Source organism: Pelobates fuscus, chromosome 10 (assembly GCF_036172605.1).
Source record: "Pelobates fuscus isolate aPelFus1 chromosome 10, aPelFus1.pri, whole genome shotgun sequence".
In the NCBI taxonomy this organism is placed as follows: Eukaryota; Metazoa; Chordata; class Amphibia; order Anura; family Pelobatidae; genus Pelobates; species Pelobates fuscus.
The window spans coordinates 47,265,058-47,337,146 of NC_086326.1; positions in this window are offsets into that span (position 1 = coordinate 47,265,058).

Here is a 72,089-nt window from a genome sequence, read left to right on the forward strand (position 1 = left end):
GCAAAAATAAACTGAGTTTTCCTCAATTCCTGGTCCAGTAAAATAAACAAAAACCTTTTGTTGTATTTGCAATGTTTGACACAAGACGAGCACAGGAATGTCAAAAACTGACTTTCAGCTTATAGTTGAATACATTTCATTTGATTCTATGCCAGCCCTACATATTGCCACAGTTATCAGCAGCTGGAGCTTAGACCTCCGTTCTACAGCATAAATAGGTTGAAGAGCTTACATCTGAATACTAATTTGATAAAAAAAACTTTCATATTTTAAATTGTTATACTACTCAGTGGGATTTCTTCAGTAAACTCTGAAAATAGCTAATTAAAATCCAAATGGCAAACAGGGAAAACCAGTCAAATTGTGACTATAAATTTGTTGGAGAACTTGTTTATTTAATCAGTTATCCTGTCTTAAAGTTTGTCATTTGGTACTATAATTTACTACTATGTGGGGTCTAGTGAATAACCACTTGTGTGAGGGATTACTGAATAATCACATCATTTTATGGAATAGTTAAATTTATTTTGTAAAATGTAGTGTTTAAGAAGAAATCAGGCTTTGGCAAATTTTAAAAAAAGTGTTGGCATATTTGGCTGATTGAAATGAGCATCTTTAATAGCTACAGCTAGGAAACAAACCTATTTTCTATTCCAGTTATCATAAATATTGCCATTATCCTCATCATTGTCTTTAAATCTGATCTCATTTGTGATTGCTGTTTGGAGAAAATTGTATTTTGAAAATATTAAGCCTCTTACATTTATTTTACTGCTCTGATTTGCCTGGGATCAAAAGCGAGATATCTGATTTGACTAAATCACATTAAGTAGATTAGAAACAGCATAACAAGATTCCTAAACACTGTTTGCGGTAACATTCTAGAACAGATTATAGGAAATGTCAAAATGTGAAGCTGTGCAGGAAGTGAGAATTGATTGCAATAATATTTTGATACAAAAGAACAATTGATGTTTCTTCCCAAGTCACTCACACATTTTACAACGCTGATTATAAAATGGATTGGTTCTACAAACCCAGAATTAAATTTATAATTTGTCAGTACTGAATAATAACACATTTGAGGTGCAGAATGAACAAAGAATTGAGAGCCTTCTTGAGATAACATTTTTATATTTGTATTGACTGAGGAGAAAGACACACCCTGGCAATTTAGGTGATTTAAATGTACTAAACACATTACTAGAAAAATAACACTGATCAGTCACAACATTAAAACCACTAACAGGTGAACAACGATTTTATCTTTACAGTGGCACCTGTCTATGGGGTGGGATATATTAGGCAGCAAAGTGAAGTCAGTTCTTGAAGTTCATGTGTTGTAAGCAGGAAAAATGGGGAAGCGAAAAGTTCTGAGTGACTTTGAGAAGGACCAACAGTGATGGCTAGATGACCAAGTCAGAGCATCACCAATATAACAAGTCTTATGGGGTCTTCCCTGTATGCAGTGGTTAGTACCTACCAAAAGTGGTGCAAGGAAAGAGAACTGGTCAAATGATGTCAGGGTCATGAGCACCCAAGGCTCATTCATGCACGTTGGAAGAGAAGACTTGCCTGTCTGATCCATCACCTGAAGAGATACTGTGGCTCAAATTGCTGAAAATCTTAATGCTGGCCATGATAGAAATGTGTCAGAACATTGTAGTTTGCTGCATTTGGTGCTGCGCACTAGGAGCAGCGTTATCCTCTGGGCAATGTCCTGCTGGGAAATCGTTGGTCCTGTCAATCATGTGGATGTCACTTTAAAAAGAAGCACCTACCTAGATAATGCAGTACTTTTCCACGATAGCAGTAGCCTCTATCAGTAGGATAATGCACCCTGACACAGTACAAAAAAATGCTCAGGAATTGTTTGAGGAACATGACAAAAAGTTCAAGGTGTTACCTTGGCCTCCAAATTCCCCAGATCTCAATCTGATTGAGCATCTGTGAGTTGTGTTGGAACAATAAATTTGAAACATTGATGCCCTACCTCACAACTTGCAGGACTTAAAGGATCTGCTGCTAATGTCTTGGTGTCAAATACCACAAGACTTATTCAAAGGACTTGTCCATGCCCCAATGGATCAGCGCTGTTTTGGCAGCATGAGGGGGACCTACATGATATTAGGCAGGTGGTTTTAACATTGTGGCTGATCAGTGTATTTAGTTATAGATACAAGCTGCATTTGGTTGCATAAGATGAAAAAAGAAAAGAAAAACTATCTTTATGTTTGGTTGAAATTTTTGTTACCATCTTTAAAGTATTACTGTGTCTTTCTAATGAGATGCATACTACAATCAGGCTACATAAATGTCCATAGAACATTATAAACTGGATATATACAATCAGCAAATAGTAACCGTAATGAAACCATTGGACCATCTTAGCATGGGGATCCTGGTACTGGAGTTGATGCCACTGGCATATTGTGGTTGATCAGTGTATATTCTTGAATGACCATACAATCAAATTTAAAGGAACACTCTAGGCACCATAACCTCTTCATCTCATTAGAGTGGTTATAGTTCCTTGAGTTCCCTGGCATTATCTTTGAGAGCTAGTTTTTGGATACAACTGTTCTGTATATTCATTTACGTTATTACAGTACATTTAAATGAACATGTCTAACAGGTCAGCAAGCTCTCAGTCTATCAATGATCTCCCATTAAGAAATTTGCATTAAAAGGGTACACAGCCTATCACCAGTACCCAGTCAAGGACTCTTCATTGAAGCAGGGTTCGGAGGAGAAGACACAGGGTACTGGAGGATGGGTGCTGCCTAGAGCACCTTTTAGTTAAACAGTTTATACTGGGTTTAAAATGTTATGGTAGACATCACATAGTACCTCCAGGCACTATAACAACTTCATTGATGTACAGTTGTTATTGTGCCCAGAGTGTTCCTTTGAATACTTAAATGCTAACCTCATTCACTACAAGTAATTAGACAAATCACATATAATGGCATCTCATCTATAGAGCAGTAAATCATCTTAACATTAATCTGCGTGTTGTTTTAATTAATTGTTAATAGTGAGAGAATATGTACATAAACGTTCAATAAGACTATACAATGTGTGTGTGTAGTTGTTTGGTTTTATACAGTATCCGTGATAGTTGGTATTAATTTTGTAATGTTCAATAATTTATATGTTTTACAATGAGTCCCTGTTGTGGAGTATCATGCATGGAAAGGTTGTGTTTCAGGAGAATAACATGAGCTGGTGCTTCAACCATCTCTAGGGAAACCAAATTATAATTCTAACAAACCAAAATTGCATATTGCTGATTACAATAACTGCTGAGTGAAAATTATAATGTTTCTCAGCAAACAAGGCTGTTGTTTGCAAAAACTCCCTAAAGAATGAACATCTCTGGAGTAGTGCTAAATTATGTTATTTTTGTTAGACTATGCAATTTCATGTACATGCCTAAATGTGGGTGGTTCACCTTTGTACCTTCTCTAGTCCTCTATACAGTGTTTTTGAGTTTGTCATAAGTTTAATCTCTACTAATGCTTCTATCTGACATACTCTGCTTTTGCTTTACTACAGAAACCCTCAACTCCCCTTTACTCATGCTAGATGGACTCATGTCCTGATGACTTTAGAGTCTGTTAGTGCCCACTGTCGTGGTTGTGTAGCCAGAAGTGCCATCACAGCATGCTGTAGTGGATATGGTGTCTGGGGTGTTTCTTTATATCAGAATCGCCCAAAATGCAGATCTTCAGAAGTTTTATACTACAACTTCCATGATACTTTGCCATTACAAAAATTATAAGGCATCATGGAAGCAAAAGTACTTATTAAAGTATTTATCTACTGAGTACCTTCTGGTGTGGTTTCTGGACCAAGGTAAGATGGCTGAAATGCTAAATGTATACCAATAGGAATCAGTGAAAATAATTAGGAGGTGGCAAAGAGAGAATATGGTCCCTAATTGGTGGTAGACCAGATTGGTGCAACAGCTGCAGCAATGGATTGGCTGAGATTGTCGAACTTAATTATCTCAACCAAGGAGATGGAGCTTACCTGCAGAGACCAGCACTTCAAGTGAGAAATGGTTAAGTAAAATACCTTTTTTTTTCTCCCTGTAAGGGGGGCAGGGCGGTGGCAGTGATCGCCAAAACATACAACAGGGCACTATAGTGTTAAGAATATTCATTTGTATTCTTAGCACTTTAGTGTTCCCTTAACGCTAATTATACATTTACACATAACAAAATGCCCTTATTATTTTAGCGAGGAAGGTTATTGGTCTTAACGCCTGTAACGGATCACCTGGCACCCCGACTGGGTACCTCCGTTGAAGGATGCTCCTAGCGCTTACAGAGGGCTCCAAGCGCTCTGCAGACACCACAACCACCGCAGACCCCACTAACTGCCGCAGCTTGGTTGGGGTCTCGCTGTCTCCTACCCACCCTGGACCTACGACAAGGCTCCAGGTTCCAGTGGGTGAACCTCTCCTCCAAGAGAGTGAAGCAGGAACAAGCTCTTAAAAGAGCTTAGTAGTGATTAGCTAAGGGAGTATGCAGAACATAGCAATCCCTTGTAGTGATATAACAATTCCCCCAATAAGAGACAGGACTCTAGATTGAGGGTGAAGAAGAACTGTCTGTACTGGCACATACAGACTCTTTTATTCACATTCTACAAACATAGTACCGTCCACAGGGTTTTGAAGAACAACTAATCAACATATTACAACACAGCTAACACTCCCATTCATTACATCAGAAATCCTCCCCTCTGCCTGTGATACAATTATCTCAACACAATAGACTAACTTAATTATCACAGGCAGGAAAATACAGTATTATAAAACATATCACAGGGACCCCAAAGCATGCAATAACCCCATAAAACCGGGGGATCTGGGTGAACCACATATCCAAAATTCACCCAGATCCGTTCAGTAGTTTGGAAGATACGGTTTAATGCAGATTCCGCAGAACATATACAGGCTATATGAAAAATAATTACTGTATAATGTGTTCCCTGTTCTGTAGTTTAAAACTACTGAACAATGTCTTTGTGCACCAAATACCGGCGAGATGGCACCGTGTAGAAAAGTCAAAACAGTGTCTGTGAGTTAAAATGACCGCCATCCATTGTTCTCACCATGTGCTTCATCCATTGCTCTCACCATGTGCCTCTGGTACATGAAATGGTGGCCACCCAGTAACTCCACAGTATGTCCCCAGATGGTTCTTAAAGGGCCAGCAGCAGCATAATAAAATACAGTATGCCCAAATCAGTTCCTTAAAGGGGAATACATCCCAGGGCCATAGTTGCAGGGCAGGAGGCTGGCAAACAGGTTCCTCCAAAAACCAGTGGCGAGGTCACTTTCACCACAATGCCCCCGTTAAACACGACTCCGTTTTGATTCACACTTTGTCACCTTGTGCAACAATGTTATCTATTGGTTAATTAATACACTCTTAATAATTCAAAGTCTTTTTCACACATCTTTATAAACAAATGACCTCCTTTTGACCTACTTTTGACATAATCCTGGTTGTAGAGTGTAATGATTTTTGGACAGCGTCATGGATGAGTCAGGTGTTTGACCTCTTTTTTTCTTGCGGACTGATGGACTGTCAGCTTATTTCCTTAAAAACCTACTTCACCTGACTGACACTTGGAGACTATTCCGATAAATGTAGATAATGCACACAATACATGTGTTGACTATTTTCTTATTTCACAACATATTACACATTTACATTCACAATATAGTTATTTTGGATCATTCTCCAATTAAGCTGAGTGCACCCTCACCCTGATCCCCCAATGGTGTTTAAAAAGTAACTGTTTTCTCATTATTGTGAATTATTTATATATGTATGTTTATGCCAGTGTGTTTTTCAGTCCTTATTTATTTTTTTGCAATGCAGGCAAAACAAACTTTTATAATCAAAGGGAAAGGGTGATCCTCGTAGTGACAATAATTTAATATATTGCTCAAAATAAATATATGCATAACTACTGAGATAAGCAACACAACTGAACAAAACAAAATCATTTTCCATAATACATTCTCTTAAAACTCTACAAGACTAAGAAAATGCATGCATTTTCTACCAAAAGTATGAATAATAATTCTGATAAGAGGTGTTAGGTAATTAATATAGCAACACTGCATTTAAAGGGAGTTATAATGGGATGGGATAACCAGGAATTTCTTTTTGGTGTACGTTGAGTGACATTCCGTGAAACTTTATCTATAATAATTTGTGTTTATGCTAAGTGGTTAGCCTGGATTTCTGAATGGTGTTTGAATTTTAAACTACTTAAAATTAAAAATTTTTTATATTTATATTTTTTTGTAAGTTGTCCAACTTTCTGGTTCCCTTTCCATGCACGGTATAGCTTACCTCATGAGCTCCTGTTCTTTACCTTTATTGACACTTGTTTTCTCACCTCCTTAACTTATTCTTTCTTATAGCTTATTCAATTTGAATGTCTTTACACCAACTCTAAATAGCAGTCAGGACATACGTTTATACGTTTGGTGATTTCTTAAAAGAAGGGTGGGGTTTTAGGTGCTCACTATAATATATAACCTAGAATGGTTAAGGGCACCAGTAATCAATACAAGGATTCCCAAACCTTGTGAGTATTAGAGTATAGAAAAGGGTAGAAGGAGACCGCGCCCCAAACAGTATCAATTAAAAATTGCATACGTACACAAATCTTTTGGAATTGTACATACAATTGACCTCACAAACAAAGGAGACAAAGAAATACAATAGTGCAATATAGAATGTCCAGTGGGTGAGTGCTAGAGTAATCTTATATAGTGTACTCACATTTGCTAGAGCTAACTCAGAACTCTGCTGTAATGTGCATGGGCGGAACAATCCCCGTCTAGTGATATATGTATTTCTAGCTGTCTCTCGGATAAAGTGCAGTATGCAGGTCATATGAAAAAACACAAAATTATCCTACGATATAAGAAGTGAGAATAGGGGAAGCATTAATACACACCTATGGGCCCCGAGAAACACATAGTTACAGGAGGTAACCCCATATTGAAGTAGCACACAATAAGGCCACACAGAATATGGGTAGATGACTAGCTAACTAGCCTGTTGCTCAGCAATCTCATAAAACAGGCTATAACACTTAAACAAAGTAGCAATAATATTTCAAAATCAGCAGTGCAGGAGAAAGTGGCCAACTCTGAAGCCAGTGATAATGACCAGCTGCACAATGTGTAAAGAGCATAGCACTTAAACAATGTTAGCCAGGCATGTTTTGAAATATACAAATGGGAAGTTATATGTTCCAACGTTTTACCTTGACATTTTGACCAATTGGCTTTGTAACCAATAAGCACAGCATCTTGTACGACGACTTAAATATGAAAATATGAAAATAAATATTGTCAAAAAAAAAACAAAACAAAACACAAAAGGATATTCCAATAGTGAAGTAAGTACTTATAAGTGCTCAAAAGAGAATAAAGTAGTGTACTCACATTTGCTAGAGCAGAACTTGCTCTAGTGTATACAGCATAGGTGGTATAATCCCCACCTGGGAATATGATGGTGCCAGGAAGTAAATAAAAAATAGGTTTAAAAAAATGGATTTGTAAATATAACACTTTAGAGATTCCATCCAACAGGGAGAGGCACACCAACCATTTGACATAACACCGATAAAGAGTCTAAAAAGAGATTTAGAGGAAGAAGATCAGGTAGAAGAGCACAAGAAAGGAAGAATAGAAAGGTTTTAGTGAAAACAACTGACACTCCACCTATGGACATATTTAATCTGTCACAAAAGAATTTAAATAAATCTCAGATAGATGTCCTTAACCCCTTAAGGACACAACTTCTGGAATAAAAGGGAATCCAGACGGAATATTTATAAGGGGTTAAAAAAGGCCTGAAGTTTGCCCCTACTAAACCATACAATTCCCTCCTGACATATATGGTTATCAATAAATTCATAAGGAATGCCACCCTGAAACGTTTTTTTCTTTCTAAGACAAATAACACACAAAACAATACAGAGAAGACCCCAACACCAACATAGAAAAATATTACATCATAAATTGCACTATTATATTTCTTTGTGTCTTTTGTTTTTTAGTTCAATTGTATGTACAATTCCAAAAGATTTGTGTATGTATACAATTTTTAATTGATATTGTTTGGGGCGTAGTTTCCTTCTATCCTTTTTTATACCATAATTTTTCTTACACTATAATATGCATAAAAATGACTGTGGCTAGATGTTTGCATATGTCAGTATAGTTGTAATTTAAACCATGCTTCTGAGCTCTGATTGCTCGAATAACATTATAATATTAAGTATGTAACAAGGCCATTGTTTTGTTCATTCGGAACCAAAGGTATTATATTATAAGGCTACTTCTAAATAATGAGAATGCTTTCTTGGCTTATTCTCATATTCGACATTTTGGAATAACTGTGAAAACACCAGATTTCACAGTTGATCTGTCAATCGGTCAATCAATTATTTTAAGATATCAACATGTACAGAGTATCCCACCAAAGCCTCTTACAGAAAAGGGAGATATAGTATTAGCAGTATTCAATATAATAAGATGATCTAATTAGCTTGGCATGCATTCCTTAAAGTAATATTTCAAATTATCTCTGATGTGTAACATAGTTTAGTAGATAAATATGCTTTTTGGAATGGTTCCCGAGAACACCTGAGGATATTTCTAATTTGTTGGATTCACATGCAATACATACCATCTGGAAGATATAATTTGCTGCTCAATTAGTTTGTGGTCTCGTAAGAACGATATACTCCAAGTGTCTATTGCTTCTTTCAATTTCTTTAATTTAAATGAAAGTTCAGTTTCTACATGAAATTGTCAAAACACCATTCATTCTGTGTCATTAGCAAACGTCCTCTTTAGTTTCAAATCTTTACGTTAACAATATAATACTTCTACTAAAAGCATTTTTCTCAAGATTCTTACCTTTGATCATAGGTTGTCAATCATGTTTGCATTTATATAACACAGGCATGCTAGAGTTGCATTTAATGTCGGTACTGGTCATTCAGGTATCACAAAATATATTTCATGTACTGTGTTCCCTATGACAGGGCTGATATCTGAACTCTGAACTGTACCAAATCATAGCTGATATAGACAAATTTACCAGCTCAGCTATAGTGAATTTTTAAACCTGAATCACGTAATTTTCAAAAATTTGTGTACAATGTTAGTGAACAAGCCTGTATGTTTTTTTTTTTTGGTTTTTTTTTTTCGGTGAAGGTCTTTGCAATATAAAATGCAACATGTGGTTGTCAGACTCCTTTTTAACTATTTCCCTGATCGAGAACTCTGTTAAGAGTTTTTAAAGGGACTTTACATCTGAGTGCTCTGGTTAGAGTAACCGAGAGTCTCACTTTTTACTTGAATGTTAGTTTGCTTATGAGATAGTCTGATGAAATGCCACTAAGACACGAAATGCATTAGCATCACTTACCCATTGCTTTTTTTTTCCTGCTGTGTCCCAATGGAATGTTTAATCAAGAAATAAAGACACTTTTCATGTTTTATTTCTCCTCAACGTATAGTTTGAGTACAAAATTTTTTCCCGACTTGCATGTATATAAATGCCCTCGAGATAGACCAATAGTCCGTAAGTCTCCAGTAGGCAAATGCCCATGGCAGAGTTTATATGGTGATATATGTATTGTCATTGATGTCGTAGTTTGCTACAATGCAGTGTTAAATGTACAAAGAAAATAAGGTTATTAATTAATATGAGCTTGAGAGGTAAACATCTTCAAATGGGAACAGTGTCTCTAAGGGAAATTAAATGTTTATGGATTAAAACATAATTATTTAATTATTTTTAATTAAACTAGAGAGGATTAGAAAAATGCTTGTAAGCTTCTGGCAAAATATATGGAGTTCAATGATCATTATAATTACACTATCTACTAAAACAATTTAAAGGGGTTGTGATCATTAGAGTGACCTTCTTATATGCCAATTGGCCATTCAATTTACTTTTCAAAAGACTAACTTAATTAAATTGGAAAATACACTTTCAAGATTTTCTGATGAAACAGAGTGTAGCAAAATTGATTCAACTTAGGGGTAGACTTTTTGTTCTCAACACATCTGAATTGCTTGTAGGCAATAATGTTCCAATTGTTGGTAACTTTTAAGAGAGCTGCCTTAAACAGGACAGATTTTGTTTATAAATCCCAATGTTATCTGGGAAGCTAGATTAGATCTCTGTTGCAGCTGGGAGTCAACGCCTCTAAGAATAGTTTAGACTCAATTATTTCAGCAACAATGAACTGACCAAATTTTAATTGCTCAATTATACTGGGAGCTATGTAATGTTCTTCTTACAACAATATCACTTATTGAAAAGAGATGATAAACAAAAATTGTTTTGCATGTTTATGAAAGAATGGCTGCATTAGGAGGTAACTCAAGGGTTTTATGGATTTTTCCTATGTTCCAGTAAATTAGAATATTTTGAATATTCTGTAAGACGGTACTGTCCGAGTCAAACAAAATGTGTTATTATTTGAATGGCTATCCAAAACCTTTTTTTGTAATGAGTAAACCCTATACACCCTGCGGCATTGCAGCACTATGGAAAACTTGCCAAAGTTAGTTTTGCATAAAACATGTATCACATCCTCTATGTCTCTAATTGAAAACCAGGTACAAAATCTACCCGGTGTGGCTTAAAAATTGAGTTAGAGGCAGAGGCAGCTTGGATGAAAATTTGACATATAGAATTTAAGGTGAGTTGCCCTGAATCAAAGACAGCTTAGCTGCAGGATCAAGAGGATCATTGACCCATCATTAAATATCCCACATTTTGTTTAGAACACTTAGTAGCAATATAAGCATTTCAGATCGTTGACATTATTTCCTTAGCTCTCCCTTGAATTTCTCTCTACATAGTGCAAGACAAAAGAGAATTTGCATTTAGGAAATACTGTTAATAACTTCGTATATGTTTGCATTCCTTTCCTGTTCTGGAAGATAAAAAAAACAAAAAAAAAATAAGCAACATAAAAACCCTTTGTCTTATGCACAAATTCACAGAACTTGCATTTTGTGGAACCAAATTTTAAAATTTCTTTACAAGAAAGCTATAAATATTACTTAATTTCTTTTTGTATTTTTTTTTATGACGTAAGAAAGAGCAAATACCTTTACATATTATAAGTGAAATTTAGCCTTATGTTTATGTACAATGCCATTAACATGTTTATACCGATTTTTGTACTATATAGTAGACTCAGTTCCTCTTTAGTTAGATAAAATAAAAATAAAAGCTGCGCCAAACAAACCAATAGAAATAAAAAACAAAATAAATAGTCCAAATAAAAGTCCCAATAAAAATATAAATAAGTACTAGTTGAGTAAATCTTCTTTATATAGAATAATCTATATAGTGATGAATGTGGGATAATATCCTCATTGTCCTTCCTCAGGTTGGTCCAATGATATGAAAAGACAAAACAAATATCCAAAATAGTGTAATAAGTTCACTAAAATATAACGGATAATAAAAAGGAATAGTATAGCACTCACATTTGATAGCGCTCTAACTAGCTCTAGTGTGGAAAGGCGTACAGCGGTATAAATCCCCGCTTATGGGATGCAATGAAGTTTTCTTTTCTTCAGGGGTAAGTGCCACTCAAAGAAAACATAAAAAACACAACCAATAGTGTTCTCTGTGTAAAAGTAGGAATAAAATAAATAAATAAAATGGTACTCACAAGGATGGAGCAGGCTGACTGCTCCTTGATGATAGCGTAGGTGGAATAATCCCCACCAAAGATTGCTTGGAGTCCAATGGTAGAGAATGCCAGGTAACAATAAAGTGCATATAGAGATTATTGGCACAAGCAACAAAGTGACCAAAAAAATCTTTAATATTTAAAATACACAATATAAAAATCCATAAACACGTTTCGCCTATAATGGCTTTATCAATATAGAATAAAACATATAACCTAGCAGGGTGACTTTAAATAGGGGTACAGATGTTCAGAAATGGCGCCTAAAACAGAGGTTATCCAATCAAATTGCAAGAAATTCCAATATAATAAAACAGTTGTAAATATGATTAAAATACATTTGTAATATTAAGATTCAATAGTGGAAATCAGTGGCACCTTAATATCAATGATAGGTACCAGAAACGAGCGTTATTTAGCTTAAAAATTAAATTGTGTATGCAGTCACGTGATCGGCTGACCGCAATGATCTATGGGGATTGTAGTCGATGTAAGCGCATGCGCGCATGCGCACGGTCGTGCATGCGCGCGTGCGCAAAGCTAAGTGGGCGGCTTATATCGAAACTGAGAGGAATGATGCTCTCACTAACCACCAATGATAAAGAAGTGGGCGGATATTATGTAAATAGGGAATCGGCACGCACTGTCACTGCGGCCGATAGAAATAATTAGGATAGAGAAATGAATAAAAAAAGATAGAGAAGGGAGACACTAAAACTGGCAAAGGAGAGGGAATATAAAAATACAAAAGTACAAGATAAAATCTGTTAAAAATTAGCACATATGTTAGTACATGAATTGGTACAAAAATTAGTACATATGTCTAAACATAAATAATAAAATTGGGAAAGCTAATATAAATAACAACACAACATTTAAGAGACATAGATAATAATAATATAAAAAGAGGCAAACATAAAAGACACAGAGTATCAGATAAAATTGAACAAATCAAAATCAGAATTTAAACCTTGGGGTATCAGTGTCTTTAGCTCATATACCCACTTCATTTCTATTCTCCCCAAAATATTTTTTATATCTCCTCCTCTCCAAGGGACAGAACATTTCTTAATACCCATACATTTTAGCATACTGGGATCTTTATTGTGTTTAAGAAAATGTTTGGACACTGAATGATTCATATATCCATTTTTGATGTTCCTGCAGTGTTCATTTATTCTTGTTTTGAAGCACCTTGTGGTCATTCCAACATATTGGAGGCCACAAGGGCATTCAAGCAGGTAAATAACATTTTGTGTAGTACAGTTGATAAAGTCATCAATTTTATAAACGTTGTTTGTCACTTTAGAGGTAAATTCCGTTATTTTAGATGGTAATGATGAATCAGTGGTTTTACATACTATACATGTTTTACATTTACAGAAACCTTTAATTTTAAGGAATAAAGATAGAGCTGGTTTGGTTTTTGTTTCTCTAGTAAAATTTTTGGTCAGGATAGATTTAAAATTAGGAGCTCCTCTGAATATTATATTTGGATGTTCTGGTAAAATTTTATTAGGGGTTTCATCTTGTTTTAAAATATGCCAGTGTTTCTTTATGATCTTTTTTATATTGCCACTTTTATTGTTAAAATCAAAATAATAGGAAGGGGCATAGGTTCATCTGTATCTTTAATTTTGTATGTTAGAAGTTCTTCTCTATCTTTATGTTGAATATCATTAATTGTGTCTGCTAAAATTGATTCAGGATAATTCTTTTCAATAAACTTCTTTTTTTTTAAATCTGCTTGTTCGTTAATGTCAGGGCTCCGCGGGCAGCGGTGAGGGGAGGCTGCAATCCGCTCGCAGCACTCACCCTCGGTCCGTCGCTGCCCGCGGTCCCCCCTCCTCTTACCGTTCGGCGAGCAGCGTCCTCTCCTCTTGACACGCCGCTCGCGTCCTCTCCTTCTCCTCCCCCCAGCGGCAGCATGTCTAACGCTGCACTCTGGGAGCCGGCACCCATATCAGTACGCCGGGGTCACTCACGTGACCCGGCGTTAAAGCGACAGTACAAAAATCACAGTGGGGGGTATAGATACCCCCGACGTGTGTTTGTTAATTCTGATTGGAAGTTATCCAATCGGAATTAAGGCTAGGATATTTATACTTACATTTCCTGCCTCTCAGTGCCCTGTTGTGGTCTTTGCTTTATGTATTGATACTGAACGTGTGCTTTCTGGTTACGTACTCTCTGGCTTGTTATACTGACTTTGTGACTTTCTCCTACCCTTTGACCTCGGCTTGTTTCTCGTTATTCTGTTTTCTGGTTCCCCTTAATCGGCTTATCTCCTGACTATTCTGTGTGTGCTTAGCCCGGCCACTCTAAGGTCCGGTACTGCACACTTTCTGTGTGTGTGTCTGTGTGTGTGTTAGCGTGTTGGGTTCCCCGAATCGTGACAGTTAAAATCTTTAATTTCTGAACAGTTTCTGCGTAATCTTAAAATTTAACTTTTAGGAGCGCTATCCAGCCATGGTTGATAGTGACAGCTGGATTTCTCAATTGCAGTGTTTACACAAACATTTTTGAAAAATGTTTTAGTATGTATTTGTCCGTTCTTAATAAAAATATTGAGATCTAAAAAAATAATTTGTTCTTTGCTGTATTCGTGCGTTAAAATGATGCCTCTATAATTAATAATAAGATAATTGATAAAATAAGACAATCTTCTGTACCTTCCCAAATAAACAAGAGGTCATCAATATATCTAAAATAGGAGACTAGGTTTTCCCTCCATGCATGATCACCGAAAATGGCTTCTGACTCCCAATGTGCCATAAATAGATTAGCATAGCTGGGGGCAAACCTAGTCCCCATAGCTGTGCCCTTTTTTTTGGAGATAAAAAGAATTAAGAAACCTAAAGTAGTTATTCTTTAAAATAATATTAATACCTTCAAGGATAAAATCTATTTGTATATCTGCTATCTTTCTTTCTGCTGTTAAAATATCTTTAATTGCTTGGCAACCTATGTCATGAGGTATAATGGTATAAAGAGATTGGACATCACATGTAACAAGGATAAAATTAGATTTCCATTTCAAATTATTTAAAAACATTAATAATGACATTGAATCTTGTAAGTAGGATGGCATTCTTTTTACAGATGGTTGAAGGAGGGTATCAATATATTGTGAAAGGTTACAGAGGAGGGAACCAATAGCTGACACAATTGGTCTTCCCGGGGGTTGGGTTTTGTTTTTATGTATTTTTGGAAGAAAATATATGACAGGTATTTTAGGGAAAGTTGTATTTAAAAACTACCTACCTCTGATCAAGATGATCTAGAATTTATGGAAGAATGGAATAGCAAACTTGAACTCTGTACCCTTGGCCTCATGGAAACTTTAATTTAAAAAAAAGCAAAAAATTGTCTCTTTTAGATGCAGAAATCAATGATCTTAAAGAAAGACTTATGCCATTTATTGAGACCAAGGCGTACAAACAAAATTCTATACTAATACAAAGCAAAATAGAAAAAGTTGAAATAGATACAAAACATATAAAAATCAAAAAAATACATAAGAGACAAGACTGACTATTCTAATAAACAAGTTCGCAGTACCTCTTATAACCATAATCAGAAAGAAGGTCCACGCAGATCAAAGAACTATGATAGAATTGACACATACCATGAATCAAACAAATATGGTAACTCAGAGTCACATTTCTCCAGTTACCAACCCTCTCAGTATCATAATTTTAAATCTAGGAATGCTATCCAATCCCCACAAAAAATACATGCACATAGAGCTTCCACTAACCAATACTACGGCCCTCCACAAAAACCATCACACCAAAACACTAAGCAATACTGTCCACCGCACCAAAATCGGACCCCACTATACCACCTCTTAATAACCAATTTTTCCTAACAACAGGCACCTTTCACCAAAACCCCAAAGATCCAGATACATCAATGATCACAGAGAATATTCTAACTACTTTAAATCACCCACAATTCCTAGTCACCAAAACAGATATCAACTACTGTCAATAGACTCAGAATTTGAAAATGAGGATCATTTTTTAGAAATTCGAACACATTCCAATCCAACAGTTCAAACACCACACCCTTCACGATCACAGAAAATAATTTTAAGTTTAGAGGAAGAAGAGGTGGTAGACGCGAACAAAAGAGAAAGGCTAGAGAGATAGAGACCACACAGAAAAATAATTAAAAGTAAAAAAATACAGATACTCTTGTCTCATCTCCCCCTCCACTTCAAATTGATCATCACATTATCAATACACAATTGCGAGAAAAATAAAAATTTTACCCTGCACATTTTAAATCTGCTCCTTTAATTACATTTGAGAAATTGTTAACAAAAGATCTTGATAAAAAAAATAAAATAAAAATATGACCCTCACAATCTTACATACGCTGAAAGGAATGCCCTTAAAGAGCTCCAAGAAGACAGAGACATAGTAATAAAACCAGCAGATAAGGGAGGAGGATTAGTTATTTTATCTAGTACTATGTATATAGAAGAGGCACACAAACAATTAAATGATACAAATTTATATATAAAACTCCCCTCAGATCCAACAATTCAAATAAAAGTTTCCCTCCTCTGTAACCTTTCACAATATATTGATACCCTCCTTCAACCATCTGTAAAAAGAATGTCATCCTACTTACAAGATTCAATGTAATTATTAATGTTTTTAAATAATTTTAAATGGAAATCTAATTTTATCCTTGTTACATGTGATGTCCAATCTATTTTTACCATTATACCTCATTACATAGGTTGCCAAGCAATTAAAGAGATTTTAACAGCAGAAGGAAAGATAGCAGATATACAAATAGATTTTATCCTTGAAGGTATTAATATTATTTTAAAGAATAAATATGTTGGGGAGAATAGAAATGAAGTGGGTATATGAGCTAAATACACTGATACCCCAAGGTTTAAATTCTGATTTTGATTTGTTCAATTTTATCTGATACTCTGTGTCTTTTATGTTTGCCTCTTTTTATATTATTATTATCTATGTCTCTTAAATTTTGTGTTGTTATTTATATTAGCTTTCCCAATTTTATTATTTATGTTTAGACATATGTACTAATTTTTGTACCAATTCATGTACTAACATATGTGCTAATTTTTTACTGATTTTATCTTGTACTTTATTATTTTTATATTCCCTCTCCTTTGCCAGTTTTAGTTTCTCCCTTCTCTATCTTTTTTTATTCATTTCTCTATCCTAATTATTTCTATCGGCCGCAGTGACAGTGCGTGCCGATTCCCTATTTACATAATATCCGCCCACTTCTTTATCATTGGTGGTTAGTGAGAGCATCATTCCTTTCAGTTTCGATATAAGCCACCCACATAGCTTTGCGCACGCGCGCATGCACGACCGTGCGCATGCGCGCATGTGCTTACATCGACTACAATCCCCATAGATCATTGCGGTCAGCCGGTCATGTGACCGCATACAAAATTTAATTTTAAGCTAAATAACGCTCGTTTCTGGTACCTATCATTTATATTAAGGTGCCAGTGATTTCCACTATTGAATCTTAATATTACATATGTATTTTAATCATATTTACAACTGTTTTATTATATTCGAATTTCTTGCAATTTGATTGGCTAACCTCTGTTTTAGGCGCCATTTCTGAACATCTGTACCTCTATTTAAAGTCACCCTGCCAGGTTATATGTTTTATTCTATATTGATAAAGCCATTATAGGCGAAACGCGTTCATGAATTTTTATATTGTGTATTTTAAATATTAAAGATTTTTTTGGTCACTTTTTTGCTTGTGCCAATAATCTCTATATACACTTTATTGTTACCTGGCATTCTCTACCATTGGACTCCAAGCAATCCTTGGTGGGGATTATTCCACCTACGCTATAATCAAGGAGCAGTCAGCCAGCTCCATCCTTGTGAGTACCATTTTATTTATTTATTTTATTCCTACTTTTACACAGAGAACACTATTGGTTGTGTTTTTTATGTTCTCTTTGAGTGGCACTTACCCCTGAAGAAAAGAAAACTGCATTGTATCCCATAAGCGGGGATTTATACCGCTGTACGCCTTTCCACACTAGAGCTAGTTAGAGCTCTATCAAATGTGAGTGCTATACTATTCCTTTTTATTATCCGTTATATTTTAGTGAACTTATTACACTATTTTGGATATTTGTTTTATCTTTTCATATCATTGGACCAACCTGAAGAAGGACAACGAGGATATTATCCCACATTCATCACTATATAGATTATTCTATATAAAGAAGATTTACTCAGCTAAGACTTATTTATATTTCATTGGGACTTTTATTTGGACTATTTTATTTTGTTTTTTATTTCTATTGGTTTGTTTGGCACAGCTTTTATTTTTATTTTATCTCATTGTGTTTTAAGGGTTCTGAGGGACTCCCTTTTAAAGTTGCTGCCTTGTTCTGTTTTAAAGCGCTTACCCTCTCTTTTCTATTCCTCTTTAATTAGGCCTGTTTGTTTTTTTAAAGAAACGTTATTGAACCTTCTATGTATTATTTAAAATAGAGAGTTTTCCTATGTCGAGGGACTGCCCCATCTTGGCAGCATTAAGAATGTGGAATTGCAATTTCAATGTTAATCTAGTTCAACTTTGAAATTGATTGATCAAGATCGCTGAAGGTATGTTAACCAAGTGTCTCGAGCAATAAATGTTGAACAGTTTGGGCAAAATTGACTTTCATAATGTGGAAGTGTTAATTCTGCATCATTGCGTTAAAAATTAGGTGGTCCTTTGCCCCAGGAATACTTTCAGTTTATACCATTCTTGCACCGTTTGATATTAAACAGAGGGAGAGCTCCAGCAAACTCTAGGCAGCAAAACCATTATAGTGAACTGTAGTCTTATGTAGCTTAGACTGTCAATTTAATGACATAGCCTTTTCTCTTGTGGCTTCAAAAGTGGGGTTACCAAAGCAAAAATCCTTGGATAATTTGTATAGGGATCTCAATAAATCACTACATTATGGGATCCACAGTTTTGTAATGTGATTAGTGATTAAACTTGTCAATGTTTGTAAATCTACTTTCATTAAAATATAAAAAAGCAAAATGTTTTTTCATTATTTTCTTTAAATAATATTAATCCATCAGAAACAAAGTTTCCACTAATCATCTTTGTTACTGTCGTGCCTGTCAATAGCAGTTTGTAACACACCTGTGGACTAGTCCAGGCTTGAGATCCCAATCTATTTTTGTACCCCGTCCAAAAGGAAAAACTATCATAGAGCCTTTACATCCTGCATGAACAGACTGGCAGTGTCAAAGATCTTAAAGAGAGAGCAGTAGTAGAGGGGTCAGGATAACAAGTAAGGGTGGCTGCAGACAATGACAAGGACTGTGGAAAACATTGGAAACTTGAGAGAGTGACAGTGTAGCCTGTTTGAACTAGTCTGAAAGCCCATTTTTGGAACAATAGATCAACTCCCTGCTGGTAAAACAACAAGGTATGTGTTGTGGAGGAAAAAACACAATATATTTTAACTAAATTTCAGCCTTGTATTGTAGAATGTTCCAACAATTTTAAACCTGATGGGTAGTGTTAGTATCTGTGGTTAGGACCGCAGAGACCACTTTTATTCAAAGGGCCAATAGTTTCATGGCCTTTACGTTTCTCCACAAACTATACAGTTTCTGTTTTATTTGCTATGATGTGACATGACAGTGCAGTTCCATAGGACAGCCTTACAAAGGTTGGGAAGCTTCCATTATACAGTGCTGACGTCCTAAGTTTGTACCTCATTATGGTGTCTTCTAAAGTAAGACACTTTCCATATTTATGAAATTATTAATTTTGGAGTTGCAAGTAAAAGAAAAAAATAAAGACACAACACCAAGTATAGTTCTAGTTTTGATTTATTGAAAAAGAAGGTGGACTGTTTAAGATTTTGATGGGTCTTTTTCAAGCCTCTGTCATGGTGTTTTATTAACAGGGCAATAAACTAAGCATGGCATTTCTCAATTTCAGCTATTTTTCTACAAAATGCTCGTGAATACCCCTGATAGTTTATAACATTCTCATAATTTTTCTTTGTCCATTCAATGTTTAAAGTTAAACCCATCATAGTTCCATTAAAAGGTAAAATGGGCAACTTAAGCAGGGTATAGGTGTTACTTATTATTATTATTAATATGTTATATTTTATATAGCGCCATCAAAATCCACAGTGCTTTACAATGGGCGGACGGACAGACATGTAGTTGTAACCAGACAAGTTGGACACACAGGAACAGAGGGGCTGAGGGCCCTACTCAATGAGCTTACATGCAAGAGGGAGTGGTGTAAAGTGACACAAAAAGGTAAGGATATTATTAGACTAGTGACAGTTGCAAAAGAGGAATCAGTCAGGAGCTATTAACAGTTTAATTCATACGCTTATATGAAGAAGTGGGTTTTGAATGATTTTTTGAAGGACTGGAGACTGGGTGAGCATCTAATGGAGGAGGGAAGCGAGTTCAACAGGAACAGTGCAGCCCTCGAGAAGTCTTGAAGGGGAGCTTTAGAGGTGGGAGTACGGACAGAAGATAGACGTAAGTCTTCAGCAGATCATAAGGGCCTAGACGGGATACTTGTGTATTAGGGAGGATAGATAGGTGGGAGCAACATTATGTAGAGATTTGAAAGTAAGAACCAGAATTTTAAATTGAGCCCTATATCTTACAGGAAGCCAATGTAGGGACTGACAGAAGGGTTAGGCGTGGGAGGTGCGGGCGGACAGGAAGATGAGCCTCACCGCGGCATTCATTATGGACTGTAACGGCGCAAGTTGAGAGCACATAAGACCACTGAGAAGTGGATTACAGTAGTCAAGGCGAGAAAGGACAGTGGAATGGACCAGCACCTTAGTCGCATCTGGCGTTAAGTAGGGTCGGATGCGCACAATGTTTTTGAGATGGAAACAACAGGATTTGACGATAGAGTGAACATGAGGCTTGAAGGAGAGGTTGGAGTCAAAGAGAACACCTAGGCAGCGAGCCTGCGTGGTGGAGCTGATGGTAACACCGTTGACTTGGAGGGAGAACATGCACAGGAGTAACAACACTTGAGGGAGGAAAGACCAGAATTTCAGTTTTGGTCAAGTTTAGTTTAAGGAAGTGGGCGGCCATCCAATAAGAAATAGCAGAGAGGCATTCAGAGACACTAGTCAAGAGGGACAGGGATAGATCAGGAGAGGACAGGTAGATTTGTGTGTCATCTGCATGGAAATGATATTGGAAGCCAAAGGAGCTAATGAGGCAGTATAGATGGATAACAGTAGGGGACCAAGGACTGAACATTGGGAGACACAAACAGAGAGGAGTTGTGGAGAAGAAGCAGAGCCAGAGAAAGAAACAATGAAAGAGCGCTGGGAGAGGTAGGAGGAGCACCAGGAGAGAGCAATATCTTGTAGTCCGATATTGCGGAGGATTAGAAGAAGCTGTTGATGATCAACAGTGTCAAAAGCGACAGACAGGTCAAGGAGAATTAGGATAGAGTAGTGACCACGAGATTTTGCAGTGCCGTTGGTCAGTGCCATTAGCACAGAGTGCTTAGCGTGGAAACCAGTCTGTCAATCTTGCATACACAATTATTTCAATGATATTGGATGCAAAAGGCAGTATCGAGATAGGACAGTAGTTGAATCGGGAGTTACGGTCAAGGTTGGGCTTTTTTAGAATTGGGGTTACAGTTGCATGTTTGAAGGGCGATGGAAATATACCAGAGGAGAGAGAGAGATTGAGAATTTCAGTGAGAGGTGGAGAAAGAGAAAAAGACAGAGTATGGATGAGATGCGAGGGAATTGGATTTAGGGAGCAGGTGGTGGGGCGGGAGTACTGGAGCAGAGCAGAAACCTCTTCCAATGTAGCCTGTGCGAATGAACATAGAACAGCAGAGGTAGTGAAGTTAGGGGAAGTATTGTGAGGGGAATAAGAAAGATGAGAGATCTCTTACCTGATTGTAGAGATCTTGTCAGTGAGGTGAGTTACAAAGTCTGAGGCGGTCAAGTTAGTAGGTGGAGGAGGAACAATAGGGCGAAGAAATGGTTAAATGTGTGAAATAGTCGTTTGGGTTTGCGGGAGAGGGTGGTTATGAGGATATTGAAGTAATTTACTTTTGCAGAGGAAAGGGCCAAGCTGTATGAGCTCAGCATAAATTTATAGTGGAGAAAGTCAGATGCACAGTGAGACTTTCTTCAACAGCGTTCAGCAGTTCTGGAGCATTTTTGGAGGTATCGAGTCAGCTTGGTGTGCCAAGGTTGTTGTTGTGGGCGCTTGCGGCATCTAAATGTAGAAGGTGCCATGATGTCTAGTTGAGAGGGTGGAATTGTAGAAGGAGGTTGCAGAGCTAGGACAGGTGAGGTTTGAGATAGGTAAAAGAAGAGTTTATAGATTAGTGTAGAAATGCTCTAGGTCGAGACATTGGATTGATTTACTGATTTAGAACCTCCCACAGAAATAAAACCTGCCACAATTTCTTAACAAATACTAGCAAATATTGGGAAATGTTCAAACAATATCACAATATATGCATTCAGTAGTTACAAACAGATAATAATATGCTTACAGAGCAAAACATGTCAAACCAGCACCAATTTCACCACCTAATGTTGTATGTCAGAATGTGAGAAAAACACAGAATTATTTATCCAAGAAATAAACAACACTCATTCCTAACAAAAAGTCTGTCTGAATCGTTTACACAGAAGGGCTGTAAACTGAAAAAAATAACACATGCACTGAAAATTAAGATGACATCTGTTATGGAAAGCATAATTAAATCCCTGTACAAATACCACTAGATTTAGCAAACAATCCTCCTCTTAGCCAGAATATACTCAACAAAAACCTACACATTTTAAACAGGATGTACAAAAAATATACTGCCAATTTTAACTTTATTTAGAATACAATATAACAATGAAACATATAAAGGACAAACAAGAAGTGATAAGGCTAGCATCTAACCATACAATATACATATTTAAATCAACCATTTTGTCATAAAAATAATATGTAACAAATCTCAAATGCAGAATTTTGTGGTTGACCAAAATACAATGTAAGGGCATGCAGCTGTGGATCTACAACAATATATAAAGTATACATCTGAATATATCAAGAATTTGCGGTTGGTCAGACCCAAAGATTACGATAATCGTCATTTGAGTGGTAAGTCCCCTTAAGATGGCTAAATACATAATTGTTGCTGTGTTTAAAACTAAAAAAAGTTAGACTGTGAAACCCTACCCTCATTTTAGCAGATGTTCAATTAAATGCTTAACAATAAATCTTTACTGGGACAAAAACATTTAGAAAATGTCAGATATTAATGTGAGTTAACAATAAGAGGGCAGTGATTGGTTGTGGAGGCAGCACAGCTCACACTGATCTCTTATTGGCTGTGCTGTACAGTTTGCTTTCCCCCAACGGGAAACATATTGGATAAATACACTTAAAACCCTACAACCAAGGGGATTAAATTTAGACATTTATTTATGGTGTTTTTTAGATTAGAACTAGTTTAGGGTGATTAGACAATGACTCCCTAATTTTGGGGTTTACTTCAATCCCAATTATCATAAAGTTCGGAAAAATCTTTGTTTTGAATTCATATATCTACTTTCTTTACTGTCCTTCCTTTTAATTTGAAAATGTAAAGAGTCCCCCTATGCAACCTCATATAGAAAGGGCTGTATATTTATATGGATACTAAAAAGCAGGTAGCCCTTTAATGCTTTTTGAACAAAATTAAACTTTGCAGGCACAATAGGTATAATAAAAAGAGAATATGAAGAATTTAATAAATAATAATTACAATTAACAACAGAAGAACAATAATAAAATAGCTAAAAAAGTAAGAAACAACCTATTAACCTATAACTAAGGTTATAGGTAGAACAAGTTCATCCTTTATATAAATAACAATTTCAATGTCTACGTATATTATAATGGACATATGTAATGATGGAATTATTGCATTATATATAGTTCTATGTATGGTTGTTTATGGGAACTCTATGTGATATAATTCTGTATACATTGAAATGTAAAGTGTTATACAACTGATAGAAAGGAGAATGTGCAAATCTATATAGTTTATTTTAAACATATCTTTATTCCCCTCCACATGCTCCCATTACACACCACACAATGATTCTTGAATGGTCACACTCTGATGGACCGTTTGTAAAAGAAAAAGAACAAGATCCACGAAAAGAAATGGAGAAAAAAACGGGTGGAACGCATACGAAATACAAGTGGAACGCACGGCGGACGTCCGGAACGGAACGTGATGACGTCACTCACCCGGAACCAGGAAGTGATCGCTTTTTGATCGCGATCAGCTGAATTTCACCGGTGGAACCAAGAAAGACTAATTGTGGGGTGTATATAAGAGGGAGAGGGAATGTTTTTTATGCATGATTTATCTGCCACACTGCTACAAGGTCCCTGAGGAAGTCCCTGAAGTGGGAAGAAACGCGTTGGACACACTTGGGGCAGTTTTAACTTGATTTTATGCTGACTGATCCTTACCTATGTGTAAGTAATAAATGTTTTTGTACTTTGCACAAGCCTTTCTATTTTTCATTTTTGGATGCTTCTTTTTCTCTCTCTATACATATGAGATTGAATAAATTGGGAACCAAAGAAACACCAGAGAGCCACAAGGAATCTTGATACGCCCTGTTTTAACAGTTAAAGTGTGAGTGATCCATTTGGCACATAACACTATAATATATTCCAAACAGAGTTGCACTATGTTATTTTTTTATTTCCCTATAGTTGGATTTACCCATATTTTGGTTTCATGTTTATAAGGAAGATTTGAGGAGATCTTCGGGTTAAAATCCACAATTTAGAGGAAAGTCTTTACATTTACTTACAACACTTGGTGTTATATCACACTGGTGAAATTGTATTATCACTGAATCTCATAGTGAAAGATTTTTGTATTTTCATAGTTTGCTTTCCAATCAGAAATATATTTTGTGGATAGGAGAGCTTTGGTTAAGGGGGCAGGGCTAGAGTGAAGAGATCCACAATTTTTTTTTCTATTTTTAAGCACAACAAGAGATCTGAACATGGAAACAAAACACAGCTTGAGAATTATGCCAAAACCTAATCTCAAGCACTGAAGTTGTATTGGTGACCAGAATGTTCCTTTAACCCCTTAAGGACCAAACTTCTGGAATAAAAGGGAATCATGACATGTCACACATGTCATGTGTCCTTAAGGGGTTAAACAGTTACTTCAAGCACCATAAAAACGTCAGTGAATTGAAGAGGTCATAGTGCCTGGAGTCTTAAGGTGCCATGTTTTTCTATAAAACACTGTGCATATAGCATTTAACTGCTTTGCCAGAGGTGTAACTCCATCTTCGGCAGCGTCATAGGGGTGTCATTAGCTAGCCTGGAACAATAGTTATTGGAGGCTAATGCCAATTCTGTGCATATTTTCATGTACAGAGTTTCTTTAATTGACTGAGTGTGATGCTCTTGACCAATGAATGAGCTGCAGAATCGGCAACCTGTTCCTACAGCTCTGTAAAAGCCACTTGCATGTCATTGGCCACTGGAGGACCCTTGGTAAGATGGCAACCATTGCAGAACAGTCAGCCCCATTACCAGGCAACCAGATTATTCTTGGCATCATAGCCCAAACAATGGTCTGTAAGGTTTATGATGCTTGGGGTAACCCTTTAATTATACTTACACAATAACCTGTGATCAAAGTAAAACAGCACATCATACATTGCAATCAAGTCAAACACAGTTTGTCATTAGCTGACAATTACCGATAGTGTGAGATCTAAAATAATAAAAAAAAGTGTACTTATATAGATGAAGGGGAATGATTTATGTTGGAGATTAATATTAGTGTATCCAAACACATCTGTTCCAGTTTCACCCCTTTGCTCAGAAATATGCCATTCATATTTTTTCTAATGTAATAATGTAGTAATTATTCTAGCATTACTTCAAGGCTGTACGTTTCTAGCATTTCTTGCTTTAAAATGTTCACAGGTGAGTTTAAGCAATGACAATATAAGAATGTATCTTTTATTAATGCTTCCTTCATTTGTATTCTGACAGGAATCAGCATTTATCTCAAGCACTCGTCCATATTTCATAATTTCATTTATTTACATCCTTTTTGAGATGGGTGAGCTGATTTCAGCTTGAATAGCATGATTTTTGAGCATCCTTCGCTATAAAATATTTTGATGAATCCTTTCACCTTTCAACTTGCAAATCTTCTGACTATTTCTATGGACTATCTCATATTTCACTTCATATTTGACATTGTCTATTGTTGCAGTGTTTGACATGTTATGCTTTGCTTGTACGAGAGAATGAGAATGCTTATTATCATGTTAGAGACACTAGAAAATGCTGCCAGAATCAAATACACTTAGAGGGCAACTAGTTTGGCATGCATAATGAAGTACATATTGTGAAATTAACAAAAATGTATGAATAATATCAGAAAATTATAAATCTGATTTCTGACAATTAGAATACAATCTTGATTTGAGCTTCACCTTGCTGAATGTAATGGATATTACAGCCCATTGCATCTTAAAAGGGGGTTAACCCTAACCTTAAACCTCCTAGCTATAATAGCCCTAGCCTTAATCTTCTAAGTAACCCTAACTTTCTAATTAACCTGAATGTCTCCTTGCAGTTACTTACCTAAATCCCCCTTCTAATGGGACACTTTAAGCAGCAAATCAAGTTTAACTTTAAATATAGGCCATGCCCCTACAGTCTAACTGCCACATTTTTGGCCATTTGGGAGTTAAATCAATCACTTTATTTATGCAGCCCTAGTCACACCTCCTCCTACCTGGGACGTACACTATAGGAACCCTACACATTCACACATTTAAACTTCCTTTAACAGATCAGGAGATAAAAACGTCAAATGTAAACACACTGTGCTGTCATATCTGAATGAAAGTGATTTTTTTTATGTTGGTGTGTCAGTCACAGCCAGGAGAGGGTTGACTAGATTTGCATAAACAGAAACAAACGTAATTTAGCTCCTAAATGGAGAATAGAGAAATGAGACGGCAGGTGCATGATGTATACACCAAAACTGCTTCATTCAGCTAAGGTTGTTTTGGTGCTTAGAGCATCCCTTTAACTTTCACATTAACCATGCTCTAGTTGCATTGTTAAACATTGCTGTTAATGACACTGTAAAGCAACTGTTTTCTTACAATTTCAGAGTTGATGTGATAACATTTCTAAGGTGACTTTAAAACAGATAGATTTCTTCCCTGATCTCTCTTCCAGCATCTAATTCATGGCCATTCTTATTTTGTTCACCTTACTCTTCCATTTGTTTTGTGAATTTTTTTTGTTCCAATATGCAAAATTACAAATTACTTTATTTTTGTGCCCCTTACCCTTCTTTCCAATTCTCTCATGTCTTAAAGAAACACTATAGGAACCCAGACCACTTCATCTCAATGTTGTGCCCTCTATTTTAACCTTGCAGCTGAAAACATTGCTGAAGGAATGTGTCTCTGCAGGGTTAATCTGCCTCTAGTTAAGAGGCTGTCAATATAACAGCCATTAGAGGTGATTCCATAAATTAGCGGAGTAAAACTCTACTATTTCAAACAGACGGTCTCAGAGTGACCATGTAATTGGCGCAGCACTTCATTTTGCCGTGTATGCTCACTAGCCTCCCAATGCGTTTATGGCTCGTACACCTAAATGGTGACTAGGGTTATGGTGTTAGGAAAACATAATTGTATTCCTAATGCTATGATGTTCCTTTGAGTTGTCCACTTTTTTGTTCCAGTTTTACATTTGATAAGTAGTTTTGTAAGAGCACACCCCGATTTTTCTTTTGGTTATTGATTTTACATTTCAAAGGACATCGGTGCTTACAAATTAGTAACATGGTGCATGATGGTAAATAAGTCCAAGCACAAAACAAGACATACTGAAGTAAGATTTTATAGCACTGAGTTGATGGAGATACACACATTATCATGTTACCATCGAAGTATAATGCCAGCAGATCTTTATTTATCCATGTGTCAAGCTCCCTTGTAACCTGGCTTCTTTTTACCATCCTTGCTATCTACCCTGCATCTATTTATTTGTGTTTCTGTTGTGAAACAACCATCATCTGGCCTTTGGTTTACCTTATCTATATTGTTGCATGTTGTGGGCTATGTTTATGATCTGTCAAAGGTTCCGATTTGTAATTATTACCCATCTGATGGGACAGAAGTGCCACTGGGATCTAATAAGACCTCTGTATCTTAACCCCTTAAGGACACATGACATGTCTGACACGTCATGACTCCCTTTTATTCCAGAAGTTTAAGGGGTTAAGTGAACAATCTTAAAACCACTGTAACCATGGCAAGCAAATACACAGGTTATTTATTTGTGTTTTTTTGCATTTTTTTTAAACTATTTGATGTATGTGTGCTGACTATTTATTCCACCCTCCTTGTCTTTCTTTTGTTCTGTGTTTGCATTACTTTGTGTATGTATGTGCCAGATGTCTCTCTTTCTATCTCACACTGTTTGAGCCACCAGGCACACTCTGTGCATCTCACTGAGACTCTTTTCAAGAAAGTTAGTCTACTTTTCTCTTCTCATTAACATGGTTTCCATCACTTTCCCCACTACTGAAGTAAGGCTTACTGGCCCATAGTTGCCCAACTCCTCCCTATTACCTTTCTTGTGAATGGGCACAACATTCGCCAACTTCCAATCTTCTGGGACTACTCCTGTTATCAATGATTGATTCTAAGCTCTTTTAATAGCTTTGGGTGTATTCCATCAGGTCCCATTGACTTATTTGTCTTTACTTTTGACAGTTGAAATAGAATCTCTTCCTCTGTAAACTCACGTGTAATACATGACTCATTTATCCTTTTTCTTAACTGAGGTCCCTTTACTTCATTTTCATCTGTAAATACAGAACAAAAATATTCATTGAGGCAGTCAGCTAGACCTTTATCTTCTACATATCTTCCTTCTTTTGTTTTTAATCTAAGTAATCCTTGTTTTACTTTTCTTTTCTCATTTATGTATCTAAAAAAAGTTTTGTCCCCCTTTTTTTTTTACTGACTGTGCTATTTTATCTTCTGTGTGTGATTTGGAAGCTCTTATAACTTGCTTAGCCTCTTTCGGCTTAATCTTATAGATCATTCTGTCTTCCTCACTCTGGGTTTTTTATAATTACTAAATGCTAACTTTTTGTTTTTTACTATTTTGGCCACATCTGCGGAGTACCAAAGTGGTTTCTTGAATTTGTTGCTTTTACTGACAAGCCTAATGTAATTTCCTGTTGCCTTCAGTAGTGCAACTTTTAAATAATCCAATTTCTCTTGGACTCCATTTAAATTAATCCAGTCTGATAATGACTCCTTTACACACTCCTTTACACATATTCTAATTTTAGAAAAGTCTGTTTTTTTCTAAAGTCTAAAACTTTAGTTTTTGTGTGTTGTGACTCAGTCACTGTTCTTATATTAAACCACACTAACTGATGATCACTGGGTCCTAAACTTTCACCTACAGTAACTTCCTGCTCAGAACTTTCTTCAGGACCAAATAAAAATATAAATATTTCCCACCATTTGGTTCCTAGATCAAGTAAGAAGAAGTACCCAAAAGTGAGAATTAAATGAGGAAAAGAGGAGAAGAAAAATAAATAAATAAAAATTATACATATATATATACATATATATATATATATATATATATATATATACATACACATTTTTATATATGTATAATATATATATAATAATATGATAATATATAAAAATATATATATATAAATATTTTTAATCTATTTTTTTTTTTTTACTGCTCCTCGTTTTTCCCCTCTGTTGGTCACTTATCACTTAATCTGTGTTGCTGTTCCCTAACCACCAATCATGTCTTCTTTTTGGTGCCACGGGCAGACTTCTGAATCACCAAACAAACAAAACTGTTATCCGGTATCCATGTTGTTTGTTTCGTGATACTTCCATATGGAGCTTTAGAGTTATGGCATTAGGACGACCGGCCAATAATCCAAAATTCAGGTGAATTTGAAACTAAATGCACAAGTCTAATTGTGATCATGTCTATATGCAGTTACATACCTTGAATTAATTGATTTGTAGTGTAAAAATGTGTACATTTTTCCGTACCAAATGTTATATCATGATTAATTATATAATTAGTCGTTTTATTAATCTAATTTTTTTTTTTTTTTTTACCAAAGAAAATATACACTAAAATCTTATTTTCATATGCAGCTGGGTAAAACTAAATCTAATGTATTAAACATAAATAAAAAGTACCAGATTACTCTTTGTTGAGACTTCAGCACCTTAAAGAGAGCTTCATTGATAGCAGGAGATTACTTGTTCTATCTCATTTACAAGCAATCACCAAAAGATGTCAACTCAATTACAACAATCAGAACTATGAATAAAACTTTTGACACTCTTACATGTTGAATAACAATTTATATGCAGATTTATTGTAGAATTCAAAACAGAAACCCCCTAATTATTCAAATGTATTTCTATTTAATTTCATTTAAACTGGCAAGCACTTAACTCTAAATAATTTAAATATAGATAATGAGCGATACTGTGTTCGCTGCAGAAATATGAGCAACAAGTAGAGTAACGCCTATACGTTTACATTTAGAGTGAAAGCTTTCTAGATCCCTTATGTCTGTTCAATGATGATGTACCGACAAATGTGCATCATCTCCTTCTGTCCCAAGCACATGTATACATGGGCTCATTTTCATTTTGCACTCTCTTGCAGTGGAAAATTAAATTATACATATCAGACAATACACTTGTGCATAGCAAAAAATTAAATAAAAAAAAAAATGGTTAATCCAAGTAGAATAAAATGTTTTGATTTAGATTAACTGAATTTAAGACATGTGTTTTGGTACATCCAAATTGTGTACAAGCCATTGTTTGTATACAAATTATTCAGATGATCCAAAGCCCCTTAGTGTAAATTGCATGAAGGCTGACCAGTGCTTGCTAGCTAGCAGCACATTAAAATGTCACAAATAAATAGAAGAGATTGTAAGCTGTAAAATCCAACCAGGGGATCCAACCACTATATATGTTCCTCAGACCCCAGCTATGGATTGTGGATGGGTGCTACCACTAAAATAACTCGGTGGCATCATACTATCTGATCAGCCCCAATCCATGAGCAGCAAATGGAGATATGTAAAAATTAGGAAGAGGGTAGACATGCAATTGTCCACCCCTTCAGGTAAGTTGTATTAAAGCAAAAGGCTGTGGATAAAGTACTGTAAGCTTCTTTTAGGTAGATGTGTATGTGTAATAAAGTGGTTATAATTTACCCTTGAAGGGTCACTCTAAGCATCATAACAACTTTACCTCACTTAAGTAGTTGCTGCAAAGACTCTTACCCTGCAGACTTTCTTTTCAATTATATTAAATTATAGGCATATTTTTTATTTGTATAAAATTTAAGGGTAGGAGTAGTGCCTAAGCTGTCCTTATAGGTATATGCAACAACAAAGAAAGGCAAATGTATTATGCAAACTATAGTGGAGTAAAACAAATAAAAAGTATACACTCACACTTTTTAAGAACTTAAATTTAGCTCCAACTTAAGCGCTTGGGCGGATTGATCCCCGTCTAGGATATAGTGAAATATAGGTTCTGCACGCAATCCTCATAGTGTTGGGGGTTCCCTTAGATATGTGAAAGAAAATCACAGTATATAGTGCAGTATGCCAGACCAAATAGCAACAATAAATCAATGTAAAAATGTGAACTCACATATTTTGGAGCCTTAACAATGGCTCCACATATAGAGCGTGAAGTGGTATGATCCATACTCTAGGATATAGGTGATGGTGGTCTCTCTCCTTATATATAAAATATAAAATAAAAGCACAATAGTGTACACTGAAAAAGTGAAGTGAGATGATAAGATAAGTAAATAGTATTTTTTTTACTTTAATACTTTTTTATTGGACCCTACAGTTTGCTGCTGGATTCCTGAACACCACATACTTGGTGGGGATAAAATACCACCTGTGCCTATTGGATTGAACAAACCTTACGTTGCTCTACCTAATGTGAATATGTTTTTACTCACATTTCCAGATACAGCCAGAGGAGGCGTGGCTAGGGCTGCATAGACAGGAACAAAAGTTATTTAACTCCTAAATGGCAGTGATTTGAGCTGTGAGACTTCAGAGGCATGGTCTATACACCAAAACAGCTTCATTAAGCTAAAGTTGATTTGCTGACTGTAGTGTCCCTTTAAAAAAACTGTATGCATTTTTGGATATAGAGTTTCCATTTAATAAAAATTGGCAAAAATATAATGTGTTTAGCTTTCCAACATTACATATTTCAATCATCAATAATTACATTGGCTCGAGTTCTGTTTATAGACAGCGACTGCTACTTGTTACATGCTTTTTGAAAGCACTTTATGATACGGTACATTTTGAGCCAGATTTAATTTATTTCTACTGCCTTCTCTTTCTATCACAACGATTGGAGCCTCTTGAATTTTAGATAGCATTTGATATGTTAAATGTACTCCGCTGTGTGCCAACACATTCACTACATCAGTCATGGAGGGTTAGGCTCTCAAAATATGTAAAACATTGCAATTAATTCACAACTATAGAGCTTATTGCAAAATTAGGGTAAAAATAAGCGCTTAAAACAAACATCTCCAACTTTTTGGGTTGGAGACTATAAGCAATTAGCTTTTTTAGCTTAAACTTTGCCAACTCTATATTTTTTGTAAACTATTTCATGTAGTTCATTAAAATTGGTTCAATATGTATATTTATTTTATATCCACTTTAACAAGCCTCTAGAATGTTTCATATATACATTAAAATGCTCAAAGGATTCTACAAATGCATCTGAAATTTACATTTTTGTGTTTTACTTTGACCAGTTGAAAAATGAATCATTTAAATGCAGATTTTTTATTTTATTTTAATATAAAGTGACACTATCCATGGTTCTGAACAAAGATCATTGTTTCTTGTTGTTGCATTACAGAATTTGTATAAACATTTAAATCGGGTGAAATCATGCTGGATCAGTGATGGGTACTTTTGCCATTAGCGGTGTCTGAATTAAATTTTCTATGATGATGAGCATTGTGGGAAATGTAGGTCAGGAATATCTGGGGAGCCAAAATTATCCATAACTGGCCTAGAGATGGCAAGTAAACACAGAGAATAGTGAATACAATAACTCTTGTTACATCACCTTTTGTCTCTGGCAATTTGTGTATGTCAATTATTTGTTAGAATATGTTAGTACTAAATAAATGCTAATAATAATTAAGATAAATTGCCACGAAAACCTCCTTGGCTGTCAGATGGACATCTGGGGAACTGTATCAGAGAAGGTGCATTAAAATGGAAATAGATACATAAAGACACATAAAGCTCTTCAGTGTTCCTTTAACTCATTTTGGACTCAGATTAGAACTTGACAAAATATTTAACATGCACATTGATACTATCATATATAATCAAGTGGCGTAATAAGAGGGCACCCCAAATATAAAAACATCATGTGATATTACAGATCATGTGATACATAGTTGTCATGATGATCCAAATATGCAATAAATATATCTGTAAGAGACTTGCATTTATAGTGGATATTCCTTCAGATTAGACTATTTTTTACAGCAAAATTGCTTTTCAATTTGTATATGTATCCCCAAATGATTTCTGTTAACCAATGTGCTTGACATCAAACAAAAGTATCCTTAACATTTGTTTTGGTTATGGCATATATGAATTACGATAAACAGTGACTCCGGGCTGCACAACAGTTAACAGAGCTTTGCAAAAAGCTATAATGATATGCTAAAACATACCATTATTTTCCTTTTCAAACAGAGATTTACATGAAAGGTAGATGCATAATAAAAAAATGAGTCATGCAATAGAAAATATTCTAAACATTAATCTAAAGACCATAAAAGAAAAAAAAATTATATTGCCCATAAGTAAAATAACGAATTTTAAAAAATAGATTTTGTCTGGCCACAATCCAAGGAAAACTACCGGGACTCGGGCAAACCCTTCATGTATATCTGAATATTATATAAATATTATATCATCGCATATGTTATTAACAGGATCATTCTGCTGAGTTCTGCAAGTAGTTTGCAAACACAAGGAATTATGGTGTTATGTTGACCCGATTGTTTCTATTGAGATTTCATCCCTAGTATTTTGTAGATTTAACATGCAACTCTGCAAGTGAGCAAAACTGAATAAAAAACAATACTAATAATAATATTAATAGTGATACTGCTTTGTAAAGTGCTTCATATTTTTTACTTTAAGTTTCTTTTAATTCTTTGAAATTAATTGATTGGAACTAATTCCAGTCTCTGTACTTGGGGAAGAGCCATGAAGGTCACCAATTCATATAAGCTTGGAAAGATGGTAAGAATTGGATGAGTGATTCCTGTTTTTAGGGTGCATGACTTGGGAAAAAATTGTTAACTGAACAGATGAGCTTAATATTCTTGTAACCGACTTCAAAAATGAAAACAAACTCTAACTAAAGCTGACTTAAACAGTAATGGCAAACTTTGGCATCTCATATATTTGTGAAGATGTCTGGGTAGAATATGCAATTTACAAATCCATAAATGCTGAGGCAAGCCATTTCTGATTTAACTCTCACAACTCTTCCTTTCCCTTTCCTTTTCCTGGCTCTCAGAATAAATATTCTGAGTCTTGTATTACATTAATATTGTTTTGTTATTTGATCTGTCAAATGTGAGGCACAAGAAAAAAAGCTATCGATTTCAACATATTAATGGTTCAGTGAACGTTAGATACTTATTATGGGCAAAAGGTTTGTAAATAAGATCAAACCACTATTTTCTAATACTGACATATAAGAGCTACACATGTTTTTATTTTGGGCTTAATTTAAATGTTTATCACTAACTTGTCAAGGATTATTAAATCACTTCCTATCACATGATGACTGTGATAGACTACCCGGTCACCATGGGCTTGTACATGTCTCCCAACCACCACCTTCTCCTGAAAGAACTATGATCACACACCTGAACCCCCTTCCCACCATGCCTCCCAGCCTAACGCACCCACTCAGTGATTCAGAGAGCCCCAGGGATCTGTGGGGAACTCGCATAGGCACAGCCTGCCCAACTGGGAGCTACCTACAAATCCTCTGGATTTGAATATCATATGGTAGAGTCACCATGGTCCTGTCAAACTTCATCTAGGTTGCTCACCACCCTAAAACCAACAAGCAGGGAGCTATTGGGAGGAATTATCAATGAGGTGGTGAGGCATCTAAAAGACACCCAGGAATTGAGAGAGCTCCATTTACCAGTTTTGTATGCAGTCATCGAAAGGGATTGGGTCTTTCCACCCTGTGGTCTGGAATTCAATGCCAGACTGAAGGATACTTGGGGTCGCTCAAAATGTACCTTGCAGACTACTTGGGCTAGGCACCTCCAATCCGTGTGCTGTTTAGACTGAGTAACTTATGACGGGAGAGCCGGGGGTGACCCCAGCTTGTGGATGTGGGCAAGGGAATTTATGTTGCACCGGGGTTACAACATGTATTGTGCAATTCCTTTGTGTTGCTGGTGACCCCCTATTGGGGGCCTGTAAATAAAGGCAACAATCGTCCATAAAGTGTTATCCTTACATCAAGCCTCGGCTGATGACTAGTGGGGAGCTAAAATCACTCTGGCGGCTTTTACTGAGAGAGAGAGAGACAGAGAGAGAGAGAATCCCTGATGGCTATACTACATGGGTGAGGTCCATCACAATGACCTGACCATTAGTTGTCCTGTCTGTCTGGATCTATGTCAATCTGCTTCAATGCTCCTCATAAAGGATGCCTATGAATAAGTCCCTTGTCCCTTGCATGAAACGCATAAGATGAAATGTATGTTTACTGGGTAGTGCTTATACCTTTTTAGCAAATTATACCCAGTGCTATTAGCTAACATTGGGGTTTGTATATACAGGTATATGATTTCTGTACTTGATTTCTCAGTAAATGCTAACTTTTATATTAGTGAAAGAATTAACTTAGACCATCTGGATACCAGATCCGGAGGTCTATAGTAAGTACTGGAGTAGGAAAGATGGGATTACCAAATCAATTAATGATAGGACCGTAAAGAGTCTTTAGCAAAAATAACAAAATAGGTGGTCAAATACCCGAATTGGGTAAAATATCTCGCTACATTGGCTCACCTCAAACTATCTTGGTCAATAGCTACAGATATTAGACTTTAACCATGGAAGGTAAATTCTGATAGCTACAGACAGCAGATAAGCTTAGCTCCAAGTTGCTAAGTAAGGTATTGACTAGAAACACTGGTCTTAAGGCTGGGAGCAGACTTAGTTGCAAAGCTCTATAGGCCACAGCTAGCGTCTGTGGAATTATCTAAATAGAGCCAACAGGATTAAAAAGTAGTCTTGCAAATAATCAACAGTTCAAAACTGCAAACATACCCACACATATGAGGGCTAGATAACTGTAATGAGACCTACTTGTAATGTCTAAGGCTCTCAATATATCTTACCCATATTATATGAAAAGAACCGGGGGGGGGGGGGGGAGGGGTGGAATTGAAACAGCTTGCAGGACTGTAGTACTAAGTCTAAGAGAATATAGTTAACTGCTCCCAGGCAACATGTCCAGTGCGATGAGGTGAAAAATAAGGAAAGTGAAAATTAGAGTGATCTAATGTGTAGAACCATACTTAGATTGTTGGTTACCTACACATAGTGACAGTGCCCTAGTGAAAAAATAAGTGAAAGGAAAGAGAAACCCGACGCGCATTTCGGTGCTTTCAGTAATGCACCTTCGTCAGAGCCCCTCCCCCCCCCCCCCCGGTTCTTTTCATATAATATGGGTAAGATATACTGAGAGCCTTAGACATTACAAGTAGGTCTCATTACAGTCATCTAGCCCTCATATGTGTGGGTATGTTTGCAGTTTTGAACTGTTGATTATTTGCAAGACTACTTTTTAATCCTGTTGGCTCTATTTAGATAATTCCACAAACGCTAGCTGTGGCCTATAGAGCTTTGCAACTAAGTCTGCTCCCAGCCTTAAGACCAGTGTTTCTAGTCAATACTTTACTTAGCAACTTGGAGCTAAGCTTATCTGCTGTCTGTAGCTATCAGAATTGACCTTCCATGATTAAAGTCTAATATCTGTAGCTATCTTAAGAGAAATCTATAAAGTACTCCATTGACCAAGATAGTTTGAGGTGAGCCATTGTGGCGAGATTTTTTCCCCAATTCGGGTATTTGACCACCTATTTTGTTATTTTTGCTAAAGACTCTTTACGGTCCTATCATTAATTGATTTGGTAATCCCATCTTTCCTACTCCAGTACTTACTATAGACCTCCGGATCTGGTATCCAGATGGTCTAAGTTAATTCTTTCACTATTCTCTATTTAGGGGTTAAGCCCCAGGACACCTCTGGAGTGTCCAAACTAGGTGAATCTCTGCCAGTGTTGATGAGTTCCATCAGTTGGACCCACCAACAAGGGCAGGGATACATTTCTTTATTCAATAACTTTTATATTACTCCGGGAGTATCAGCAAACTTTTATCTATGCTGCTTGTCCTCTGCTGCTACGGTGTATTTAGCTTATCCAAAAAATCTGCATTGAGGATTACAAAATGCCCCAAAAAACTACTAGGCATGGTGAGCAAGCAGTTTTCTTTCTTGGATTTGCTACTGGGAATATGAGTAATCTTTAATATTTAGATATGCTAAAGGTAAGATTAAAATAAAGATACGTGAGATTTCTCACTTATTGAATCCCACAAACTTTTTTTTGACATATTACTCATATGCTTAACTGTTTTGGAAACATCTGTTTGACATTTTGAAATATTACTAAGTTCTGAGTTTAACAAACTAATTTTATGAATGTGTAAACCTAATGTTGACCCAATAAAAAAAACCACAAAAATAACTAATTTATTTCTTGCAGTTTTACATTTTTTTTTGCAAACTTGTTTTGCATGAGAAAACAGTATTTAACACCACAATTGATTGATAGGATTAATGTAGGATTAAAATAAAGGATTTAGGATTAAGTAAGGTCACGGCTTCCAACCTCTCCTGTTGTCCTCTGTTACATTCAGAACGATGTGTCATCTGATGCCATGCAGTACTGTATCTCCATCCTGTTACCTTACTGCACATTCAGTCTCATAGGACGGTAATTTTAAACTGGGATTTATTTGCAGCTTAATCCTGTTGCAAATAACTTTGCTTGTCATGGAAAAATAAACTGGAAATGTATTAGGGACAATTAATCCATCAACTAAAAACCAAAGTGTTTTCAGTTAGAAACACATCTTTAAAATGTTAACTTACTTGTATTTTTTACAACAGTTCTCTGTTAATTTTGTTGTTTTATATTTTCTCTTTCAGGCCTTACAGCAATGTAGCAGTATTGGTATAATAGTTTTAAATATTATGTACATTTTAGGAATATTGACATTTTTATTTCTCTTAGCTTTTTCCTTTGTATATCAATTGCTTTCAAAATCGGACATCTACCCAATTAAGAATTCAACTAAATATTTTTACTTTCGGAAATATATCCGTATGAATATATTAGTGTGCACTTTCATCCTGGCATCAGTTTTGGAGTGGCATATTCCATTCCACTGTTGTAACGCCTATATTTTTGTAGCTGCATGAATATTTAATTAGCAGTTTTACTGAGATGCACATAATTACGGTCAAAAATATGTGACCGTATGTGAGGTATGGTTGAAAGGTGTGCCTGTTGTATGTATGGTTAGATTAGGTAGCTACGGTTGAGTCTGACCAGCTAGGTGTATGGTAGATTATGCATGGCATACAGTAACAGAGGTCGTCATTAATAAGATAAAATTAAGCAAAATAAATCTAGGTAGTCAAGGTAAGATAATAGTACAGAGTAGGTAGCAACAATAGTCTCCTAGCAATAGGGGTATTAGTGTTTAGGCTTATCGTCAACATTTGTAAGTATTGAATGTGAAACATTAAACACAGTTCGAACAGCTATAATTAAACTTTGTATTGATTGTCCTGACCGCGTCTGGGTGTCACTTGGAGAGCAGCTTGTCTCTTGCAAGGGGAGGCTGCATATGCTCCTCCGCGCTTCACCTTCATGTTGTGGCCATTGCGTAGGTGGTCTCCTGGGGTCTCCGGGACACGAAGGTGGTGACGTTCGCCGGGTCCCAGTTGTGCGGTGTGTCTGGCGGATTATGCATGGCTTTGGAAATTGAGTCAGACGGGAGACCAAGGTTTCCGAGGATCGCAGTCGCTTCTTCCAACCGGTGTATCGGGTAGGAATTCCCCCGTGAGTAATCATCAGGGTTTGGTCTGCCCTCCACTGGTAGGTGATGGTGTGTGCACGGAGCAGCGATGTGAGAGGCTGCATGGATCGTCGCCACTTTAGTGTATCTCCGGATAGGTCCGCAAAGAAGGAGAGGGAAGAGTTTTTTCGAACATATAGTGTGAGTGTCCCCATAAGGCAGTCATCACCACTGCCTTGTCTTGTCTGGTCTGGAATCGTACAATTAGATCCCTGGGAGCCTCTTTAGGGGCTTTAATGGGCTTGGGTATTCTGAACTGGTGCTCTGTCGTGATCAGTTTGGCCTGTTTCTGGGGCATGATCGATCCCAGCAGGCGTCTCATGAAGTGTGGTAATTCCTGGTCTGGCACCATCTCCGCCACCCCTCTTATCTTTAAATTCTTGGACCGCCTTGCATCTTCCATGGATGTGACCTTCCTTTCCAGGGCGGCATGATGTCTCCGTAGGGACCTCATCTCCGAGTGAAGGTGAGTTACTTGCTGTTTAGTATCGTGGGAGTCCATTTCCAGAGCTCCCATGCGGCTTGTCAGGCCGTGGAAGTCAGCACGGAGTGCGGCAACGTCCGCATGTATTTCTCGTCGGAGGCCTGACAGCAGCTCTTGCATGTCGGCCTTGGTTACGGGAGATGAGTCCTTGAGGGTGGAGGGTGGTGCCGTGGTCACTTTTGGTCTGTGTGGGTCCGGCATGAGGAGGTCCTCCGACCCCAAGCTGTGATCGTCCGAGAAGTCGGAGCTTTCGTCAGGGTAAGACGCCATCTTGGCTTGCGAGGCACCATGTGCTTGCAACCATAAGTCCCCTATATTCATGCCTAGGTTCGGTTTATCTGCCCTCTGTTTTTTAGTTTTACGCCCCATATTGGTGTGGGTGACCGGGGGTCCCGCAGGGTCGGTTTTTGTTGTGTTTTGTTTTGTATTTTCAGCGTAATTCAGGCTGATTTTCCAGGAGCTCTGTTGAAATGTGACCGCTCAGGTTAGCTGCTAGGCTCCGCCTCCTATACATTATTGTTTTTAAAGGACAATTTGGGATTTTTTTGTAAACTATATATAAAGATGTAACTCCTCATTTAGCATGGAAAATGTAAAAAAAAAAAAAAACAGAGCTCTGTAATGTAACTAAAGGAAAGTATATACAAATGGATTCCTCCATTTATCTTCATTTGGGAATACACGACAAGCCCATGATTTTTTATATTTTTTTTGCGATTACAGGTCATATTTTGAAATGTTGGGTATCTATGTTTAATAGTGGTCACCAAACTCACAATATCTAAGCACAAGTGAATAATAAAAAAAAAGGAAACAACAAAAAACTAAACAAAACACCAAGGTGTTTACTATGGAATATTTTACACATATTGCAGTCTGCCAAAATCTCAGGTATCATTTTTAACTTATGCAGAAATTACATTGTTGCTGTGAATTCTGTAAACCTGATATATTCTACTGTAGTAATATGAGTTGAGCAGGCCACCATTTTAAACTGGTACACCTTATTTTTATTTATTTTTTAAATAAAGATTGGGATACTTTTGCCCTTAACCCCTTAAGGACACATGACGTGTGAGACACGTCATGATTCCCTTTTATTCCAGAAGTTTGGTCCTTAAGGGGTTAAACCCATCCTTCTCTCACAATTGAGAGAGACTGTTGGGAGACTGTTTGTATAGATCAACATTATTTCAGATTCTTTTCTTCCACTAACTAATGCTCTATGGCAGAAAAGAGCCAAGATGGAGGCACCCATTTTCAGGAAATGTGTGGACTACTACATTTTTTTTTGCAGACCTCAAATACAGACATTTGCTAAATATAGGCGATAAGTAAAACTGAAAATTAAAAATCTTGCAAAGTGACACCTCCCCTTTAATATAGCAATAGAAGTCTATCATATTTTGAGACGAATTGTCTCAAATGTTGAACTTATTGCAATTGTCTTTTTTAATTAGCTTACTCTGTAACAATATATATTTAAACATACACTGCGTGCAGAATTATTAGGCAAATGAGTATTTTGACCACATCATCCTCTTTATGCATGTTGTCTTACTCCAAGCTGTATAGGCTCGAAAGCCTACTACCAATTAAGCATATTAGGTGATGTGCATCTCTGTAATGAGAAGGGGTGTGGTCTAATGACATCAACACCCTATATCAGGTGTGCATAATTATTAGGCAACCTCCTTTCCTTTGGCAAAATGGGTCAAAAGAAGGACTTGACAGGCTCAGAAAAGTTAAAAATAGTGAGATATCTTACAGAGGGATGCAGCACTCTTAAAATTGCAAAGCTTCTGAAGCGTGATCATCGAACAATCAAGCGTTTCATTCAAAATAGTCAACAGGGTCGCAAGAAGCGTCTGGAGAAACCAAGGCGCAAAATAACTGCCCATGAACTGAGAAAAGTCAAGCGTGCAGCTGCCAAGATGCCACTTGCCACCAGTTTGGCCATATTTCAGAGCTGCAACATCACTGGAGTGCCCGAAAGCACAAGGTGTGCAATACGCAGAGACATGGCCAAGGTAAGAAAGGCTGAAAGACGACCACCACTGAACAAGACACACAAGCTGAAACATCAAGACTGGGCCAAGAAATATCTCAAGACTGATTTTTCTAAGGTTTTATGGACTGATGAAATGAGAGTGAGTCTTGATGGGCCAGATGGATGGGCCCGTGGCTGCATTGGTAAAGGGCAGAGAGCTCCAGTCCGACTCAGACGCCAGCAAGGTGGAGGTGGAGTACTGGTTTGGGCTGGTATCATCAAAGATGAGCTTGTGGGGCCTTTTCGGGTTGAGGACGGAGTCAAGCTCAACTCCCAGTTTCTGGAAGACACCTTCTTCAAGCAGTGGTACAGGAAGAAGTCTGCATCCTTCAAGAAAAACATGATTTTCATGCAGGACAATGCTCCATCACATGCGTCCAAGTACTCCACAGCGTGGCTGGCAAGAAAGGGTATAAAAGAAGTAAATCTAATGACATGGCCTCCTTGTTCACCTGATCTGAACCCCATTGAGAACCTGTGGTCTATCATCAAATGTGAGATTTACAAGGAGGGAAAACAGTACACCTCTCTGAACAGTGTCTGGGAGGCTGTGGTTGCTGCTGCACACAATGTTGATGGTGAACAGATCAAAACACTGACAGAATCCATGGATGGCAGGCTTTTGAGTGTTCTTGCAAAGAAAGGTGGCTATATTGGTCACTGATTTGTTTTTGTTATGTTTTTGAATGTCAGAAATGTATATTTGTGAATGTTGAGATGTTATATTGGTTTCACTGGTAAAAATAAATAATTGAAATGGGTATATATTTGTTTTTTGTTGAGTTGCCTAATAATTATGCACAGTAATAGTCACCTGCACACACAGATATCCCCCTAAAATAGCTATAACTAAAAACAAACTAAAACTACTTCCAAAAATATTCAGCTTTGATATTAATTCGTTTTTTGGGTTCATTGAGAACATGGTTGTTGTTCAATAATAAAATGAATCCTCAAAAATACAACTTGCCTAATAATTCTGCACTCCCTGTACAATCCTAAGATTCATAATTACAGAGACTCTAGATCAGGGGTTCTCAACCCAGTCCTCAAGGACCCCCTACCAGTCAAGGATTTAAGGATTACCCTGTTGTGTCTAAAGTGTATGTTCCCCCCACCCCCATAAAAACACATTAGACACAGCAGAGTAATCCCTAAATCCTAGACAGTTCGGGGGTCCTTGAGGACTGAGTTGAGAACCCCTTCTCTAGATACTTGTCTTTCAATAAATTAAGCAGCACATTTAAATTAAGCGCTACATTTTTTTTAATGGTTAGTGCTAGGAATAAGTGCTCATGCTGGTTTTGCTACAAATTCAAAAGCGATATAATCTGCTTATTTGTGATGTGCTTGGAATGATGAAAACTGAAGATTTGACCTGTGACATTCTCTCGTAACTTTGTTTTTCAGCAATAAAGAACTGAGCACATTAAAAAAATACCTGAATGGAATTAAAGCAAATATTTGCTTTTACTGGTTTTTCTAGCTACCGGTCTATTTGTCTGTTTAATAGTTTTGTTACTTACCCTCACATTATTATTAGAAGGCATATTTTAATTGCTTTCCTGTGTAAACATCTTAGTATTGCCAAGCAATAACATTTTATTTTTACACATTTTAAATAATAAATAGAATAGCCACGAGCTTTCCAATGTATTTTACTTAGTTTTAATTTCCCTTAAGATTATTTACTACTAATCTAGGTCTCATTTAATTGAGGAATGTAGCACAATATAATATGATTTTCTGATAAAACATGTTGCAGTTTAGTGTATTAAGTCAACTGGTACTCTAAGAATAAAGTGTTTTATAACTTCATTGCATCATTGCAGCGCAATGAACTGACCACACAAAAGGATTATCTGTTGAAACTATTACAGTTCGTTAGTGGTCAGAGTTTCACTCTAGATAATTGGAAAGCTCAGTTTAAGCTAGGAGTGGCCACTTTTAGGTTCTAAACACTGAGGCAGACTTAAGTTACAGGAGAAGGTGCATATGTAAGCCATGTATGTTTTGAATGTACGCACTAGGGATGATCTGGAAATTAAACTTGAAGAACAGTTTTTGGCAGATCGACTATTCTGCTAAATTCTGAACCACCACATACACCAAGGACAGAGAGCTCTGATTGATTCGCTTGAATGATTGGCTTTGTTGGCCTGATTAAGTCTCTTCTATTGGTTTTAATTACAGCCCCACCAGCTGGACACAGTTTCCCACATTATGTATTTAGAGACTAATCGTGGGGGGACGCACGTGATGCTATGCCCCCCCCCCCCTTATTAGCCACACTGTGGGGGCACAGGGGGTGGACAGTGATTTGTCAATCCCTCATTCTTTAAATGGAACCCCCACTGATGTCCATGGGGGTTGCGGGAGGTTTATTACAGCATGCAGCCATTGACTTTTCACATATAGCAGACTTCCCTCCACTTTCAGCATGGCGTGTGGGGATATGGGGATGGTATTAATTACCTTGTATCAATGTGGGTGTCATATTGACCAACGTCTTTTTTTTTTTTGTAAACCATTTCATGTGATGGCTAGTTAGAAGGCACTTGATAGCTGTCACATAATTATTCCTTGTGCTTTGGAGGTGTCCAGTTCAGCCAATTTTCAGTTTCACAAACAAAATTTGGCTAATCCAAGCTGGCACACGAACGAACATCGGTTCTGAACAAAATTTTTAAATTGGAAACTTGTGTTTGGAAGAACCAAAAATGTGTTGCTGTGCACAGGTCCACTAGAAACTCACTAAAGAAAGGCTTGGAAGATTGAATGGCAGACAGTATGATTTCAGGGGTAGGCTGCACAGGTTTGTAGTCATTTAAGCAGCAACAGGTAAAAGTAAAAATACCAATGTTCTAATAAATTAAAGTCTTCACAACAACTGTACAATATAACACAAGGTAAGTAAAAATAGACTTTGTAATGAAGCAGGTACAAATGGCAACACTAACTGCTTGTTAACGAGTACTGTAAGCAGAACACTGAGTTGGTAGTTCAGTAGAACTTTATCACTTAAGATCAACATGGAATATGGTAATTACAAGTGCAAAAAGATATAAAATGCATAAAATAGTTTTCTCCTTAAGAAAAATGGAAATGGAAAATGGAAATATGTTGGTTCTCAATAATCATATAAACAAATTTAAACTTCACAATGTCATTCACTATTGCGTTTCATACATGGAACTTTTAATTTTGTTCAACAACTCTGAGGATATGGTGATATTAAAGGGACAGCATGTTTATTCCACTTGTGCATTGCTTCAAAATGGATCATGTTTCATCTACATTTTGGGTAATCACGAGTCGTCTGAATTTAAATTTGTAATATGCCCACATTACGAATCAAATGACATGAGCAATTAATGACCCATCTTGTTTGTTTCGAGATTCGGAGTTCCATCTGTGGCGCCGAAAAAACTCCAAAATATTATTGATGGTCAGAGAGCAGCCACTAAATATTGATTTTATTATTATTTATTACACCAAGTTATGATGTAGCTCAGTCCAAGAGATGTAGATCATAACATGATCAAAGCCCATATAACTATTTCGGACTAATGTTTAAACTATTTAAAAAAAAATGCTATTGTGTTTTTATTTAACTCGAATTTCAGTGTTGTAGAAGAAAGTTGGTTAGAGGATGCAATCAATTGCCATTTTGCCCTTTTATTCTTATGGGAGGTACATTTGTTCATACTACAGCACAATGCTCAACTCTAAATTATTTACTTTGCTTATTGAAACTTGTAACGTAGGGAGATTATACCTAAAATAAGGATGTATTAATGCCTTTAGAACATGCACTCCAACTTCACAGACAGAGTTTTCATGGGCATGATGTTTTACTCTTTCAAGACCAATGACGTATCAATATCATCACTGCAAACTATATGCCTAAGCCTCTCTCTCTCTCTCTCTCTCTCTCTCTCTCTCTCTTTATATATATATATACTGAACAAAATTCGAAACGCAACACTTTTGATTTTGCCCCCATTTTTCATGAGCTGAACTCAAAGATCTAAGACTTTTGCTAAGTACACAAAAGGCCTATTTCTCTCAAATATTGTTCACAAATCTGTCTTAATCTGTGTTAGTGAGCACTTCTCCTTTGCCGAGATAAATCAACTACCTCACAGGTGTGGCATATCAAGATGCTGATTAGCCAGCATGATTATTGCACAGGTGTGCCTTAGGCTGGCCACAATAAAAGGCCACTCTAAAATGTGCAGTTTTACTGTATTGGGGGGTGTGAGAGGGGTCTAAAAACCAGCCAGTATCTGGTGTGACCACCATTTGCCTCACGCAGTGCAACAAATCTCCTTCACATAGAGTTTATCAGGTTGTTGATTGTTGCCTGTGCAATGTTGGTCCACTCCTCTTCAATGGCTGTGCGAAGTTGCTGGATATTGGCAGGAACTGGAACACGCTGTCGTATACGCCGATCCTGAGCATCCCAAACATGCTCAATGGGTGACATGTCCGGTGATTATTCTGGCCACACAAGAAATGGGATGTTTTCAGCTTCCAAGAATTGTGTACAGATCCTTACAACATGGGGCCGTGCATTATCATGCTGCAACATGAGGTGATGGTCGTGGATGAATGACACAACAATGGACCTCAGGATCTCATCACGGTATCTCTGTGCTTTCAAAATGCCATCAATAAAATGCACATGTGTCCATTGTCCATAACATGCGCCTTTCCATACCATAACCCCACCGCCACCATGGGCCACTCGATCCACAATGTTGACATCAGCAAACCGCTAACCCACACAACACCATACACGCTGTCTGCCATCTGCCCTGTACAGTGAAAACCGGGATTCATCCGTGAAGAGAACACCTCTCCAAAGTGCCAGACACCATCAAATGTGAGCATTTGCCCACTCCGGTTGGTTATGATGACAAACTGCCGTCAGGTCGAGACCCCAACGAGGACGACTAGCATGCAGATGAGCTTCCCTGAGACGGTTTTTGACAGTTTGTGCAGAAATTCTTTGTTTATGCAAACCAATTGTTGTAGCAGCTGTCCAGGTGGACGATCTTGAAGATGACAATGCTGGATGTGGAGGTCCTGGGCTCATGTGGTTACACGTGGTCTGCGGTTGTGAGGCTGGTTGGATGTACTGCCAAATTTTCTGAAAAGTCTTTGGAGATGGCTTATGGTAGAGAAATGAACATTCAAATCACGGGCAACAGATCTGGTGGACATTCCTGCAGTCAGCATGCCAATTGTACGCTCCCTCAGAACTTGAGACATCTGTGGCATTGTGCTGTGTGATAAAACTGCACATTTTAGAGTGGCCTTTTATAGTGGCCACCTTAAGGCATACCTGTGCAATAATCACGCTGTCTCTATCAGCATCTTGATATGCCACACCTGTGAGGTACATGGATTATTTTGGAAAAGAGGAAGTGCTCACTAACACAGATTTAGACAGGTTTGTGAACAATATTTTAAAGAAATAGGCCTTTGATGTACTTAGAGAAAGTCTTAGATCTTTGAGTGCAGCTCATAAAAAAATGAGCTGCACTCAAAGATCTAAGACTTTGTTAAGTATTATAAGTTTTATTTTTTCAGTTGAAGTCCCAGGAGTGCGTTTTTTGGTTGTATATGAATATGTATATGTGTATATATATATATATATATATATATATATATATATATACAACCAAAAAACGCACTCCTGGGACTGCAATGGAAAAAATAAAACTTATCATTTATTTCATACGATTCTAAAAAATGTCGATGTTTCAGGACAACATACATTATCATATACATAGTGAATAAATATATATCAATGCATTAACTGTAAAGTGTACACACCGATCCTCTCACAGCAGTGTTCACAGCTGGCCAGGTTGCATGCTGTCTGCCCCAAAGCAAGGGAGCATGTAACTTGTGTTCCAAACTGTTGCCTAGGCAACAGGTGAAGCACACAGTGCTTCACAGAGCCATCAGGCCAGCAGATTGAACTGGCGGGACAATCATCCTCAGCCACACATGAACCCTGTGGTTCGGTGAAGACTGTGTTGAAAAGGACCAGAGGGGAAAAGACATAAGTGTTAAAAGCAGATTTAGAATGCACAAACACCAAACTGCAAAACTAGTTACAAACGTTAAAAACCTAAATTGTGTGAGGGTCAAAATAAGGCCGTATAAGAATTAAAGGGGAAATAAGTCGATTGGGGTGTGCCGGAACCGACGTCGTGGTAGGCCTGTAATAAAAGAGGGCCCACCCATGAGGTGTAATGAAAGTATAGATAGAGGGAGTGGAGGGTGGGGACATGCGAGTCGCTGAAAAACGTACGGGACGGAGGAAGGCGAGTAGGGGGGTTTAAATAGGCTAACATGCCCCTCCCACAACTGCAGGCCAAAGCCTTTACATTTGTGTGAGGGACAAAATAAGGCCATATAAGAATTAAAGGGGAAATACATCGGTTGGGGTGTGCTGGAACCGATGTCATGGTAGGCCTGTAATAAAAGAGGGCAAAAATTGGATACCTGTCAGAAACAAAAACAATCAACAAAACCTACTTGCCTAAAATTATGGTAAATGCAAAGCAAGTAAATAGATGCCCGGCGCTTTAACCGGCACTCTTAATTGTGCAAGGGGAAGTAAGGTATGGTAAAACATGTTGGCCCTCTAGGGTAGATTAAGTGTGGGGTTAGAGAAAGTAAACAATAGACTGCATGAATAGGTGAGACTTCCTGAGATAATGCTACGTGAAGGACAAGGTGGCTGTGGGAAAGTATGTGATACCCAAAAGGAAAACAAAAAACTGAGGAAGCAGGTGTAGCAGCTCAAAACCTAGATTACATAGTTGAAGTGACTAGTTCCCCCCAAGTACAGCCCTACTGACATTTGTGTTTAAAAACGGTTGATCCAAAAGAAGGCGAAAAAAATATTTTGGAGCGCTGACAATTTGCAACAAGCTGGGGAAAAATTCCTTCTTGACCCCTATAATGGCAGTCAGAATTTCCTTGGATCAAGCAGCTATTGCCCTACATTGAAAGTTGATGCCCGGTTCGTAGTGACAGGCATTTAATAGGTCTGATAGTGGTTGAGATACTTGGATGTTAATGTGAAAACTGTAAATGTGAAATTTACGGAACCTAAAACGCCTTGAGTATAGTATGAGGACATGAAACTGCGTATGAATGATAAACCTGTACAACATGTGGAGTTGTAAACCGGATAGGTAGAGTTAATGCAAGTTAGAGGTGGCAAAAGAAGCAAAACCAAAAATGCAGACAACATAGCAACAAGAACAGTATCGGTATACGCGAAAAAAGGAGCCTCAAAATGGGGAAGAAGGCCCTAACACGCGTACCGCGAACGTGGAAAAAGAGCCAGTCGTGAAAAAGATGAAGACCACGAGCTAACAAGGCTGGCAGCCCGTGGTCGGGCCCTAAAACGCAGGGAACGGCGGTAGCTACGGGAGAGTAGGAGTAACCGAAATGCCACAGCGCGATGAGTACCAGACCTAGCCAGAGAGCTCAGGCGGAGAAAACCAAGCCAGTCGCCGAGCAGCAGAGACCTAATAGAAAAACTAGGTGAATGTATGTGGGTGAATGTATGTGTGCGTGCTGGCATACTAGCTAATGCCAAAAGGCGAAACAATTAAAACTAGGTTTGGTGACAGGTGAGGCCCTGCTAGATGCCAAGTGGCGTGAGAGGCTCTATCTATGCGTTGGCGCGAGGGGGTAATGAGGCCATTTAACGTTGTGGCGGGGTGTTGGCCTCTCGGTGACAGTTAACCATAAGATAGAATGGGAGTGACAGGTGAGGCCCTCTCTATGCTACAATGCGAGGCGACTAACTATGAGTTGGCCCGAGGGGCGAAGTACCTCCGAGTATGAGGATGGGTGTTGGCCTCGCAGGACCACTAACCTAAGGCAAAGAAGCCAGGGGGAATTACCACTAGTGGACACCTAGGACCCTGACAGCCAGCCACAGCTAACTTAGAGGGGAGGGAAGGTAGCGTGAGAGAGGACGAATATGGTGAATGTGTATCAAAAAACGTGAGGGTGAAATGAAGTAACGCAGGGCCGACAGCAACCGAATGCAGAGGAAGCACATCCGAGGCCAGGCGGACGGGTTGAAAGGAGCAAGCCCGGCAATAGGTAGTAGAATACATGTTGGTGTGAACCCACGGGGATCACGAGACCCAGTGCGAGAGTGTGTGTGTGAGCTTGCGTGTGAGTGCTGGCATACTAGCTAAAGCCAACAGGCGAAACAATTAAAACTAGGTTTGGTGACAGGTGAGGCCCTGCTAGATGCCAAGCGGCGTGAGAGGCACTATCTATGCATTGGCGCGAGGGGATAATGTGGCCACTGAACGTTGTGGCAGGGTTTTGGCCTCTCGGTGACAGGTTAACCATAAGATAGAATGGGAGTGACAGGTGAGGCCCTCTCTATGCCACAATGCGAGGCGACTAACTATGATTTGGCCCGAGGGGCGTAATACCTCCGAGTATGAGGATGGGTGTTGGCCTCGCGGGACCACTAACCTAAGGCAAAGAAGCCAGGGGGGAATTACAACTAGAGGACACCTAGAACCCTGACAGCCAGCAACAGCTAACTAAGAGGGGAGGGTAACGAGTGAGAGAGGGGACGTACTGTGTAATGAAAATGAGGGGGGGGTATGAGAAAATCGTAAGGCCGACCGTAACTGGAGGGCAGAGTGAGCCTGTCGGGGTCCAGGTGATCAGGCTGTAAGGAGTACACATGGAGAATTTTATTTTTTTTATATATTAATAGGAAATAGAATGCGCATACGTGTGTATATAGCCCGCGGGGGTCATAAACGCCAGATTGTGTGTCCGGTAACAAAACATAGCGTTCTGTCTGGAAAAATAACGTAGCGCGAGTATGGCGGGCAGACGGGGCGCAGCCAAGCAGGGAAGCATAATTTGTAATCCCACCAGACTGGGTTGACAGCAAAATCGGAGCGAAGATAGTTAAGGACTGAGATGTGCGTTTTTTGTTTTTTTGCGCCATAACAGAACAACTACGAGTCCCATAACCCTCAGACATTTATAAAAGTGAATCTCATAGAAACGCGCCCGTTTTGCACACAGTGTTATTGACATTTCGTGGTGTTAAAATTCAACTCCCTGATTTTATGTTTGGGAGAATTTATTTTTAAGAAATTATAGAAAGGAAATAAAAGAAGAAAATGATCATCATTACCAGTTTTAACATGCAAGCCAATGTTATGATAAGCTATACTGGTTAACACTTGGACACTGTAAAAAAGAAAAACTCAGAAAATAAAAACGAGAGAGAAAGAATAACATATCTGAAGTGAGAAATTGTTATAACAGTTAGAAAACAACTTGGTTTCAGTACTGAGTCAGGTAGCGAAGCTTAGCTCTGTAATGCTTCCCAAAACAAGTCCTCCGGGATTAGGAGCCACTACTTAACATTAATTGAACACCAAGAAACTAAATAAGGCCATGTCAGAAGCCACCTGGGCAGCTGATGGCGAGTACATACCGGCAGTGAGCACTATGAGATAAATGCTGCAACACGGAGCATCTGCCTGCACGTGGCTTGTCTAGGGATGAGTATCTGAAAAACTGTGGGACGTTCGCGGGGAAAACAGGCGAATCGCCTGACAGTCACGAACCCCAAACGCGAAGCCAAGCGAACAACATGAACATGAGAAAGGAAAAACTCCCGAACAGAGAGCCTAAACGCGTTCGGGAGTTTGTGACAAAAAAATGACATGAGGAAGCGAAACCACGAAAATGGAGAAACGACCCAGACCGTTACGACGCCGTGGGACTGTGACCGTGGCGCGATGGTAGGGTAAGAGTTATCTGGACAACAGCCGACCGGAACAGACCCCAGAAAGGACCATGGACATACGAAACAGCGAAGGAACGGTAGGTCAGATAAGGAGAAGCACGAGGAACCTGGCAAGGAAAAGAGGCAACCGGGAATAGCGACATGCGAGTCGCTGAAAAACGTACAGAACGGAGGAAGGTGAGTAGGGGGTTTAAATAGGGTAACATGCCCCTTCCACAACTGCAGGCCAAAGCATTTACATTTATGAATCAAGATCACAATGGTTAAGGAAACAGGCACATTGAAGACCTATATAGACAATAAAGAACTATCACAGCTCAGCATTGATAAAATGCTATGTTACAGTGGCACCTGTCAAGGGATGGAATATATTGGGCAGTAAGTGAACAGTTAGTTATTCCATTTCATGTATTGGAAGCAGGATAAATAGGCAAGCGAAAAGATATGAGTGACTTTGACAAGGGCAATAGTTACGGCTAGATGACTGGGTCAGAGCATCTCTACAATGACAATTCTTGTGGGGTGTTCCTGGTATGCAGTGGTTAGTGACTACTAAAAGTGGTGCAAGTAAGGATGACTTGTGAACCGGCATCAAGTCATATGGGGCTGCATAGCCGCAGACCAGTCAGAGTGCCCATGATGACCCCTGCCCACTTCTGAAAGTATCTTCAGTGGGGACATGAGTATCAGAACTGGACCATGGAGCAACAAAGTTTGCCTGGTTTTATGAATCATGATTTATTTTAGATATAGTGTTTGGCCAGGTGCTTTGTTTACCTGGGGAAGAGATGGCTGCAGGATGCACTTTGGGAAGCAGGCAGTGTTATGCTCTGGGAAATCTTCTGCTGGGAAACCTTGGGCAGGGCCGCCACCAGAAATTTTGGGGTCCCTAACTCAGCTCAGGGTCTGGGCCCCCTGGGGCCCGCCTCCAAATACCGCCCACTGGGTCCACACAGAGACACAAACGCACACACTGATACAAAAGGACACAGATACATACTAACAGACACACATACTGAAACAGACATACACGCATACAGGCATACATACTGACACACACATACTGAGACATACACACAGGCATACATAGTGACAGACAGACACACATACATACAGACACCGACATACATACATACATACACACACACACACATTCATACATACAGACACTGACATCCATTCATAATGGCATACTGACAGACATACATGCATACAGACATCCATACACACATACACACAGACCTACGTTCATAATAATATGCAGACATACATTCATACTGACATACAGACATACATATATACATATATAATGACATACAGACTTACATATACACATACATAGACATACATACAGACAGACATACAGACATACATGTATGCATATAGACATACACAAACATACATAGACAGACATACATACGTAGACATACATGCATGCAGTCAGACAGACGACATACACACAGACATACACACAGACATGCATCCAGACATACATACATACAGACAGACATACATACATAGACATACACACAGACATACATACAGACATACACACATAGACATACGGACAGACATACATGCATGCAGACAGACATACATACACAGACAGACATACATACACATACATGCATCCAGACACACAGACATACATGCATACAGACATACATATACATACAGACAGACATGCATGCATCCAGACAGACATACATACATAGACATACATGCATACAGACATACACGCATACAGACAGACAGACAGACATACATACACAGACATGCATACAGACACACAGACATGCATACAGACACACAGACATGCATACAGACATACACATACGTGCATACAGACACACAGACATGCATACAGACACACAGACATGCATACAGACAGACAGACATACACAAACATGCATACAGACACACAGACAGACAGACATACACATACATGCATACAGACACACAGACATACATAAAGACAGAGACACACATACATGCATACAGACACAGACATACATACAGACAGACACACACACATACATACATGCATACATACAGACAGACACAGACAGACAGACAGACATACACATACATGCATACAGACAGACACAGACATACAGACATACACACAGACAGACACAGACATACATACATACATACATGCACACACACAGCTCATTTTCCAGCCACCCTCCTGTCTCTTACCTTTTCTTTGCAGGAGGGTGGCTGGGGATGATGGGAGTCGGCGCTGCTCCCTCTTCATTGCCGGGCTCTCCCTCTTTACGGCTGGGCGGGCGGGCGCGCTCCTCCCGCGCGGAGTGAGCTGGGAGGAAGTGAGCACTTCCTCCCAGCAGCACTTGCGGCTGCTTTTTTTTTTTTTTTTTTTTAAAGGGGCCCGGTCGCGCTATACAACGGCCACAGCGCTGTGACAACTGTTATGGTTGTCATGCCCTGATGGCGACCCTGACCTTGGGTCCTGATGTTCATGAGCTACTTTGACATGTACCCCAACCTAGAGACTTTTGGATACTTTGTACACTCCTTCATAGTAATTTTGCTACCTGATGTCAGTGGCCTCTTTCAGCAGGATCATGCACCATGACACACAGCAAAACTGGTTCAGGAATGGTTTGAGGAACATGAAAAATAATTCAAGGCAGTGTACCGATCCATTTAGGCCCCACTTTAAAACTTGCAGGACTTAAAGGATCTGCTGCTAATGCCTTGGTGCCAGATATCACAGGATACCTTCAGACGTCTTGTTGGAGTCCATGTCTTGACACATCAGAGCTGTTTGGAAGCACACGGGAAACCTACACAATGTAGGGCAGGTGGTTTTAATGTTGTGGCTGATGAGTCACTCTCTATCTCTCGATCTCTGTGCTTTAGTTACTTTCTCAAATAATGACAAGGAATTACAAGGAATTATACATTGATATTTGCTCTCATTATAATTGGAGTACATTGTATATAGGCAGGATTCAGAGAAACTGCAATGTTTACACTGCAGGATTAATCCAGCCTCTAGTTGCTCTCTCCCTGTAAAAATCGCATTGAACTCACGCAGCGTTCAGATCTCCATAGGAAAGCATTCAGTGATACTTTCCTATGGGCAGTTTGAATGCGAGCGCGGCTCTGGCCGCGCATGCGCATTCAGCTCCACTCAGGAGCTGACGTTGGCAGGGGGAGGAGAGGTCATCAGTGCCCTGGCACTGGATTAAGGTAAGTGGCTAATGGGGATTTAACCCCTTCAGCATTGAGGGAGGGGGGCCATGAGAGGGGGGGGGGACCTAATAACCCTATAGTGCCAGGAAAATGTGTTTGTTTTCCTGGCACTATAGTTCTCCTTTAAAGATTTCACTGGGTCAAGCACAGATCAACTGCATCAAAGAAAGACCCTGCTTCATATTTTATAAATTCCCATTGAGGTTCTTTCTTCCGTCTTCAGTTTTCTTTATTTCCAGATATTGCCATCATGCACTTTCCTAGTAAAATTCTTTTTTTTTTTTTAAATTATCTGGAAGAGAATTGTGTAGCAAACATAGTCACTTTTATGTTATGTGCACCTGTTTTTTCTATCAATTAATAATAACAATTGTTTATGAAATATTTACATTTATTAATCAGATTGGAATTCCATTTAATTGTCAACATAGTCAAGAGATTTTAATACTAGTTGACAATACTTGGCATACCTATGCCTCCCAGCGTCTTGGATGCAAATTAAGGAGCAAAAGGAGGCAGGCCAGTGATGTGATTTGGTCATCGAAAGGGGCCATCCAATCCAGAATGGGGGGCAGCTTAACCCATAAAATTGACAGGTAAGGCTGGAGTGAATGCTCAACAGACTGTCTACCAATCAAGTAGGTCAGTCCACCAAGGATGGACCATGCAAGAAGTACAGTTTTAGTGCTCTCTGTAGAATCCTAATACTGTGAGAATTTACCATATGTTGGGAACAGTTCCTAGGTGTCTCCAAATGTGATAGACCAGGGAACAAAGTTGGGATGGCAGTAAAGGACCTGAAAATTAGGACTGCCCCACCAAAATTTGGAAAAGATAGAGCTTGTCAGTTCCCACAGCCATTGCTAGGAGTCTCAAGGAATCCTCAATGGACATCAAAGTCATACTCCTGCACATTTGTATGAGTACAGCACTGAAATGGGTACCTGGCAGATAAAACATAAACGGCGTAGGAACAATGTTGATGGTGGCCAGAGATGATAGCATCAGGTAAGTATAACTTAGCTCAACTGCAACCCCTAGCCACTGCACCCCAAGCGGCATATGTTGCAAAGAGCCATTGAAAATAACAGAGTAACTTTAAGTTGTTTAATAATATTTTATATTCTAGTGTTTGTTGTGTAAATTAAACCTAATTTGCACACTCTTTTGTGTTAAATAGCAGTTATATATTATTGCCATTGTTTTCCTCTTTATTCTATCAATGTTAGATTCCCTCTTGAATTACTTTATTTTATTTTTAGCAGCCAGCAAGGATTACAGCCACATAAGTGTATACACAATCACTAACTTTTAGAAGCCATAGGTTCTTGACTCTTGACTCTTCAGATTTCCAAGGTTTTTCTTCAGTGTTATAAAACTATTCCAAAACATTGGAGTATTAAATAAGTTTTCACAGCTAGTTACTCAGGACAAAGAAGATTCAATATTAAAAGATTACTTCATTGAGAATAAGTTTCTTATCTGACCTGCTCAAGACCATGACAGATTGTAAAGGCCTTAAACCAGAGACTACAGTGTTAACAAGTGTTCTGACAATCATTGCTGAATGCCTCTTGGAACTATGTAAATCAGTTTCTTATATACTACAATCAAGCCCCTGCAAATCACCTGAGAAAAAGACCAAGACAGTCTCACCTTCCAGGAAAAGCAGGAAAAGCAAACCTTTAACAACAGAAGAAATACAAAAGAGACGGATTTATGCTTTTATTGTGGTGAAAGGGCACAGAATCACATACTGGCGAAGAAGACCTCCAAAGCTCCCAATTGACACTGTCCCAAAAGTACAGACCTCTCAACCTGGCACTCCTATATACAATGACCATAAGGACTGCATATCTAGTCCTCACAGGAAACCAATACCCACCCATCACTCTTCCGAAGATTCCCTATCATCTTACATTTTAGATGAAGAATCTAAAAAAAAAGGAATGTATTGCCTATAATTTCTCTTATAGGTTCCCCTGTTTCCTGTAAACAAGCTTGGGGCATATTGCTTAAACTTCTATTTCTATAACTACTCTTTCATTCTTACCATTTATAGGTTCTCCTTCTTCTTTCAGCCTATAATCTCGTTTATAGGCTCCCCTTCTTCCTCCTAGCCTATAATTTCTCTTATAGGTTTTCCTCTAACTTTGATACCTGCAATCTCGTTTATAGATTCTGCTTTCTTCCTTTGTCCTTATTGTTTCTTTTCCCTTTTTATCCTGTTACTCATATTGTTACCTTGTCTAAACATGCCAAAGATAAAAAAAAAGGAACATTAAGTTAACCCCGGCATAAGTCTCTTATCCGACCTGCACAAGATCATGACACTCACATTCCATATGAGTTCTTGTGGAGCAGGGGCTCAGAAAACATTCTAAATAGCCATATTATGGGTAATTGCAATTTCTTATTAACAAAAAATGTCATCAGCATTAAACAGTTGTTTCTATGTAAAATCTTAGATTTGTTTTGTTATAATTCAATGTTTCAAGCATGCCACCTGCCAACAGACATAACAGTTTTTACATGTCCATGTTTACCAATATACCTCCTAAAAGTCATTGTTCTGTTTCAATATATTTCATAATTCTTCCCATCAATTTGGATCACCTGATACATTAAGTGAAACCAGCAGAAGGGAAAGAGCATCAAGAGGATCTAATAGTCTGAAGAAAAGAAACTTAACATTGGCTCACCGTCCTCTCTTGTACACACATTTTCAGTCTCTATCCATACCTTGATGCCGGATTCCAAGTGTCGGGTTGTAATCTATCTAATAATCCACGGTGATGTACCTATGAGTGGTTAACAAAGGTGCTGTATTTTATTTTACTTACTATTTTACTTAAATATTTACTCAATACTGTATGTAGTAAGGAGGGGTAAGATAAATTAATGGATGATCACCAAGTAAATGGTGACAAAAAAAAAAAAATTATTTAGACATTTTGGGATTTGGCTCTATCCACTATCTATGACAGTAATACCTACATCTCCATCATTATGACACTGCTTTTATTGATAAACTAAAAAAAAAAAGCGTGCTCTCATATTGATTTCATTATTGCTACCAGTATACATTAATAGTGTTTTATGTTTGTATCATTCCTAAAAAAAGAATTTTATCACATGACAGGAGGCTTCGTATTTTGCATAATCTTTCTTTACTAACTCCATAGCAGCAAAGAAAACAGTGACATAACTGAGAACCAATCACAATACAGTATAGAGTATAAGAGGTGTAACGTATGACATCATTTCCTCTTTCTTTGCTGCTCCATCACAAGATAAGTACAGATTTGGTTTATCCTCTCTGTCCTTTCATTATTACTGTATTTCATTTTCATTTTGTAAACTACTGTTACTATTATTATATTGCTGATTATTTCCTATATTCCTTTTGGGGACTTTCCCCTCTGTTCTGGGGTTCTTCCCCTGGCTCTGGGAACTTCTATTATATCCCTTTCCTTTTTTTTTTAGAGGTCTTACCGGCTTTTTCGCCATCTTCACCTCTTATTCCCCGTGTCAGTTTGTCTTGCGGTATTTCCCGCTCTTTATTTGCATTCGCTTGTTTTCGTTTTTCGAACGGCACGTTGACCGTTCATTAGTTTCAATTAGTTTCTTTTGCCGAACGCCTAGCGTTCGGCAAATTTCCTGCGAACGCCTTGTATTAGGCGCTCGCGTTCGTTTCAGGAACCGAACGCCGCACCATCTATTTACCCGCGTTCAGTTGCAATTCGTTTCTTTTGCCGAACGCCTAGCATTCTGCAAATTTCCCGTGAGCGCTTGTATTAGGCGCTCACGTTCGTTTCAGGAGCCGAACGCCCGCACCATCTATTGATGCGCTTTCGACTAATTCGTGCGCACGAACGCACGGAGTTCGTGTAAATCCCTTTTTGCCGCCTGACACCTGGGGAGGTACTAAAACTGCCCTTAGTCCGGCGGCCATTTTAAAACGGCTGATACTGCTCTGTTGCAGACTCCTGTTCATTCTGCTCTGGAATATAATCCTGAAGCCAGGTTTTTCTTCCTCCGCTCATTGTGGGACCAGTATAAGTTGGTATACCCTTATTCTGGCAGGGGTGAGCCCCCATTTATATGCTGCAGAACGGACCTGTTTATGCAGGATTCCGAATTCCTGGGTGAGCCCCAGTGACAGCCCTCATCACCTCATTTGACCTACCAGTCCCTAATCCTTTCAGGTTAACCATACCTAAATTTATACCACCCCTGGTCCCCAGGCCTCTCCAAGTTTATTGTGCCACAAGTGCCCTCACGCATAATTACCGGGTGAACCCCGAGTGTAAGTGATCATGGAATAATCACAAAATCCCTCAGACCTCCAGGCCATGATTGCAGCAGCAGTAGCTGCGTCCATGGAAAAGGCCTTTGCTAAGTCGTTCCAAATGGAACAAGAGGCAGCTAAGCCCACTCCAAGATGGGCACACTATGGGGCAGATTCTGAGGACTCCGATTCCTCCAGGGAGCGCTCCCGCCCCCCTAAGCGCCATTGGAAAGGCGAAGCCATGGGACCTCGTAAGTCCAAAGGAAAAGCCCCTGCTAAACGCAGTAGAGACATAAGCAGGTCATCTCAAAAACCCGCTCCAGCCTCCTCGGAAGAAGAGGATGCGGGACCGTCACACACACTGGCGGTGGTGGACGAATGGCAGGCGGCTGCCTTCGACCAGGAGGAATCCGACTGGGACTCCACTGCCAATTCTGACCCTTACCTAGTAAGGGAACAGACCCTTGGTGAGCCCCAGGATTCTGTGGCCACATCTTTAGATGCTCCACAAGAGGGTTCAGAGATATTCCTGGACAACTCTGGCCACCGAATGTTCGACCCAAGAAACATTCGCCATCCCCGTTCGGAAGAATGGACACCACCTGAACACTTGACCAGATTCATGCACTTCTGGCTCCGGAAGTCTCTCGATAAGGAAGTGAGAAAACGCATGAGATCGGAATCTCCTCGCCCACGCCTACCAGACAAGGTAGCACACACTCCTGAGTTTGATCCGCTTATGACCACGTTTATGTCCCGCGGGGGTCGGGACCCAAGCAAGGGAGCCCAAGATAAACTATTGGATGCTATCGGTCCATTGGCAAGTGTAACGGATCCACTGGCACCCCGACTGGGTACCTCCGTAGAAAGATGCTCCTAGCGCTTCCAGAGGACTCCAAGCACTCCACCAGACACCATAAGCACTGCAGGCTGCAGCTATCTCCCTTCAGAACGAAGCAGGAACAAGCTCTTACAAGAGCTCAGTGATTATAGCAAGGGAATATGCCTAGCATAGCAATCCCTTGTAGCAGATTCCCCCAATAAGAGACAGGACTCAATTTGAGGGTAAAAATAGAACTCTCTGGCTGCTAGCTTGCAGCCTTTTTTATTAGGTGCTCCCATGAAGGGGAGGGACACACACAGTAACGTACATTAACCAATCACACAATAGTTACATCCCACACATAGCCCTCCCCTCTACCTGTAAACTAATTATCTGTACACACAGGAAAATACAATTATCATAGGTAGGGAAAATACAGTTTTTACACAACATTCATAACTCCCAAAATATACATCACATTCGCATAAAAATACATATTCACAATCAATCCATTCGGGGGAACAACATACTCAAAATGTGCATTTGACCTTCTGGAAGCATGGTTTTTCCAGCTCAAACTAGTTCCACAGAATCCTCTATCCTGGAGACAATGGAGAAGCTGATTTAATTATATCCAGGGACAAACACAGCCTCCATTAAGCACATGTTACCAGCAACCACCAAAATACATAAAATACATAACTCCTGTTATACTAAACAGAACCCCCACATTCAACCCATCCCCAGATGGCTTGGATCAGAGCGCATTCAACCCATCCCCAGATGGCTTGGATCTGAGCGCTCAACATATCCAGTTCAAATGCCACAAACACAGTTCAAATGCCACAAACACAGTTCAAACGCCATGGGGTTTAAGTTTCGTATGGGCTGATGAGAGGGCCCATAATCCTGGGGCAGCCCAATAACCCACAGTATGCCCAAGTACCGTGCATAAAGGGCCAAATCGCCCAGGGACCGTAGTCACAGGGTAAGAGGCGGGCAAGCAGCCCCCTCCAAAACACAGTGGCGAAGTGGCTTTCGCTACAGCAAGAATTATGGATATGGCAGATGATGCCTATGAAAGGGCTGATGATTTCACCCCAGATATGGTACGTGAGTGGGCACGAGATACCCGAGAGTGGGCACAGAGGTGCTTTTGCTTCCTCGGGAACACCAATGTGGCCCTCTCTTCGGAGAGGCGCCGAGCAGCACTATTCAGAATTGATGACAAGCTTGTCAAACTGGGGGACAAGGAATCGGGCCCTTTGGCACAGGGCAAACTGTTTGGAGAGGCCCTCCTTACTGAGCTCAATAAGAGGGTAAATATCTTTACATCCCTCAATAAGGCACAAACGTCCATGCAGAAAGTATTCAGTGGATCCAACACTTGAGGTGTTTTTGGGAGGGCTGGTCGGCAGAGGGGCCGTGCCACCAGCCGTTTTTGGCCATCCGGGCCCCGCACAACCAGGACACAGCCATTCTACACGGACTCATCTGTCCGCCATCGATTCCACCAGTTTAGGGGATCGGACCGTGGCTGTGGCGGTCGAAGACGCTCCAAAGCGAGATTCTCCAATGGTAAGTCACCATTGTATCCTATCTTTAACCCCCTGCCGTATCGCAGGCCATGTTTCTTTTTTTTTCCAGAATTGGGCAGACCTATCCTCAGACACATGGATACTGCGGATGGTATGGGGCTATCAAATAGAATTCGAGACAACGCCGCTCCAACAGACTCCACCTCGCCTGATTCAACTATCTCAGGCAGATGCTGGCGTGATAGACGCGGAACTTCAGGACTTACATTCCAAGGGTGCCATCCAACTGGCTCTGGACCCCTCCGGATTTTACAGCAATATTTTCCTGGTCAGGAAAAAGACAGGAGAATTCCAACCCGTCATCAACCTCAGGGAGCTGAATTCCTATGGTATATCGCCACTTCAACATGGAAGGTATCCATCTCCTACGGGACCTACTCTGAGACAATGACAATGGTTCACGCGTCTAGACCTCAAGGACGCATACCTTACCATCCCCGTGCACGAAAGGAGCCGACCATATCTCCGTTTCTACTGGCACGGGACGCCCTGGCAATTCACTTGTCTCCCGTTTGGTCTCAGTTCGGCCCCATGGTGTTCCACCAAAATTATGAAACCGGTAATGGCAAAGGTGAGAGCCCAAGGCATAAGATGCATCGTCTACCTTGACGACATCTTGATATTCGACGAGGATGCAAGGACCCTAACGAATCATACAACCTACACTGTACAACTACTCGAATCTCTGGGCTTCGTTATCAACTGCCCCAAATCATCTCTGACTCCCGCTCAGGTGATCGAATTCCTAGGGTTCGAGATAGACTCAACATCGTGTACTCTACGCCTTCCGGCCGCAAAGATTGCCAACGTCTGCAGAAAAATTCGGAAAGTACTTCGACTGACGTCCATACCTTTACGACTATTAGCACGCATCGTGTGCCTTCTCTCCTCCTCCATCCAAGCCATATTTCCCGGACCCCTACATTACAGAGCCATGCAACGCCTCAAGACGAGGTTTCTTCGCAAATACCCGACTTACGACCAACCGAGGTCCGGGAAGAATTGCAATGGTGGCTGAACTGCATGCAGGCTTGGAACGGCCGGGCCATATTCGGCAACCAACCAGACTTCATACTGGAGTCAGACGCCAGCCGCTGAGGCTGGGGAGCAACGGACGGCACCTCCTCCACGGGAGGAGTGTGGACTCCGCATGAACTATCCATGCACATCAACTGTCTGGAGCTCTTGGCAGGATCGTTCGCCATTCGCAGCCTAGCAAAGGAACGATCCAACTATTGCATCCTGCTCCAGATGGACAATGTCTCAGCAGTAAGATACATCAACAGACTCGGAGGAACCCACTCTCAGGCACTAGTAGAACTCACGAAGGAAATCTTCGATTACTGCCTTCCCCGCAACATCACATTGTTGGCGGAACATCTTCCAGGGGAATCCAACATGGCAGCAGACTGGTACTCATGCCACTGGTGGGACGCCAGCGATTGGCAATTAGACCCTCAGGTTTTCGAGATACTGGACGCACAAAGGGGTCCTTTCTCCCTGGATTATTCGCCTCCCGCAATAACTGTCAAATGAAAGACTTCTTCAGCCCAGACCCAGAGAGTCTAGCGACGGACGCTTTCCTCCAACAATGGCCACAACACGGAGCCTACGCATTCCCGCCATTCTCGATGATAACGAGGGTTCTACACCGAATCCGGACACAGAGGGTGACACTGACCCTGTGGCAGAGCCAACCGTGGTTCCCGGAGCTCCTGGAACTGTCGAAGAAGGATCCCCTCCTCCTGCCAGATACCACCATTCTCAGGAAACCGATGGGACATCACCATCCACTGGTCAGGGAAGACCGGCTTCCTTTAGTGGCCTGGACTCTTTCAGGGGTTCCTGGCGAACCGAAGATTTATCGCAGGAAACTAGGGATCTCCTATGAGATTCATGGGCACCAGGAACAAGGAGGTGCTATTTATCGGCATGGCACTGTTGGACAACTTGGTGTCTGGGATGGAATCTCAATCCCTTTACGGCACCTATTCCCTGCATCATGAATTTCCTCACATACCTATTCACAACGGGGAAATCGTACCAGTCCATCAACGTGGTACATTCGGCCATCTCGGCGGCCCATACGCCGACTCAAGGAACACCAGTAGGCCAGAACCCGCTCATCTGTACAGGGAGTGCAGAATTATTAGGCAAGTTGTATTTTTGAGGATTAATTTTATTATTGAACAACAACCATGTTCTCAATGAACCCAAAAAACTCATTAATAATTAAGCTGAATATTTTTGGAAGTAGTTTTTAGTTTGTTTTTAGTTTTAGCTATTTTAGGGGGATATCTGTGTGTGCAGGTGACTATTACTGTGCATAATTATTAGGCAACTTAACAAAAAACTAAAAATATATACCCATTTCAATTATTTATTTTTACCAGTGAAACCAATATAACATCTCAACATTCACAAATATACATTTCTGACATTCAAAAACAAAACAAAAACAAATCAGTGACCAATATAGCCACCTTTCTTTGCAAGGACACTCAAAAGCCTGCCATCCATGGATTCTGTCAGTGATTTGATCTGTTCACATCAACATTGCATGCAGAAGCAACCACAGCCTCCCAGACACTGTTCAGAGAGGTGTACTGTTTTCCCTTCTTGTAAATCTCACATTTGATGATGGACCACAGGTTCTCAATGGGGTTCAGATCAGGTGAACAAGGAGGCCATGTCATTAGATTTTCTTCTTTTATACCCTTTCTTGCCAGCCACGCTGTGGAGTACTTGGACGCGTGTGATGGAGCATTGTCCTGCATGAAAATCATGTTTTTCTTGAAGGATGCAGACTTTTTCCTGTACCACTGCTTGAAGAAGGTGTCTTCCAGAAACTGACAGTAGGACTGGGAGTTGAGCTTGACTCCATCCTCAACCCGAAAAGGCCCAACAAGCTCATCTTTGATGATACCAGCCCAAACCAGTACTCCACCTCCACCTTGCTGGCGTCTGAGTCGGACTGGAGCTCTCTGCCCTTTACCAATGCAGCCACGGGCCCATCCATCTGGCCCATCAAGACTCACTCTCATTTCATCAGTCCATAAAACCTTAGAAAAATCAGTCTTGAGATATTTCTTGGCCCAGTCTTGACGTTTCAGCTTGTGTGTCTTGTTCAGTGGTGGTCGTCTTTCAGCCTTTCTTACCTTGGCCATGTCTCTGAGTATTGTACACCTTGTGCTTTTGGGCACTCCAGTGATGTTGCAGCTCTGAAATATGGCCAAACTGGTGGCAAGTGGCATCTTGGCAGCTGCACGCTTGACTTTTCTCAGTTCATGGGCAGTTATTTTGCGCCTTGGTTTTTCCACACGCTTCTTGCGACCCTGTTGACTATTTTGAATGAAACGCTTGATTGTTCGATGATCACGCTTCAGAAGCTTTGCAATTTTAAGAGTGCTGCATCCCTCTGCAAGATATCTCACTATTTTTGACTTTTCTGAGCCTGTCAAGTCCTTCTTTTGACCCATTATGCCAAAGGAAAGGAAGTTGCCTAATAATTATGCACACCTGATATAGGGTGTTGATGTCATTAGACCACACCCCTTCTCATTACAGAGATGCACATCACCTAATATGCTTAATTGGTAGTAGGCTTTCAAGCCTATACAGCTTGGAGTAAGACAACATGCATAAAGAGGATGATGTGGTCAATATACTCATTTGCCTAATAATTCTGCACTCCCTGTAGACTCCTCCGCAGCATGCGCCTCCGCCCCCCCCCCCCCGGAACCCAAATACTCTAAACTCTTGGACCTTGGCATAGTTCTACAGTTTTTAAGGGACTGGCCTCCTAATAAAAATGTATCACTTCACCAACTTACGGCGAAATTCACTTTCCTTCTCTGTCTAGTCTCCTTTCGTCGGGTCTCCAATGTACGCGCTTTCGACGCCGATGCATTTACCTTTTGTCCGGCGGGAGTAACCTTCCCGGTTTCTCGGCGCACAAAGTCGGACTCTTCCTCCGTCTTCTATCCTTTTTTCCCCTCAGAACCCCAACTCTTTGTGGTCTCTACTCTCCGTCAATATGTGGAAGCTACCGCGACGTTGCGGAATACTTCCAATCGTCAACTTCTTATCTCCTACGTCCGCCCATACGCTCCAGTCTAGGTCACTACGTTGGGCAGATGGGTTAGATGGCTATTGGCCCTTGCCGGGATAGACCAGGATTTTGGAGCACACTCGGTTCGAGGAGCCGCAGCCTCTTCCGTCTACGCGGCAGGGGCCTCCCTTCCAGATATTTTGCGAGCGGCGGACTGGACTAGGGAATCCACCTTTCGGACGTTCTATTTCCGTCCTCCACCTAATCCGGCTTTTGCTCTACTTTCTCAGCGTTGAAATTGCAAAATACGAAGCCTCCTGTCATGTGATAAAATTGAAGATCATGCTAAAATTGAAGATCATGCTCGCTCTTCCCACCCTCTGTTTCATGCATATTCTATCTCTTTATTCATTTTATGATTGCTATGTTATCTATGATGAGTTTGTTGCACATTTAATATATGCCATGTGGGTGGGATGTTAGTTAGCATCGATAGATGGGAGGAATGCATTCACTATATTTAATCTTAGTTTATCTTATTTTAAGGGGTAAACAGTTCATTGTTTTTTACCCAACCAATATTGGAAGCTAATACCTATTTACATTCTCGTTTCAGTTTAAACAGATGAAATAGGACATTACAGACTCAATTCAAGGTGTCATCCTCGCCTTGCCAAGGAAGATCGTCTCTTTACTTCAATCAATCTTCCCTTGGAGTCTATCTGCTTATGTTCGATTGTTCATGTTTTGAGTTATTGTTAATGTTATTCTGCATTGTAACCTTGTGATGTCGCATGTCTTAAAGAGGAAATGGTGTCATACGTTACACCTCTTATACTCTATACTGTATTGTGATTGGTTCTCAGTTATGTCACTCTTTTCTTTGCTGCTATGGAGTTAGTAAAGAAAGATTATGCAAAATACTCGCCTCCTGTCATTATTAAAATTAAGATTATCTGTACACTAAAGCTAGCATAATCTTCAATTCTAATGCAATTGCACTCCCTTTTAGCATCGTCTTGTTGACTGAATCTGGATTAGTTCTGTGGTAACTCGATTTCATATTTTTGTATAAACTTTCTAAATGATTTAATGTTATGAAAAATATTTTAATTTTGTAATATTTTTTATATTCTTTTTCAATATCTTGTATACATTTATATAATTATTTATTTATAAAAATGCTCACATTTTGAAATATAAATCAAAAGTTTATCCAAAAATGTAACCTTTGAAAAGCTTATCCCAAAATATTAAATTTAGACCATTATAATGTATAAAATAACAAGATATTTTTCATTTTTGCAGGCACGGAATGCGTGGATGTTTTAGAGGGTTATTTTGCAAAAGCTGATAATGAAAAGTACAAAAACCCTTGTTGTCAATATTGCACATTAAAACAGGATCAAAAGGAGATAAACTATTGATTATATTTCATATTCTATTGTCTATGTCTCTGACATTAAAAGTAAACATTCCCATTGCTGTCTAATTCTTTACCTATAGCATACAATTTACTTTGACACATTATTGTATGTTTTATTGCAATATTCTAACAATGTACATAATGAAAGTCACAGAGAGAGTGGCTAAAATAGGATAGTTTCTCTTGAAATGTCACTTAGGACAAGCTGTGACAATGACATAAACATTGTTGTTTATATAATGAAATACACAAGACTCACCCCTCCTGCAGGACCACATGGGTGCCAAATGGTCTACTTATAGACTAGTAGAAAAATGGGCTAGCCACACAGAATTTCTTGCCTCGGGTATTGACCGTATTTCTGTTCTCAAAAATCTTTGTGAGCTCTAACAAATTCTTATGAGAGCTAAACAATCTAGCAATTATTTCAAATAGTATGAAAATTATTTTAACTGACTTTACTGTCCACTTAGTAGTGTGTATGATATGTGCGTATGAAATCAGAGTTTGCAGGAATCTATGATCTGCAAACTTTCTTTGTCTTAGGGATGAGCATAACCACCTAGCAAAGCTAGTGGGTATGCGGCAGCCTCCCGGAGTCAAATGCCAGAGCTGAAAAGCTCGCGCTGTGCATTTGCACAGCAACAGAATTTCAGCCAATCAGGTAATCAGGAGAGCCGTGTTGAGCGCGGGAATCCTGATTGCCTCAGATTTTTAAAATTGGGAAACTGCGCATGGTTAGCACATCCCACGAAGTACTAAGGATAAATATTGCCCAAAGTGTATAGGAATATAATTAAACATATAACACAAAATAAAACAATTCCAGTAGCCAATAGTACAGGGGAACAAGAAAAGTGTTTAATAAGTCATGAAGACATATAAGATAGACTTGGAACTTTGTATAAAACAGCTGAGCTGAAAACAAGGCAACAATGTATAGCAAAGGAAAGTATCAAATGAACACTGGAACCATTCATCATAAATTGCAACAAAATAATTAAATAAAGAGAAAATAAATGTTGTAACAAGTCCCAGCAAACAGATTCTTTATGCAGGGAGTCCATGAGAACATCATACTGACGAGACTACTAGCATCCAATCCTCCTACTTAGGTGGATCCTTGGTTTGTTGGTCTTGTCTTGGAGTACAGCTATAGTCTTTAAAAAAAATAAAACAGAGAACAGTTATCAAAAGGCTGAATAAGCACCAGATAACCTTATGTTTTAGAAAAACAAACTACCACCAGCAGGCAAAACCCTTAACTTAGAGGAGGATGGGACGGGCGCTATTGCTAGGTGGTTATGTTCATCCCTAAGACAAAGAAAGTTTGCAGATCATAGATTCCTGCAAACTCTAAATGGGCCTCCGGGAGGCATAACCACCTAGCAAAGCTAGTGGGTAGAATAGCACACACTTGAAGGTGGGCTAAGAAGCTGAAGGCGTTCAACTACTGATGGCCTCCGGTAAAATCTAACAAAGGTTTTAATTGACAACCATCTAGCAGCTTTCAAGAAAGTAGGGAGAGGAAGGCCCTTTCCTGCTGCTTTAGTAGCTGAGGCTCCCCTATTGAATGGCTTTTGAACACGGAAACATCAATACCAGCCGAAGACATAGTGGAAAGTATCCAGCCTCTAACTGTATTAACCTTGGCTGGATGAAAGGGATTCCTTGATGTAATAAATAATTGACTGATATCATTTCTAAATACAGCAGAAAGTTGAAGGTACGATTGTAACAAACTGACTAAACATAAGCCTGGTTCGGAAGGATCGTGAACCAAATCCAATTTTACCGGACCAGGAGAAAAATGGGATGTTTTTTGTCTGCCTTTTAGTATAATATGGAAACCTCCCGGGGTCCTGGACAACCAAGGATCTGAAATATGGATTTGAGTTAACTCGGCTCCTCTAGCTGCCAGGGCCAAGGACAGCAGAGAAGCCAACTTAATAGCAGTCCATCTTAAATCCATTTTAGCATTATCCAAAGAATTAAGGAAATTTAATAAGATGTCTACCTCCCAAGTAGATGTGTAGCGTGGGGTATATGGGCGGCAGACGGATAACCCTTTTAGTAATCTCAAATACAGGGCATCCTGAGTAAGGTTGGGGGTCAGGAAGTTTAAAGCAGATCCATAGGTATTGATTGAACTGACAGATAAACCAGAATGGAACTTAAGGGTAAGAAATTCTAAAGCCAATGGAACGGTATCAGATCCCTGTGTGTTAGACAGAAAAGAAACCTCCCATTCTTTGAATTCCTCGATCATCTTTCTATATCTTACCCTAGTTCTATGTCTTAAAGATGAGTTAATAATATCCAAGACCTGATCCGATAAAAGGGGATGTGTTAACAGCCTACCAGGGCTGCGATCCACATCAGCTGCGGGAGCTTGAGCAGAAGATCGCTGGTTCCCTGAAAGAAGTCCACTGTCATGCCCAATGGGATCTTGGTTCCCTTGACTAACTGGTGGATTAAAGGATACCAGGGTCTGGAGGTCCATGCTGGATAAATGAGAACTAAGCTCTGTACCCTGTCCCTGCAGATCTTCTTCAGCACTTTCATCAGTAAAGATGGAGGGGGGTAAGCATAAGGGGCTAGAACATCTGTCCATTGGAAAGACATTGCATCCATTTTCCAAGCTCCCTTTGTCCAGGTCCGGGAGACGAACCCGGGAGTTTGTGCAGAAGTTTGGGATGCAAACAGATCTACCTGTCTCTGGCCAAAATTGCTTTCTATCCATTGGAATAGAGCAATCTTTAATTGAATTGTTGCCAGGGACAAACCTTGTCGAGAGAGAGAGTCTGCAAGCTTGTTCGCCTCTCCCGGAACGTATTCTGCAAAAACCTGAACATTGCTTGCTAAAGCCCAAGACCAAAGATCTAGAGCCTCTAAACAAAGACCCCTTGATCTTGTGCCCCCTCTGTGGTTTATATAAGCCACCGCTGTCCTGTCCGATTGGACTTTTACCGACGTTGGTGACTGGTTTAGAGGAACTAGACCCTGGAGAGCTAATTTTATAGCTCTTAACTCCAAAATGTTTATATGGAGGTGACTCTCTTGGTCTGACCAAATTCCTCTTATGGCGTTCTGGGCTGTAAATGCACCCCAACTGTGACTTGAGGCATCTGACGTCAGAGTGACTGCCACAGGCTGCTCTAACAGGGGACGAGGAAGTGGAATTTCTAACTCCAGAATGGACTTCAACTCTACTCTGACCTTCTTGGGGAGAACAAATTTTGATTCCCAATGGCCTCCCTGTCTTAGTTGATTCCCTAAAAACAGCTGACTTCTTCTGCAAAATAAGGGGGAATTGTTGTATGCTGGTGTTAAAGCTATTAATTTCCCGATAAGATTCTTTGCTAGGTCTCTCAAGGACCAACTCTGGTGCCTGAGGGTTGAGGTCAGATGTACCAGTAATTTGTCCCATTTGTCTTGAGGGATTCCTAGAGACATAGTCCTGGTGTTCAGTATGAAACCCAGAAAGAGGATGCTTTGAGTGGGAATTAGGACTGATTTCTGTAAATTTACTACAAATCCTAGGTCTTGTAAAAGGGAAGCAAGGTAATCCCTTTGAGAAGCAAGGACTTCCCCATCTGGGTGCATGAGCAGGATGTCGTCTAGATAGTACAGACACATGAAACCTTTTAGTCTGACTTGAGCTATCACTGATTTCATAATTCTGGAGAATGTGTATGGTGCGTTGGATAGGCCAAACACCATAACGTTCCACTGCCACACTTTTCCTTTCCACTGAAACCTGAGAAAACGCCTGTGTTTCTTGGCTATGGGGACTGAATGTAAGGCATCTTTTAGGTCTAACTTTATGCAGAAAAAAGCTTTCTGTACTAAGCTGGAAGATCTGATAAACCCTCCACCCTGAACCTTTTCCTTTTGATGAAAGCATTCAGAGACCTCACATTTGCTCCCAATTGTCTGATTTTGGGATTGGGAGCAATGGGCTGTAACAGACATGTCTGCCAACTCTATCTTCCCTTGACTTAAAGCTAAGGAAAGGGAGGCATCTAGCACTGGGTTCACCTCTCTGTGGGGTACACATTTCTGAAATGGGAACCTTAAAAGGGGGAGTTGTAAACCCCTTTGAAAAATCTTTAGAACCCATTTGTCTGAGGAAATATCCTTCCAATTTAGTGGCATATGAGGAGGCACACTTACTTGAATGCATGGGTTTTCTTTTGGAAGCTGAACTGCCTCTGGAATGCGCTCCTCTGCCACCGCCCGGGAGCTTGTGTCTTCCACTGTAGTGGCAGTACTGGGCCTGGTGAGAGGCTTCTCGGGACACTCCTGCAGCCCTATAGGGGCGACCCTCTGTCCAAAAGGGCTTTTTGTAGCCAGGGACGGACTTCTTGAGTTCTGAAAAGGATCTCCTTGCCTTGTAACAGCCTTGTAATGACCGAATAGGTAAGAATCCTCCAAATTTGGGAACTCATGCGATTTGGGGGCTAGGTCAGACAGACCTGCTGCATGGAGCCAGTGGGATCTGCGGATGTTTGATATGTAATTAAAGGACTGGCCAATAATTAGCACTGCCCTGCCAGATGCTTTTAAAAGAGCCATCTCAGATGCCAACAGAGATGAAGCAAAAGATTTCTGAACATTGCCTTCTTTTTCTGCCTTATCCAGCATCAGTAATAGTGGGCCTACAGCATCAGCAATTTTGTAATGTATATTGCGAAAAGTCTGGTCTGTGGGATCAGAGGATACGCTGCTCCCTTTGATAGATAACAGAACAGGATCTACCTGGAGCCATTAAAACCTGAATGTCCGGAATACCAATGTGGTTCCTAAGGAGAATTTCATCCTCCTTAACCAAAGGGGGATCTGAAGGCTAGTTTAGCGAAATCTCTAACCTCAGAATCGTGCTCCATAGCCCATCTGGAGTGAAATAATTTTGATGGCAGAGTCTTTCCTAGGAAACTTACTCTGGCCATCTGAACATTGCTTAGCTTCCCTCGCTCAGTGGAAGCTGCTGAATGTACCACTTCCTCGGATTCCCAGTCTATTTCTGGAGAGCTGTATCTGGAACTGGAACGGCTTTGGGAGGAAGAGTGAGCGAACGTTCTAGAAGAGGAAGGAGAGGAACTATCTAACCT